Source organism: Dendropsophus ebraccatus, chromosome 7 (genome assembly GCF_027789765.1).
Source record: "Dendropsophus ebraccatus isolate aDenEbr1 chromosome 7, aDenEbr1.pat, whole genome shotgun sequence".
NCBI classification, from domain to species: domain Eukaryota; kingdom Metazoa; phylum Chordata; class Amphibia; order Anura; family Hylidae; genus Dendropsophus; species Dendropsophus ebraccatus.
This window is the reverse complement of record NC_091460.1, coordinates 22239798-22311886: the sequence shown is the minus strand read 5'-3', so window position 1 is coordinate 22311886 and position 72089 is coordinate 22239798. Positions and strand designations below refer to the sequence as shown.

Sequence of the window (72089 nt, the reverse complement as noted above, 5' to 3'; positions counted from 1 at the left end):
CCGGCAAACTTTCGTGAAGTTTCGAACCGAAAACGAACCTTGCTCTAACGGCTGAATAATTGCAGCTACAATAGTGGGAGTGTAATAGGGTATAGTTTCGTTTAGTTGCAGTTGATATTACAATGAAAAAAGTGTGGGGGGGGGGGAAAGTGCAAAAACAATGAGAAAAAAAATAATAATACTAATAGGAATAATATTAATAAAATATAGTGAATAAAAGTGCCAAAATAGTGACAAAAAATATTGAAAAAAAAAAAAGTTTACAAGGAGGATGCGGCAGCACTTGATTGCACCCAGGCCAGTATTGTTGAAAAGAGACAGGTTGAGCAGCAGGAGGAGGCAGCAGTTGATTGCTCGCCTCTCAGGCTAGTATTGTTGAGAAGAGACAAGTCAAGTAACCGGTGGAGGCAGCAGTAGATTGCTCGCCTCTCAGGCCCGTATTGATGAGAAGAGACAAGTTGAGCAGCAGGAGGAGGCAGCAGTTGATTGCTCGCCTCTCAGGCCAGTATTGTTGAAAAGAGACAAGTCGAGGAACAGTAGGAGGTAGCAGTAGATTGCTCGCCTCTCAGGCCAGTATTGTTGAGAAGAGACAAGTTGAGCAGCAGGAGGAGGCAGCAGTTGATTGATTCCAGTCCAGAATTATTGAGGAGAGGCTACTTGAGGAGGAGGCAGCAGTTGATCGATTTCAGGCTAGTATTATCAAGGAGAGGCTACTTGAGGAGGAGGAGGCAGCAGTTGATCGATGCCAGGCCAGTATTATCGAGGAGAGACTACTTGAGGAGGAGGCAGCAGTTGATTGATTCCAGGCCAGTATTATCGAGGAAAGGCTACTTGAGGAGGAGACAGCAGTTGATTGATTTCAGGCCAGTATTATCGAGGAGAGGCTAATTAAGGAGGAGGTAGCAGTTGATCGATTCAAGGCCAGTATTATTGAGGAGAGGCTACTTGAGGATGAAGCAGCAGTTGATTGATTCAAGGCCAGTATTATCGAGGAGAAGCTACTTGAGAAGGATGAGGCAGCAGTTGATTGATTCAAGGCCAGTATTATCGAGGAGAGGCTAATTGAGGAGGATGAGGCAGCAGTTGATTGATTCAAGGCCAGTATTATTGAGAAGAGGCTACTTGAGGAGGAGGCAGCAGTTGATCGATTCAAGGCCAGTATTATGGAGGAGAGGCTACTTGAGGGGAATGAGGCAGCAGTTGATTGATTCAAGGCCAGTATTATCGAGGAGAAACTACTTGAGGAGGAGAAAGCAGTTGATTGATTCAAGGCCAGTAATATCAAGGAGAGGCTACTTGAGGAGGAGGAGGAAGCAGCAGTTAATTTATTCCAGGCCAGTATTATCGAGGAGAGGCTAATTAAGGAGAATGAGGCAGCAGTTGATTGATTCAAGGCCAGTATTATTAAAAACAGACAAGTTGAGGAGCAGAAGAAGGCAGCAGTGAATAGCTCTCAGGCCAGTATTGTTAAAAACAGACAAGTTGAGATCGCAGCTTCCACAGCTCATTCCACCCAGTATGTTTCCAAAAAGCCAATTGACGGTGGGGGCATTAGTAAAAGTAGTATTCTTTTGAAACCAGAAGGACCTAGTACAGACAACTAAAGTTTGAAGCTAAGGGTATGCACGTTTGTAAAAACTCATTATGTAAAAACAATATGTTGATGCAGAGTTCAGCACAGGACAGTCAACGTTAAAAAAAAAACCCTCTAACATTACACCTAGTGTAGCAGGATACGGATACGGTAAAATAGACAGAGAACCTCACCCACAGAATCCATGAGGTGAAGAAAGGACATTTAAAAAGGCACAGATTCAAGAAGTCTTTACCCCAGTTCCATTATCCAAAAATATGTGTCCAATTTTCATTAAATTGACACCTCACTGGCACTCGCTTTACAAATTGACGCAACTACTCTGGTGTCAAACCTGTTGAATCTGGGCCTATGGCTGTTGGCGATACATATATTTATTTTTATTTTTTTCTTAATACCAGTTTGATGTCCTAACCGAGTGTAGCATCCAATCCAATAGATTTTTTTTTTAATTGCTTTCACCAGCTGGCTTAAAGGATAAGTCCCGTCAAATTATAAGTTTCTGGGTCAAGTAAGGGTACAGAAAGTTATTAATTGCCTGGACTTATCTTTTAAAGTGGGTAGGGGAAAAACCCCTGATGGGGTATGGGAGTGACCTCCCACCCTTGCTTTTGTCACTCCCAAAAAACCTTACCTTATGGGTACCTTCACATGTGGCTGCGGGTCTGCTGAGTAAAATCCACAGGGCATTTGTATACCGTTGACCAAATGGCATTCAGTTGCTGGTCTATATAAGAGTCAGCCTTTTTGTGGCCAGTGTATCTGTCAGGGAGTCCGGGGGTCCAGGAAGATGAAAGTTCCTTGTCTAGACCCGCAACCCCTGTCCCTACCTGCTTGCCCCCCTAGATTAACCCCTAGGGCAGCAACTGGGCAACAGTCCCTAACTTACCTAGGGATACGGGGAGGTAGACAGTACACACAGACAGGTATATACAAACAGGTCAGGCAGTCCGAGTCAGCAACAGGAGGTCACGTCAAAATCCGAATCAGCAAACAAGGGGTAAACAGAGTCCGGTCCTAGGTCAAACACGAGAGGTAACGCAGTACAGAGGGTGAGGCAAAAGCCAAGTCCAAGTCCAAGTGTCAAAATATCTAGCAGAACAATAAGATACGCTGGAGTAGCTGGAGTAGCTGCAGCAGCATGAGACACCAATAGCAGCCAGGGAGCCCTCCCCTGTACTCAGACAGGAGCAAGCCTCAGGAGAATGCAACACCTGAAGGCTTAACCCCACGAGCACCAGAGAGGAGTCAGGAGAAGCATGAAGCCGGGTGTCGGCTCCCTGGCAGCAGAGCACGTAGTGTGAACAGGTCAGAGAGAAATCGGGCGTTGGCTGATTCTTCCAGCCGAGTTCACACACACAGACTGAACTCTAACACATCCTCCCAGGAGACCATCACGAAGTTGGCCCATTCTTGCCAATGTCACCTCCACGGTGCTTCAGTGCCCCCACCGTCAATTGTCTATTTGGAAACATACTGGGTGGAATCAAGAGCTGCGAAAGCAGCCATCTCAACTTGTCTGTTTTTAACGATACTGGCCCGAGAGCCATCAAATGTTGCCTTTTTCTGCTCCTCAACTGGTCTGTTTTTAATAATACTGACATTGTCTCATAAAACTGCTGCCTCATCCTCAAGTAGCCTTTCCTCGATAATACTGGCCTGGAATCGATCAACTGTTGCCTCATCCTCCTCAATTAGCCTCTCCTCGATAATACTGGCCTGGAATCAATCAACTGCTGCTTCCTCCTCCTCCTCCTCAAGTAGCCTCTCCTCGATAATATTTGCCTGGTATCAATCAACTGCTGCTTCCTCCTCCTCCTCAAGTAGCTTCTCCTTGATAATACTGGCCTTGAATCAATCAACTGCTGCCTCCTCCTCAAGTAGCTTCTCCTCGATAATACTGGCCTTGAATCAATCAACTGCTGCCTCCTCCTCAAGTAGCCTCTCCTCGATAATACTGGCCTGGAATCAATCAACTGCTGCCTCATCCTCCTCAATTAGCCTCTCCTCGATAATACTGGCCTGGTATCAATCAAATGTTGCTTCCTCCTCCTCCTCAAGTAGCTTCTCCTCTATAATACTGGCCTTGAATCAATCAACTGCTGCCTCATCCTTCTCAATTAGCCTCTTCTCGATAATACTGGCCTTGAATCAATCAACTGCTTCCTCCTCCTCCTCCTCAAGTAGCCTCTCCTCGATAATACTAGCCTGGAATCGATCAACAGCTGCCTCCTCCTCAAGTAGCCTCTCCTCCATAATACTGGCCTTGAATCAATCAACTGCTGCCTCCTCCTCAAGTAGCCTCTTCTCGATAATACTGGCCTTGAATCAATCAACTGCTTCCTCCTCCTCCTCCTCAAGTAGCCTCTCCTCGATAATACTAGCCTGGAATCGATCAACAGCTGCCTCCTCCTCAAGTAGCCTCTCCTCCATAATACTGGCCTTGAATCAATCAACTGCTGTCTCATCCTCCTCAATTAGCCTCTCCTCCATAATACTGGCCTTGAATCAATCAACTGCTGCCTCCTCCTCAAGTAGCCTCTTCTCGATAATACTGGCCTGGAATCAATCAACTGCTGCCTTATCCTCCTCAATTAGCCTCTCCTCGATAATACTGGCCTGGTATCAATCAACTGCTGCTTCCTCCTCCTCAGGTAGCTTCTCCTCGATAATACTGGCCTGGAATCAATCAACTGCTGCCTCATCCTCCTCAATTAGCCTCTCCTCGATAATACTGGCCTTGAATCAATCAACTGCTGCCTCCTCCTCCTCAAGTAGCCTTTCCTCGATAATACTGGCCTTGAATCAATCAACTGCTGCCTCCTCCTCCTCAATTAGCCTCTCCTCGATAATACTGGCCTTGAATCGATCAATTGCTGCCTCCTCCTCAAGTAGCCTCTCCTCGATAATACTGGCCTTGAATCAATCAACTGCTGCCTCATCCTCCTCAATTAGCCTCTCCTCGATAATACTGGCCTGGAATCAATCAACTGCTGCCTCCTGCTACTGCTGCTCAAGTAATCTGTTTTTAATTATACTGGCCTGGAATCAATCAACTGCTGCCTTCTCCTCCTCAAGTAGCCTCTCCTCGATAAGACTAGCCTGGAATCGATCAACTGCTGCCTCCTCCTCAAGTAGCCTCTCCTCAAAAATACTGGACTGGAATCAATCATCTGCTGCCTTCTCCTGCTGATCAACTTGTCTCTTCTCAACAAAACTGGCCTGAGAGGCGAGCAATCTACTGCTGTCTTCTCCTGTTCCTCGACTTGTCTCTTCTTAACAATACTGGCCTGGGTGCAATCAAGTGCTGCCGCATCCTCCTTGTAAACTTTTTTTTTTCAATATTTTTTTGTCACTATTTTGGCACTTTTATTTACTATATTTTATTATTATTTCTATAATTATTATTTTTCTTTCTCATTATTTTTGCATTTTTTTCCCCGCACTTTTTTCATTGTAATATCAACTGCAACCAAACAAAACTATACCCTATCACACTCCCACTATTGTAGCTGCAATTATTCAGCCGTTAGAGCAAGGTTCATTTTCGGTTCGGTTCGGACCAATCCGAACTTCACGAAAGATCGTCGGATCGAACCGAACCGAACTTTTCAAAAGTTCGCTCATCCCTAGTAGTTAGGTTCCTCTTTAGTAGTTTGACCCATTTTGCCACTCAGCCCCCACTTCCATATTGTAGGTAGGCTAGGTACAAAAATGGTGCGTGGCTAATGGTGCACTGCTATTCTGATGAAGAGGACCTCTGTTCCTCGAAACGCGTAAATATTGTGCACTTTTGATAAATATTTTTACTTTATTCAGCCTCTATTTGGAGTCTTTTGGGCAGCGCTAACATTTATGGAGTAGCCACGCACCATTTTTGTACCTAGACTAGCCTTATTCCCACGGGCCCCCACTTGGGAGCATCCCGTTTGGGCTATCCTAGTTGGCCTGCAGCCCTGCACTCTCCACCGAAGCACCATATCCTGGCATCTTCTGAAGACCTGGTACCCATTTGGGTGATATGCATAAAGCCCAAGGGGCTTGAAGGTGAGCACCCCATCAGCACCTTACATTTTTAACTGACTTGTTTGTACGGTATCACACGAGGCGCTGCTGCCTGGCTTTTTTCTCTCTCCCTTGTCTATATTGTAGGTAGGGCCCTATTTATTAGTTAGGTTCCCTTATAGTAGTTAGCTCCCCAAAGAAAAAACATACCTCTCTCCACTCGCAGCTCTTACAGTATGTCCAGCAGCTCCTGGTGCAGGCAGCGTGGTATTGAGACACTACCTACACCAAAAGTCCTAACTGTATCTTTCAAAGTAATACTGCCACCCAATGACAGCATGTGTATGTCTTGAATACACACATAGGCTTTTTTTCCCCAATTCGGGAACATATTGGGAAAAGGTGGCCGAATTGTAATATAGTCGACCACAAATAATGATCATGATAGCTGGAAAACTGTGCAAAACTAGTGGTCTCTGGTCAAGGAAACCACCTTCCAATAAGCTACAGTCAAACATGACATGACCTGGGAAATACCCCAAGGTATCCATCCACATTGACTATAGATTGTTGAAAAGTGGATTCCTTGACTGAAGAACTCCGTTGGCTTGGTGGTTCCTTCCTGGGAGAAGGTCTGTCTAGTTGAATGATGTTGAGAAACACATGATGGTGTCTCCACAGTTTTATTTTTGCATATTTGTCTTCCCAGGGGCAATGTTCCTAAATACACTGATGTTTAAAAACACCTGATGGTGCCTTCAATGTGTTTGGTTGATCCCTCATCATTCCTTTGAATGCACTTATTAGACTTTGTTCCTACTAGCCAGAATGCTACTAAACACTGATGAGGGGCAAATACCCTGAAACAGCTATCTGTGGATGGATACCTTGATATTTCCCAGGTCATGCAATGTTTGACTGTGGTTTGTTGGTTCCTTGACTGGGGACCCCCTTGGCATGGTTGTTGCTTCCCGGAAGATGGTCTAGTTGTTCATTGATGTTGAAAAACGTGATGGCAGTTTTTTTTTTGTATTTTTGTCTTCCCAGGGGGGCAATGTTGGTAGATTCACAGATGTTGAGAAACAAGTAAAGGTGTCTATGTAGTGTTTTGGTTGATCTCCCTGAGATCAACAATCATTCCAGCTGGCAAACTTTAGACTGAGGGGCAAGCTTACAGCACTGGCCCAACTGTTTAACAATGGTAAGACAATTTTTTCTTACCTGATACCTCTAGATATATTTCATACAGAAAGCCAATATTATCACCATACCTATTACTCTTGTATTGTTACTTAACAAATCCTGTATACCATGACCACCAATACCAATAATACCAGTAGACAATGGAAATATAGTACTTCCACACCCTTACTACTATTAGCGAAACATATTGAAAAATACCACTAGACTGGTACTGAACAAAATCTACTATACAGTACAAATTCCAACCTACAGTACACAGGCTTTGTAGACTTTATAAGTGGTTACATACAGTCGCATCTTCTTTGATTAGAGTTGTTAATATTTACTTTTTGTCTCCTTCAGGCCCAAACCCTGATAAAGACTTCTTCATGCCAAGACTCATCTCCACAAAATCTGCTAGACAAACACTTTAGGCTCTTTGCTACAGCTCCATCTTCACCTCTAGGCAAACTCTTCATCTGTATTGCTTCAAGTAAAAGTGTACAGTTTGTGCCCACATAGATTAGTTAGGCTCCACCATACAGTAGTTAAACCTGCCTCAGTATCCTTTCATGGACACCTCTATGTCCTTAAATAATATTGAAGCCCTCTCTATGTCCTCATTAAGAATTAGACCTGACCCCCTTATGCCTCCATGTAGTATTAGGCCCAATTTGTGCCCACATTTATAATCAGGCCCCTTGATGTGTTACCATATTGTACTTCAGCCCATTTCTATGTCCCCAATATATTATTAGTAGGGATGAGCGAACTTTTGAAAAGTTCGGTTCGATCCAGCAAACTTTCGTGAAGTTTGGATTCGTTCGAACCGAACCTAAAACGAACCTTGCTACAATGGCTGAATAATTGCAGCTACAATAGTGGGAGTCTGATAGGGTATAGTTTCGTTTAGTTGCAGTTTCTATTACAATGAAAAAAGTGGAAAAAATCAAAGTGCAAAAATAGTGAAAAAAAAATTAGCCAAGGTGTAAGTGATTACACGTGACATAGGACACAAGTTCCTTGAACCCAGTAGAGTGGGAAATAGAAATTTGACAGTGGAACCAGGAGCAGTAATAGAACTGTATTGGACCCAGTGTGGCTGAGAACAGACAATTGACCGCGGAGGAGGAGGAGGAGGTAGTAGCACTTGATTGCACCCAGCCCACTATGGTTGAAAATAGACTATTGGAGGAGGCGGCACCACTTGATTGCACTCAGCCCAGTATGATTGAGAACAGACTATTTGAAGAGAAGGAGGAGGAGGAAGAGGGGGCAGTACCTGATTGCACCCAAGCCAGTATGGTTGAGAATAGACAATTCACGGAGGAGGAGGAGGATGTTCAGCCTTGGAGTGGTGGCCTGGGAATCCTCGCTGATGATGTTGTTCACCGCACTTTCAAGAACACGGACAAGTGGGATGATGTTGTTGATCCGATAGTCATGCCTGCTCACAAACAGAGTCGCGTCCTCAAAAGGGATCAACAATTGGCAGGACATGTTCGAAGAAACTTGTGCACTATGAGGGTTATCACATGTGCCATACAAGGTGTATGACTCAGCCCTCCCTGCTGCACTGCAGAGACAATGCTCCTCCCTTTGTGGGCTACAACACTTCTCACCGTTAGTTGACCTGGGGTCAGCCATTCATATATCTCCTTCTCCTACCTGATGGTCCGGAGGAGCTCCTGCCCACTGTGGCTCCATTCACCCAGGCTAAAAAAAATGGAGGACAGCCTGAGAGAGCCGGGCCTGACATCGTTGGTAAGACACCGGGGCAGGTTGGACTGCAGTCAAAGCGGTGGATGGTTTCAAGCTGCAAGCTGGTGGAAGCAGAACTTGTGAAGAACTGGCCCCCTAAAGCACCGGGGAGGTGACAGTGGCAAGAATGGGCTAACTTTCTGGTGGTCTTCTGGGGGAATGTTGACCCAATGAGCAGTAACAGTAACATGTACTGCCCTTGCCCATAATTAAAGGGCTAGACATCAGCACTGGGGCGCACAGTCTTGGATACCAAGAATCCCAATGAGACGCCAAAAATTTTCTTCAAAACTGTGCAGTGATGGGAAAGCTGATGTTTTTTTTTCTGGGATAGTGATGGGACTTTTTTTTGGACATTTTTTTTTTTTTTTTAACTTTTTTCGTTGTGGCTTAGCGGGGTTCTCCTATTTTTTTTGAACCTTTTATTGTAAAGATATGAACTGAGATTTTCCCTTAATAAATTCGATAAGCTTGAACACTGAAGTTGCTTTTATGTGTCTTGGTTGATACTCACAGACAGCTGTCACATTACATTTTTGATTAGGCAGCACCCAGGTATATCTGAGGAGACTAATTTAAGGTCTCACCCTAACAGGGGTGACGGCACACATCTTGATATTAACAGAAAACCATGATACAAGGAATTATAGGAGTAATAATCCCTTGTATCCTGGTCTATTCTGTGATTTTATTTGTTATTGCTATTTTAACCAGATTCGTTACAAACTTTTTGCAAAGTTCGTAATGAATTTGGTTTGTTACGGTTCGGTTCACTCATCCCTAATTATTAGCCCGATTAGCCTAATTATTAGCCCCCAATTAATAAAAGGCACTCTCTATTTCCCCCATATAGTAATTAGGCCTATTTCTGGCCCCCAAATGGTATAAGACCCTCTCTGTGCCCCCATTAAAAATAGCTTTTCCTCTTCTCCGATCCTCTGTTTGACACCTACTCCTCTCTGAGGTTCTAATACAGGCAGCAAGCAGTCTGTGAAGAATCTTACTGCATTTCATTTGTTGAAATTGCCCCACATGCTGTTGTCCAGCAGCAGTCTGGTGATGGCGAAGTCATCTGTTGAGGTTTACAAAGGCTAGAAAGGGCTTACCAAGCTAGGGGACATGTTCAAAGGGAATGAGATGTGCAGTAGATGTGTTAGCACTGAATTGTCTAAGTCTGAATTGTTTTAATTAAAAATGCCTCCTATTGATGTTGCATCATTGCTGTGTGTTTAGCAGTGGCTTTATAGAAGGACCCATGACTCCTGACTGCAGCCTTGCCCAGTTGCTACCACATCAGGCCTTGAATCATATTGATATGTTTTGTCTATTGTTTGAGGTTTATCCTTACTTCTGTGTGATACTATTGTCTATAGTGGTGATTATTATCCCAATTTTTGTTCCTGACCTCTTTTCTATTTTATTATTTTACTCATCTGCTCCATACAGTATATTTTACTCCTGGCTATGACCATTGTTATCCTCATTTTTTTTTTTTTTTGCATCCCTATGGCCCTTCTGGTTATGACTTCTGTCTCTCTCCCTGATTACGCAATATCTGCCTTAGCATACCTCCTTAGGGAATCTGCATTGAACCTTGTCAGATTGACACAGCTTTCGCAGCACAGGGGGGATTAGTCAATATTTCAGGCTGGTAGGTTTGGCTTATTGATATATATATATATATATATACATACATGTTAGCTACCTGTGTATATCTGTACACGTTCAACAGTTGTGCTATGGGCACAGTGGTTACAGATAAAAGATCCCCAATAAATCCAGCAATGTTATCTTCTCCTGTGCAGTAGTAGTTGGGTACAGTAGCTCCAGGGCCTGATAATATCTGTATTGTACTTTTCACAGCTTTATTAACATTGGAACAAGAATCATAGACGTGATAGCCCAAAGTCACATTGGGTAATATGTAAGGATTTCTATTCACTTCTTCAATAGCAAAAAGAAAGTTCAAAAAGTATTTGTAATTCAATGTGATTAGTCTGCGAATAATACAAATGTCAAACAGATTAACGTGTATTATTGTCCATGGCTGTATGTAGATCAGGAATAGTAAAGAAAGGAACTGTGTGTTTACTGTTTGATGCCAACATCATCTGCTATGCGAAAATACTGCAGAGACACCATCACGTGTTTCTCAACGTCAATGAGCTCACCAGACCTTCTTTCGGGAAGGAACAACCAAGTCAAGAAAGATCTTTAGGCAATGAAATGACCCAATCAAGGTATCTATCTGCAGACAGCTGTTTCAGGGTATTTACCCCTCATCAGTGTGGAGTAGCCAGAAAACCCTTTTGAGAAGGGTAATATTTTTAAGGTTAATTTTTATTTTCATTTCAAATTCCCTTTGTAATGTATCTTCATTAAAAATAGAATTCTACATTTCTAATGTTACCATTAGAATAGGCATTAGCCTTGGAGAAGCTGTATGTGTAACTAGCAAGGCAGGTGGTGCAGCTTGTAGACACACACAAACACAAAAAATGCAAAAGATCACTGCTAATGGCAAGACACAGACCCAATGCAGCTATGAAAAACTCTAAAAGCAGCCCCCCCCCCCCAAAAAAAAAAAAAAAAAAAAACACAAACTGTAAAAGAAAATCAACATAAAAATAATGAGACTCTTGGTTACCATTTGCAAATAGTGTGTATCATCCTACCACCGTAAGGTGACCTCATGCCCGGATTCGACCCTAAATGGACTCTGGCCTCTCCATGGCGTATAATAATTCATATTTTTATGGATATCTTTTTTAGCAGTTTGAGGGGCTGCTTTTAGTGATTTTCATATCTGTATTGGGTCTGTATCTTGCCATTGGCAGTGAGCTGTTGTATTTTTTCTGTTTTTGTGCGTTTGCATTTTCAGCCATAGCAATGTGCCCCTGCCTTGTGTGAATGGTGTTGCAGGAGAGCTGACCAAATTTTCTTTTTGTGCTGTGTTTCAGATGGGGGAGTGGCTGCTTCTACTTGGTCGTGCACTCCACCCATCCCACCTGGGTTTCTTTTTTTGCCAGTATTAGTTGGATCCTGCATGCCCGGAGCATGGGCTTTTTATATGCCATGGAGAGGCCAGAGTACAGTGTAGGGTCACCTTATCCTGGTGGGATGGTAAATGCTATTTGCAAATGGTAACCAAGAGCCTCATTATTTTTATGGAGATTTTCTTTAGCAGTTGGGGGGCTGCTTTTAATGATTTTCATGTCTGCATTGGGTCTGTTTCTTGTTATTAGCAGTGAGCTGTTTCATTTTTTGTGTTTTTGTGTGTTTTGCAATTTCAGCCATAGCAACGTGCACCTGCCTAGTGTGAACGGTGTTGTAAGATAGCTGAGCAAATTCTTATTCTTATTCATAATTTTTGTACATTTTGGTCTTGTATTTTTTTCTTATTTTTTTTTTTTTGTTTATGAACTCTATATACACAAAGACCCTATATATTAGAGCCTGATATAGGTGTGGTGCAGCCTGTAGCAGAGCAAGCAGTGATTGACACAATGAAGGTCTGTTCTTATAAAATAATGGCCGTTACTGGCAGAATCTCAGCCAGTATATATACAGTGGTAGAATGATATCTGGAGAATACACTCTCTAATCGTATTCTTACCTGATGCATCCAAGTCATAAATACAAAGTTATTAGAAGTTTACTATTTTCTTTTACTTATTTTTTTTTTTTTCTTTTCACCAGTCTTTTTTTTCCTGTTGTAATTTCTTCAAATGGTTCCATGGTTCAATGGTTCCCAAAGAACAGCTAAAAAAAAAAGAAAATCCAAAAAAGTTACACTTGCATGAACACTTGCATTTCTGCATCCTGCTGCAATTTCTCAAAATTCACTGTAAAAGCATGGCAAAAATGCAGCACTTATTCCCATTAAGTGGTGAAATACAGTAGTGTGCATGTGATCCACAATCTGTAGGGTGAGGTGGTGCATAGATGAGTCCATCACAACTGTAGAGTTGGACACCAGTCATATTCCAGTCATTCTTTTTCATTTACTTTCTGGTGTCGATATTTTAAAAGCCATATAGACCATGGTGACTTCGGCCAAAACGGAAGCTACCAAGATGGAGGAGATGATGTCAAAAACTATTTGTCGTAATTTGCAGGTTCTATCGACAGGACGACCAATAAATAAGAAGACACACAGGAAGCACAATGACGGCAAGATAAAGTTTTTGTTTCTTTTGCCTTTACAATGGGGGAATCTTTATGCAACACAAAAATTCCTAATATCAGAATAGATATTGCCCAGAACAGAACAGCAATGGAGGAAAGAGCTATGGATAGTCCATCGGAGAAGGCGAGGAATTCTTCAAGTTTGGAAAAACATCGATCTCTTTTACTGCTTGACCATTCAGTATCCAAACACTTTATACAATTTTCACCTTTTTATATGAAAAAATACAATTATGTTAGGTCTTGGGCGTTTGTAAAATTACATCTAATTGCATAGCACTCACTTTCTATACTGAACCAGTGGGCTTCAGTGTTGTTCAATGGTGAAAGTCGATTCATGCTGGGAAGAAATAAGGGCCACCAACAATGTTGGAGACAAGAAGAAAAGTGCTATGCATCAGCCACTCTTGCCTTTAGTGGTGGTGGCGTGTCTAAAGTGTGGACAGGCGTGTCGCATCTATACAGAACTGCCCTACATTTTATGAATGGTCGGTGCGAACCCCATACTACATGAATAACACCAGTAATCCAATCATTGTGCCTCTGCATTATAACACATGAACAATGTCATCTTCATGGATGTAAATGCTCCAGCCCAACGAGGTCTCATCATTAGGGAACGGCTGCTGGAGACTAGGAAACCTCACATGGGTGGCTAGCACTTTCTCCAGACCTGAACTGTATAGAAAAACAATGGGATCAGCTGTGTCACCATGTAGACACCCGTAACTCAGAACCTTAGTGACGAGTCAAGAAGACTGGGATACCATGCCCCAGAAGACAATAAGGCAACTTGTGATGTCATTGTCATACTGTAATTGATGTTCAAGGGCACTTGACAAGTTGTTGATTGAGACATTGACTGTCAAGGCCCCGGGGAACAAAGAGACACAGGACAAGTAGGCCCTTTGGCTTACATCACCCACGCTGTCCCTACCTACTTGCAGTGCAGGTCCTAAATGACCGTCCGCAACTGGGCGTCAGTCCCTGCACTCAAATAAGTGCAGAACACAGACAAGACACAGTACAGGCGAACAAGGTACAATGACAGTAGACAAGGCAAGGTTACAAAGACACACAGAAGGACAGGACCAAGAAGGCAGCGAGGAACAGGGGACCAAACCAATGGAGAATGAAAGCCAGAAATGCAATAAGGTAAACAGAGAACCAAAAGCCAGAGATAGTAGCAAGATGAACTAAGGACAAAGCAAGAAACACTGAGGACTAAGCAAGGCACAGAGAGGACTAAGCAAGGTAAACTGAAGACTAAGCAAGATTCACTGAGGACTAAGCGAGACACAGAACCAAAAGACAAAGAATGGCAAGAAACAGGCAGAACAGTAAGGAAACCAGGAATACAGACTGAAGAGCAAAAAGGCTGGATCTAACTAAGCACCCAAGCTGGACAAAGCTATCAAGAGCCCAGAATGAAGGGAGAGAGAAACTTATGAGGGAACAGAAGTCCCGGACTCCAAGCTAATAGGTGGAGCAGGAAAAACACACAAGAGAATCACAGAAAGCCAGAGGTGAAGAGACCTGTCAATCACAACACAGCAGAGACAATTAGTGAATAGACCATAGTAAGAAAAGTGCAGGGAGAACTAAAAAAAAAAAACATGGACCGGATCACAGAAGATATAAGCAAAGAACAGAACAAAACCAGGCACGGACTTAATGCCAAAAGCGCAGTCTTTGGCGCAGAGGTCACATCTTTACGGCAGAGGGTGGCACTGATGCCTTTTCCGGCACAATCATGACATTGACATTTTCTATTGTGGTATATTCACCACTTGTGTTATCTATTATTTCAATTAATTGTATGAGATGAGAAAAGGGCCATTGTGTTTTTACTTAAATGCCCCATTATATAACATTGCTGTAGTTTTTTTTTACGTTTCCATATATTTCAACTGCAAGCCAAATATCCCTAACTTTTTGTGAGTATTGTGGCTAAAAGTAACACATATAAATAGCAGAATCACATGTAAAAGCAATGCAAAGAGAAGAGTCATGTTGCTTCATGGCTTACATAATACCTCCTACTCAAAAGTATTAATGCCTATTATGGGTTAATGAGGGATCAGTCCTGTCAGACTAATCTTATCAGTTTCTCTAGGGAGGTCAGTTATAGGCTATGTTCACACAACGTCAAAAATGGAGAAAAAAACATCCGATTTCGCTATTTAAAAAAATGTCCGTTTTTGCAGCAATTTAACTGACTTCAATGCAATTGCATTAAAGTCAATGGGAAGACGGACGTCCTATACGCACACTGCATTGAAAAACTGACCTTTTTGCCGTGGACTTCAAAATAATGAACATGAACATTATTTTCAGACATTTTTTGCAAATAGCGGACGTTTTGTATTAGTTGTTCACACACAGTTCTTCTATTGTCACCGTTCTTTCTCCGTTTTTACTATTAAATTCATTGTTTTTTTTAATTAAGCCACAACTAGGGATGGTCCGAAACTGCAGAGGTTCAAGTTCTTATGAACCCGAACGCTCGGCATCAGATTTCTGCTGTCTGCACGCTCCGTGGAGCGGGTGGATAAAGTGGGAAGACCGCCTTGAAAACTGGGATACAGCCTATGGCTATGGCTGTATTCCAGTTTTCCAGGCGGTCCTCCCGCTGTATCCACCCTCTCCACGGAGTGGGCAGACAGCGGGAATCATTACTGAGAGTTCGTGTTCGTACGAACCCAAACCGAACTCGGTTCGGACCATCCTTAGCCACAACCAAAGGGCAATTAGTAACCCCAAACTAAGATAATGTGCAAACACCCGTCATTGCACTGGGAATGTCAGGCTTCGAAAAACGTCCGTTATTTTAGACTCAAAATAACGGACGTAATTTTAAACGGAGCTGAAAAAAACATTGTGTGAACATAGCCATAGACTGGACCTTGGAAGGCTTTGAACATTGTGTATCTATACTTTTCAAAGACATTTGATGCTGCGCCGCATGAAAACTTGGTCTATTAAATTGAGGATGCTAGGACTAGGGGAAAATATATGGAAATGGATAAGTAACTGGCTGAATTAATGGAAACAGAGGGTGGTCATTGATGGAACCTACTGTATACCAATCGACTAGATGTTTATTTCCATTTGTTGGCAGTTGGATGGCCCATTAAGCTCAACTGTCGGATTGTAGTAATTTTACTTGACATGCTTAAAAAAAAGGCTCTGTGTGTCTAGTCATTGGGGGCTTTCTTTCTTTTCTCGTATATTTTAAAGAAAAATGGAAAGTCCCAACACCCTCGAATGTCTGTTCTAGGCCCCTCAGAGTCGATTATAGTCAGAATGCTGCTGCTGCCACCTCCCGATGTTTGTTCTAGGCCCCTCAGCATCAAAGAGAGTCAGAGTACTGCCGCTGCCACCTCCCGGTGTCTTTTCTGGAGACTTCTAGGACCATTGCCCCTGATGGTGCTTCTGATTTAAAATGTCTTATCCTGTAGTGAAGAAAGTGTCATTTAACTCCGCTGATTCAGCAATGTCTAATGCTGTCCTAGGAGAAAAGTTGATTTGATTTTGAAATAAAATTAACACTTTAATTGATGCGACTTAAGCTAGCCGGGGAGACAAAGGTTGCAACACAAGGGGAGGTGAAAATGTACTTGAAGCAGCTTTGGAACGTGTGAAATGTTTTATTATAAATATCTTCAATTTTCTGCTGTTAATCCACCAAGGCCCACTGCTGTCCATGGCAGAAAGTGAATGATTAACTGGCTAATTGACTTTTTTTTTAATTGTCATTTTCCAATTTTTTACACCATAACAACAACATCTGTAAAAAAAAAAAAAGGCTACTCTGTAATAATCTCACTATTGTAGTTACTATAGTTTGGCTGTTTTAATGAAATTCATTTGTATTTGATTTGCGAATATTATTGAATCCGACCCAAAATTTGCAAAACCTTGCAAAATTAATTTTCAGCTGCTTCGCTCATCTCTGGTAGGAATGGAAGCTGATCAGGCTCAGCCCTAAGGCAGAGTGTGACCAGCTATAACTATGACAAGTACAATACAATGCAGTGGAGTCAGTACTACAATGTATTGTGTCTGTCATCACGCAGTAAGATTGTGAAGTCCCCATGGTGCGACAGTAAAATAAGAAGTGAAAAATGTATACATATTAGGACATAGACACATAATCCCCATATTCCCCCAAAGCCATTATAAATAGGAAAAAAAAGTACACATTTTTGTTTTCGCCCTGTACGTAAAACTGCTGACAATACTGTAAAAAATTGAAAATGATAATTCTGTAATTTCTTTCATAAAATGGACTGGCATCAGCACAGGATTATTCGGGCAAGTGCCAGGGCCCACAGTGCCTCCAGGGGCCCAGAGAGTTGAACAGGTGTTGTAATGTTCAGCCTGGTCACTGTAGTGCAGGGTAAGGGCTGAACATCAGAAGACACAGGAGAAAGGAGCAGGACCTGCACAGAGAGAGAGAAAGGGGTGAAGGACCTGATCTCATGATCCTCAACCTTACAGTGGGGAGAGCACCCCAACAGAGAGAAAGAGGGAGAAGACTGAGCTGAACGTGCTGTATGTCAGTGTCAGTCAGTCAGTTACTGGGTCAGTCTGTAAGTGTCAGTCAGTGTCAGTCAGACAGTCAGTTAGTATCAGTGAGGGTCAGTGTCAGGTCAGTCAGTGTCAGTGAGGGTCAGTGTCAGGTCAGTCAGTGTCAGTGAGGGTCAGTGTCATGTCAGTCAGTGTCTGTGTCAATATGGTGTGTTTGTGTATGTTAGTAGTGTCTAAGAGTGATTGTGCATAGTGTGTGGATGAGGGGTGCAAAGTGGATGGTTGAGGGGCCCACTGAGCCTCAGTTGCCTGAGGGCACACAAAAACCTGGGGGCATGTTTCACAAAAAAAATTCTATAGATATCAGCTAAAATTTACCACTTTCCTAAAATACAGTATGTTTGGAGAATCCTGTTGGAGAATAACTGAAATAAGTAAAAGATTACAGAGCTATAACCACATAAAGGGAGCCAGATTTAAAAAATGGGCTCCCATCCTTGATTTCTACACTGGTTCTCAAGTGTCGATGCATAGTTATTGTAGTCACTGAGTGTATCCTCACTAGAGAGAATTGAAAACTTGGGTGGTTGTCCAAACTAAAACAATGCAAAAAAATAAATAAATAAAATAATAATAATAATAATAATAATAATAATAATAATAATAATAATAATAATAATAATAATTATTATTATTATTATTATTATTATTATTATTATTATTATTATTATTATTAATAATAATAATAATATAATTTTAATATGCCTCCAGGAGCGCACTGCAATGACTTATATAGGGCCCCTACATTATGCCTACCATGCCCTGAAAGGAGATTTCTTATTGGTTATCTTATCTTATTTCTTATTTTTTGCATCTTTTTATTTTTTTCTGGCAGTTAGTATGTGATAGAAATTTGAGGGAATGATCTTCTCACTGCCAAATCTAAAGGTGACCATTCTCTGCTCATTCTCCTGGACCTATCTGCAGCTTTTGACACTGTAGACCACCAGCTCCTCCTCTCCACGCTCCGCTCTATCTGTAGTATGTGACACTGTAGACCACCAGCTCCTCCTCTCCACGCTCCGCTCTATCTGCCTCAAGGACTCTGCTCTTTCCTGGTTTTCCTCCTATCTCTCTGACCGCTCCTTTAGCGTATCACTTTCTGGCTCCACCTCATCTTCTCTCCCCCTTACAGTCGGGGTTCCTCAGGGATCAGTCCTGGGCCCTTTCCTTTTCTCACTTTACACTTTACCCATTGGACAAATCATCAGTAAGTTTGGTTTTCAGTACCATCTCTATGCTGATGATACCCAGCTATATACCTCCTCCCGTGATATCACCCCCGCACTTCTACAGAACACCAGTAACTGTCTGTCTGCCATCTCTAACGTTATGTCCTCCCTATTCCTAAAACTAAACCTTGCTAAGACTGAGCTGCTTGTCTTCCCTCCCTCTGCCAAACACCCTCCACCTGACATCTCCATCTCTGTCTGTGGTGCGACCATAGCCCCTACACAGCAAGCCCGCTGCCTTGGGGTTATGTTTGACTTGGATCTGTCCTTCACTCCTCATATTAAATCTCTTTCACGTTCCTGTAATCTGCATCTAAAAAACATCTCTAACATCTGTCCCTTCCTTACTGTTGAATCTGCTAAAACTCTTATTGTCGCTCTGATTCATTCCCGTCTTGACTACTGCAATTCCTTACTAATCGGCCTTCCTTCCTCTAAACTCTCCTCTCTCCAGTCCATTCTCAATACAGCGGCCAGGCTCATCCCCATGTCCAGCCGCTATACCGATGCCTCCTCCCTGTGCCAGTCACTACATTGGCTCCCTATTAAACACAGGATACAATACAAAGTCTTCCTGCTCACCCATAAGGCTCTCCACAGTGCTGCACCTCCCTATATCCCTCATCTCTGTCTACCGTCCTACCCGTGCCTTACGCTCCTCTAATGACTTATGACCAACATCCACCTTGATCCGCACCTCTCACTCCCGTCTCCAGGACTTCACCCGAGCTGCACCAGTTCTATGGAATGCATTACCCAAGACTGTCAGACTCACCTCCAATACACAAAGTTTCAAACGTGCCCTCAAAACTCTTCTGTTCAAGCAGGCTTACCAGGTTCCCTAATTTTCACTGCTACCCTCAAACACAACCCCCCCCCCCACACACACACACACCTACCTCCACCACGCACACAACTCCACCGCATACACACATACATACACACACGCCAAGCATTTAAGCACTTAGACCTGTGCATGCAGGCATTGGCTGGTGACAGTTTCACCCACCCTTACCTGCACTGCCTTATTTATATAGATGGCCGGACCATAAGAACAATGATGCACTTTGCCCCTCTGCCATTTTGTCTCGCACCCCCTCCTGATAGTCTGTAAGCTCATGCATGCGAGCAGGGACCTCACTCCTCATGTATGGATAATTATATGTATATCTCTGTAATGTCTATATTTTGTCTATGGATGTACCCCCAGAATTGTAAAGTGCTTCGGAATCTGTTGGCGCTATATAAATAAAAATTATTATTATTATTATTATTATTATTATTATTATTATTATTATTATTATTTAGTTCAGCATGTGTGTCAATCTCCGATATGGGCATGTGCACATTTTAATATTTATAAAACCTTATACTATGGTTGTATTTCTAATAGTTTTTTTTTTCCTAATGTGCTCCCGGTGCTCCCATTGATGAAAGACAATCAGTCGGTTATTATAGGTGGCGGTGATATTCTTTATTGTGTTGTGTAATTGGTTTGAACTGAAATCTTGGCAGGAAATTATAGTATAATGAAACCATTGAAACAACATCCGATTGTGAAAAGTAATTGCATATGGTAGGCATTATTAATGTTAGGAATAAACACATAGCCCCATCTGTTCTCACATCACAGCACCTGGGCCATGCCAATGCTACTCAAACAAATAACAAGGCATGTATAGTCCAGGTCCGAAAATTTTCCTTCTGATAGTCAGGAGTGGCAAGAACATCACAGAGAAACTTGGATTTTATAAACTAGCTAAAAACAACTTAACTGGTCCAGCCAGAAGACAAAGATACAAAAACACCACAAAGATACAAAAACACTACAAAACAAAAATAACAACAACACAATATTCCAAAAGTCTGTGTTCTTAACTGCTCAAAGGGAATGAAATAAAGTAAGATGGTGGCTGTAGGTTGGTCTCGTGCATTACGGAAGGTCCTTGCGCTGACCCTGTTATGAGCACTAACACCTGATCTATCCCTCGATGAGCCGAGGAGGATGTTAACATGTTGGGATTTTTGTTTGCTAGATGTGATAACTATATTGGGTCACTTCTAATAATTTCTTTATCATCTGTGTTCACAATTGGATGGTATAAGGGTTAGGGGCTGAGGTTTTGTCATTTGTTTATTGGACCTGATTTTGGGTCCAACTTTATCCCAATTTAGTATTTAGGCTCCTATATAGTAGGTAGTAATCTGCAGATAGAGCTTAATATTTTTGCATCTGCCTAAACAGGACAGGGGAAGGACATCAATGGCATTAACTTCACATAATGAGTCACTTAATGTATCAATGTAACAAGTGTCCAGAACTGTTCTCTTCCGGCTCCATCAGGATATTGTAACATTTCGGTAAAAACATGCAGCCCAATATTCCTCCCCCTGAGGCCAATATGGCGAATATCTCTACAGTGACCATGTGTTTCCCTGTACTGCTCAGATAGGCCGGGATGGCACAGATCCAGACACTGCAGAACACCAGCATGCTGAAGGTGATGTACTTGGCTTCATTGTAGATATCAGGTAATGTCCTCACCAGGAAAGCTAGAACAAAGCTCACCGCTGCCAGAAACCCCATATAACCCAACATGAGGTAAAAGGCCAAGACTGACCCTTCATTACACTGAATGATGATCTTCCCAGGATAATCCAGGTTATACTCCTGATATGGAGGAGACAGTGACAACCAGATAACTGCATTCAGGATCTGAATAGATGAACAGACCAACACTACAGTATAAGGAAGCTTAACCCCCACACACTTTCTCCAGGGACTGTCAGGTCTGGTGGCCTTGAATGCTATGCAGACTATGATGGTCTTGGCCAGGACAGAAGACACGGCTACTGTGAAGAAGACCCCATAGAAGATTTGTCTCAGCATGCAGGTTATATCCACTGGGCGACCGATGAAGAGAAACACACAGAGTAAGCTGAACATGAGAGAGTTCAGGAGAATGAAGCTGAGGTTCCGGTTATTGGCTCTGACAATGGGAATGTTCCGGAATAAAGTGAATATTCCAATTATACATAAAGTTATAAGAGAGAGTAATATGGAGATGATGGAAAAGACTAAAGCAACAACATCAGTCTCATAGGACAGAAACTCATAATATCTCACAGCACAATTGGTTTTTTCCTCATTCGGCCATTCATGGTCAGGACATTTCTGGCAATTCCCACTGTCTGGGAGAGAATAACACAAAATTAACAAGTGTTTTTTTTTTTTTCTCTGTAAAACATCTTACAATATTGTACATAGATATACTTAGATTTTTTTTTTTGCTCATTTAAATTTTTTTGTGAAACCCGGACCCAGAGATGTTTGTGCTGCAATTTTATTCCCTTGTATTTTCTATAATAACTGACTGAGAGTTGTTTGAGAGTTTATTTGTTGTGAAACTAGTTTTGATCTATATTCACACCCTTCACTTTACCATAGAATCTTTTTTTTTTTTTTTCAACCTGAAAAAATTTCTTCTGGAGTTAAAAATTTATTGCAAATGAGATGGTACAACTGACACCTCACCTTCATTTCATAGGTTAGTTTGCTTTCAAAAATACCAATTTTACATGTTCTGTTGTTTTGTTTTTAAAACTTTTAATAATAATAATAATAATAATATAATAATAATAATAATAATAATAAATAAAATAAATAAATAAATAAAATTAAAATTTTCAGGCTATGGAGCATTGTCGGATCCAGTTTTCTCATGTTCTGATTGGTAGTTTCTAATGTTACTAGAGATGAGTGAACCGGGTTCGGGTTCGAGTCTATCCGAACCCGAATGTTCGGTATTTGATTAGCTGGGGCTGCTGAATTTGGATAAAGCTCTAAGGTTGTCTGGAAAACGTGGATACAGCTAATGACTATATCCCTGATTTCCACATAGCCTTAGGGCTTTATCGACGTTCAGCAGCCACTGCTTATCATATACCGAAAGTTCCGGTTCGGATCGACTCAAGCATTTTTGAGGTTCGCTCATCTCTAAATGTTACCTATCAGGACTGAGGGATGCTATGATAGGGAAGAGATCGAAGAGACAAACACAGCGAACCTTGCACCTGTTCCCACCCATTGTCCCTGCCTACTTGCTTCAATCAGCTGTACGTGGCTTTGGACAACCCCGAAAACATTCCCTGACTTATGTATGAGACACACAAAACATGGACAAGACATACAAAGGCAACAAAGGGTGGTAAACAGTCTAGGTTCACAATGGCGGGCAGCAAAGTACAAAATCGGAATGCAAAAGCAAATTCACAAAGTAAGGCAAGAGGTCAAGGCTGGCAGAAAACAAAAATAGTAAGGTAACAGGCAAAGTCAGAGAGGTAAAGCCATATCCAAGGCATAGAAGCAGGTAAAGACTAGCTCAATAACTTGCAATAGGTGAGTGTCTATGCAGGACTGGACCAGACCTCTGATCAGTATAACAAACACTTGGGGCCAGAACAATCTGACTTGCAGGGAGATCTGCCAGTCAGAGTAATTCACCAGCAGCACAGCTGCTGACTAGCCAGCTCTCCCTTGAGTGAGGCAGCACAGCAGCATCCCCGGTAACCAGGGACGCCGTCGGTTAAATGTGACGTCACTCGGTAGGTGGGGAGAAGTCCAGGACATGGGGAACATTTCAGCAGAAGAATGATGCCAAGCTGACCCTTGAGAGTCCCGGGCGGTACTTTAGCCACCGAGAAGGACAGGGCTGGATCCTGGTCAGGTAACCATTTACCATGGGATATAGATATATGGACATTGGATGTACAGTTATATGGATTTAATCAAACTAAATTCCAGTATGCAGATCTCAGCTCATGAGCCCACTCCATATTTCCCCATCTGATACATTTATTTACCTGTACTGTTGGTAAATTCTCCTTCTGGACATGGGATGCAGTCATAGCAGCAGATGTGATATCCCTCCCTGAGAGCCTTTCTGCTTCCCGGCAGACAGGGGTCACTACATCGCCCTTTTGGCATCTAAATTTAGAAAATATTTACTTAAATGGAATGTGTCATAAGATTTGTTTTTTATGTAAAACATTTTTTTTAAATTGTTCTCCATTTTGTCAGAATTTCAAAAAGTAAAATAAAGAGAAGGAAATCAAACAAATGGGTAAAAAAAATATTAGACTCTGTTAGAGATGAGCAAAGCAGCCGGAAATTCGTTTTGTGAGCTTCGCAATTTTTTGGTCAAAATTGCTGAGATTTGCGAATCAAATCTTAATGAATTTCTTTAAAATAGCCAAAACCATAGTAGCTACAATAGTTGGACTATTACAGAGGGGCAAATTTGTTAAAGCATATTCTTGTAAAAGTGTCAAAAATTGGAAATACACAATAAAAAAATGTCAATCAGCCAGTCAGTCATCCAATTTCTGCCATTCCTCTCCTCTCTGTCCCTAAATCTCTCCCTGCTCTGCTCTAACTGCCTGCTGCCATCCTGTTCTCTCCTCCACATACAGCAAACTAGCCACCTCCATTAACGAACTGCCTTATATAGAGGGGGAGATGTTGAAATACCTAAATCACTATGTTAGGGTATATTCACACTATGGAATCCCGACTGTTCACCCGCCGTAGATTCCATGGCTTACCCCTGCTCGTGGCCGCATGCATCTTTCCTGGTCCCATAGGCTTCATTTTATGTTTTGGCAGATTCCGCCATCCACCTGAAGAATGAGCGGGTTCTTTCTTCGGGCAGACAGTGGAATCTGGCAAACCATAGAATGAAGCCTACGGGAGCAGCAGAGATGTGCATGGCCACGAGCTGTGGAATCTGCTGTGGGTGAACAGCTAGAATTCTGTAGTGTGGATATACCCTAAGTCTCTCCCTGCTCTACTCTAACTGCCTGCTGCGATTCTGCTCTCTCCTCCACACACAGCCAATTGACCACCTCCTTAACAAATCGACTTATATAGAGGGGGAGGAGGTGCTAAAATCACAGAGGGGCCTTCAGCTGATAGGACAGGAGCTAGGGGTTATGGTTAATCCCTTTCTCCCACCCAGTGACACTCCAGAGAGCATGTGCAGCCTCCATTTTATTTTATTTTTTGCGAGTTTTCTTAACAAATCAGTGGGAATTCGCTTGGCAAAACAAAGCAAATTCAAATCACGATTCACAGCAAATCTTGTTTCGCAAGATTCACTTCGCTCATCTCTAGACTCTGTCATTCATTTTTTTTGTTGATTCAGTATCACATATAGAAGTAGCCAACCCCATTTTTGATAAGGTATTGTACTTAAAGGGGTACTCCAGAGGAGAGGGGGGGGCTATTTTCGGATCGAGCCGGGAAGGTGATGGCTGAGGGCAATGACGTCCACCCACCTCCCCGGTTTCAGCGATGGGTCCCGTATCGCGGCACTCCGGTCCATGGTGCCCGGCCGCTTCCTGGTGTCTGATGCAGGCTTGAGACTTGACGTCTCAAGTCCGCTCAACCAGACACTGACAGAGGCGGGATCCGTTTCAAGTCCGTTCAGATCCCGCTTCTGTCACTGACTGACTGACGTCACGTCTCGAGCCCGCGTCAGACACCAGGAAGCGGCCAGGGACAGGAGCGCAGCAATACGGGATCCGCCGCTGGAACTGGGGAAGTGAGTGGACGTCATTGCCCTCAGCCATCACCTCCCCGGCCCGATCCGAAAATAGCCCCCCCGCTGAAGTACCCATTCAACTCCTGAAGTTAGTGACACATTCACAATAAATAATGTTAAATCCTCAGCTGAGTATGATATAAGGGCCTGCTCACCAGTTAAGAGTCAAACAAAAGGGCATTAACTATACATTTGTTTTTTAACCATGCTCCTGGCCTTATTTTTATCCCTGGTGCATTAGGATTTCCCTACACAACTCATTGCTGTGTCAGGTGTACACACTCAAGATACAGTAACTATCGCTACATCTGTAGCTGTAAAATAAAAAGTAATGGGAATCAGGTTGGGAAGGGGTTAAGGGTAACTAATAGCAGGTTAGAAGAATCTAACCAGCTTTTAGATCTTTTAGAACTTTTCTTGCAATCCCCCTATTATTTTGTCAGATAGGCAGTTTGGTGCACTTGAAGCAGTACTACAGCCATTGGCGTAGCAATTCACCCGCCTGCCCGCCCCTCTTTGTGTATGTTCATTCGGTGCTCTGCAGTAATGAGCGACCAAACTGATGTCACAGCAGAGTGATACCTCTATATTTATGGAAAGGGGCCAGCAGATTGGTGCACTAAAGGCTGTAGTACTACTTCAAGTGCACCAAACTGCTTAAATAACATAATAATTAGAGATGAGTGAGTAGTGAAATATTCAACTTTCGAGAATTCAAATTGAATAGACACCGAGATTCGACTATTCGAACAAATATTCGATCCCATTATAGTCTATGGGAAAAAATTCCTCCCTAGACAATGCCAACATCTCCGAAATGACACTGGGACATTAGGGGGAGCATACCTGGGTGCACGCAACACCACAAAATCGTGGTATAATGCCACTCTGCAGTTGCGAAGGAAAAATATTTTGGAACGCTTAACGAACGCTTACGGCGATGTTCACACATTTTGTTCGTATTTATTGTGCAGCGTTACATACATGATTCCAATGTGTGTAAGTAGACCGTCATGTTATTTGCGGATATCACGTGTCATGCTCTATGTATGTATTATGTATGTATCTCAAGCCCTTACTGGGCTACTGGAACAGTATTATCACGTGCTTTACTGGGCTACTGGAACAGTATGTATAACAAGCCCTTAGTGGGCTACTGGAACAGTTTGTATTACATGCCTTTACTGGGCTACTGGAACAGTATATAACAGGTGCCCTTAGTGGGCTACTGGAACAGTATGTATAACGTGCCCTTAGTAAGCTACTGAAACAGTATACAGGCTACACCAGGGACTCTATGAATCACTTGTACACACAGGGTACTGGAATGAATACACCTGCTGCTGACTTTTTCACTGGATATTAGCCCTGAAAAGGACTTTTGGGTTCTGTAGTAAGCCTGCCTGACCAAAACGCTACTAAAATCTCTCCCTGCTCCAAGATCTTTCCCTGGCTAGGTTGAAAGCGCATCTGAGGTCGAGAAGTAGAAGTCAAATATTAAAGATTCGAGATCATGTGGTTCAGCCATCCAATCAGGGTATACGCCATTTTTGGGCTGCGTGCGTACTCCCAGGGTCCCTCACAGCCTCCCTGCATGGTGATTGGATTAAAAAAAGTGCCAACTGTGATGGTAGGGCTTTCAAATATTTCCCGCGTATTCGACACACTATTCGATTGAATTTGAATCCTTCGAATACCGCAATATTCGATCGAATACCATCTCAATCGAATCGTATTTGCTCATCTCTAATAATAATAATAAAATGAAACATTGCTGGAAAACAGGAAGAAAGGTAAGAAGACAATGTTCTTTCTAAGTGTCTCCTGCCCTATGGAAACATAACAGCAGATTAGAGTCTTCTTACCAGCTATTAGTTTCCCTTTAATCTCTTCCGAACCTGAAATATTTTTTATATTATTAGGCAACTTCGGGAGCCCTGATAAAACACTTTTTTTTTTACAGATTCTTGATACGCCTTCCTGGCCCCTGTGATATATATACACTTTTTTTTTTTTTATTGAAAATTTGGTTATTAGTCAGATGGGTGTGAATTTCATTTTAATATTGGGCATTATTATCAGTAAAAAGGGCAGGGTCATACAGTAGGGGGCGTAAATGCCTAATATACAACCTGACTGTATAATTACACTCATCTCTCGACATTTAGTCCCATTAACAAAATTAAGTTCATGTCCATCCATATAACAACCTAATTGCCAAACAAACACTAAATCCATATATCTCTGGAACAGAAGGCTGTATCAAGAAACTATAAAAAGGTGCATCAGGGCACGCTAAGCGATTTAATAGTAGTAATTAACCACTAGCTGACCTAGGACGTACCGGTAAGCCACGGCCGCCTGTCACCAGATGACCCTGGGTGTAACGGATGTCCTCAGCTATGAAGAGAGCTCTGGAGCTGAGCTCACTTCATAGCGAGCGAGGACCAGTGGCTATCAGTGGTAATGACAGGCTGCAGTGATGGTGCTGCAGCCTGTCATTAACCCCTAAACGCCGTTATTGGGGTGCGATCTCAGCGTGTAAGGGACAAGGGCAGCTTCTGTCACTTATTGAGTGGAACCCCAGAAGTGTGAATGCAGGGGTCCCGATCACTCTCTCAGAACACAGGTAGAGACTATGTTTAGAATGCCGATAACTTTGATCAGTGCTATGCTATGACGTAGTAGTGATCAGTGTATATGTGTATGTAATAAAAAGTAAAAAAAAAAAAAAAAAAAACCCAAAGCCCCTCTCCCAATAAAATACTGTAGAGTGCGTATTTGCCCGATCTATTGAAATATAACAATAGTGATCCCGTACAGCAAATGGCATAAATGGAAAGAGGTAATCAAACGCCAAGATTGCAGATTTTTTTGTTACATTATATATATATATATATATATATATATATATATATATATATATATTTATATTTATAAATAATAAAAAGTGATCAAAACATCAGATTTACACAAATATGGTAGTTAAAAAAAAGGTGAAAAAAAAAAAAACGTTATAAGAGTCACAATAGGGCGATTTTAATTATTATTATTATTATTATTATTTCCAATTCATTATAAAAAGAAAAATTGGAAAATCTGTGTAAACTTGCATATTGTTGTGTTGGGACTGACCTATAGAATAACAGCATCATGTCACTTTTACCGTAAAGTGCATTAACCCTTAGGGGACACAGCCAGTTTTCATTTTTGCGTTTTCGTTTTTCCCTCCTCATGTATATAAGGCCATAGCGCCTGCATTTTTCCACCTTGAGACCCAAATGAGCCCTTATTTTTTGCGCAACTAATTGTACTTTGCTATGGCAGATGTAATTTTTGCCTAAAATGTGCCGGGAAACCAGAAAAAAAATTATATGTGTGGTGAAATTAAAAAAAAGATTTTTTTTTTTTTTTTTATTTGGGGAGGGGGGGGGGGGGGGTTTACTCCGTTCGCCATGGGGTAAAACTGACTTGTTATATACGTTCCTTAAGTTGTTACGATTACAACGATATGTAACCTGTATGACTTTTATTTGATTTGATGGCTTGTAAAAAATTAAAACCTTTTAAAGAAAATATATGTTCCTTAAAATCGCTCCATTCCCAGGCTTATAGCGCTTTTATCCTTTGGTCTATGGGTCTGTTTGAGGAGTCATTTTTTGCGCCATGATGTGTTATTTCTATCGGTACCTTGATTGCGCATATACGACTTTTTGATCGCTTTTTATTACAATTATTCTGGATTTGATGCGACCAAAAATGCACAATTTTGCACTTTGGGATTTTTTTGCGCTGACGCCGTTTACCGTGTGAGATCAGGAATGTGATTAATTAATGTTTGTCTATTTTTTTATTTATTTTTATTTATAAAATGGGGAAAGGGGGGTGATTCAGACTTTAATTTGGGGAGAGGATTTTGTGTTATTAAAAATACATTTTTCTTTTACTTTACACATATACTAGACCACCAGGGATGGATATGAGCAAGTATTTAGAAGCAGCTGTCAACTTTGACAGCTGCTTCTAAGTACTTAATTAGCGGGCACGGCGATCGGACCGTGCCCGCTAATAGCCGCGATCTAGGGCTACATGCGGCACCCGTGATCGCGGCAGTTCAGAGGGGGGGTCGCCGCGCGACCCCCTTCTGAACTCCCATAGTGGCACAAGGACGTTTAATAAGTAGACACAGGAACCCCCCAAAAGTTAAAGTATTGCATTTTTTTTCCAATTTCACCGATTCTTATTTTCATAAATTATATTTTGTGCGTTCTGTCATACATGTTATGGTAGATTGAAAGGCGTCATTAAAAAGAACATTTGTTTCTGGGGAAAAAAAACTGACATGGCCCTGTAGATAGAAAAATGAACGTGCTATAGCTCTTAGAAGGGGAATAAGAAAAAATTTAAATGCAAAAATCCAAATTGTATGGGTTATTTTGGGCTGGGTCATGAAGGGGTTAAAAAAATATTTTATTTATGTATAGTTAAAGATTTCTTTATTGCAGACCAGGGTTTTCTACATTAGAGTTGTTTGTAATGTACCGTGTTCTGTCTCCATGTTATCGTTGTTGATGTGACATTGAGCTGGTCCGGATGTGATGCATCAAATATTGCGACAGGTATCCTGGATATAATCATATTGGATCCAGATTGTCTAATCACCCAATTGAAAATACACAGCAGTGTAAACCATTCTCCAGTCTCACTGAAGGACAAATCCATACCTAGAATGTTTCGGTAATTGACTCTTCTTATAGACTCTATTAACTTCCAAAAGAAAAACAATGATTGACGTATGATGCCAAGAACATGTCATGAAAGTATTTAGTACAGACATATAATCCTAGTCGTCCATGCCAAAAATACCAGAAACTAGGCACAAACTACTAATGGGAAAAATTGGCCTGCATAAAACACAATTTGGAGGCCTCTTCACCCACAAAGCAAAATTTAAAGGGGTTGTTCTGTTTATTTTTTTCTTTTAAATTTACTGGTGCCAGAAAGTGCCAGAGATTTGCACTTTACTTCTATTAAAAAATCTCAAGTCTGTATGTCCTGTAGGCAGCGGTGTATTCTCTCCAGTCTGACACATTGCTCTCTGCTGCCACCTCTGTCTATGTCAGGAACTGTCCAGAACAATAGCAAGTGCAGGAAATGGTGTATTCTTTCCAGTCTGGAGAGCAGGAGAGGTTTTCTATGGGGATTTTCTACTGCTCTGGACAGTCCCTGACAAGGACAGATGTGGCAGCAGAGATTAGATACCCCCATATAGAATTATAGAAATCCTTGGCACTGAATGTTAGGGGGATTGTTACAGACCAAAAATTGGACTGAACTGATGATTTATTTATTTATTTTACCTTTGAATTCAAAGCAATTGAAAAGTACTATTAGTTCAGAGCAGTGGTGTAGCTACAATGGAGGCAGACCATGCAACTGCTACAACGCTCTATGCTATGCCCCTAGCTATGCCCCTGGTTCAGAGATATAATTTATAACAGATTCAACCAACAAAACACAGTAATCACTGAACTCAAGGAGAACAGCGAAAAAAATTCCAATGAAGTACTCAATCAAGAGTCTCCACTGATGCCCCCAAAAATTTAAATATGCAAAACAAGAGTCCGTGGAGCCTCAGTTACGAGTCTCAAAACACGGGATAGCCAGATATCTCTAGCCTGTTGCCAACGGGGTGCCTCCATGATGGGGAGAGCACCACACCACCCTGATAAATAACCCCTTAAGTCCCACTCGGTTGCGAGTATTGGAACATAGACAGGGAAACAACAGGGTGGCCCCTTTTGTCAATGTCTAACTCAAGGTGCGAGTATTGCGATCATGACAAGGGCTTGCAAAGGCAGGCTTCCACCCACAGACAGCCGTTTCGGGGTTTTTGCCCCTCGTCAGTGTGGGTGGAAGCCTGCCTTTGCAAGCCCTTGTCATGATCGCAATACTCGCACCTTGAGTTAGACATTGACAAAAGGGGCCACCCTGTTGTTTCCCTGTCTATGTTCCAATACTCGCAACCGAGTGGGACTTAAGGGGTTATTTATCAGGGTGGTGTGGTGCTCTCCCCATCATGGAGGCACCCCGTTGGCAACAGGCTAGAGATATCTGGCTATCCCGTGTTTTGAGACTCGTAACTGAGGCTCCACGGACTCTTGTTTTGCATATTATAACAGATTCAGTCATTTGTGCTTGCACTATTGGGCTATGTTCAAACACAGTATTATTGCTCAGCATTTTGGTCAGTATTTTGCAACCAAAACCAGGAGTGGTTTGAAAACCCAGAAAGGCTATGTTCACACTGTTAAAATTGAGTGGATGACCGTCATTTATTGGCAAATAATTGCATTGCCGTTATTTTAAAATAGCGGCTGTTGTTTTCAAATAACAGCGGTTATTTGCCAAGAAATCTCTTTTTTGTTGAAAAATACTAATCAAAATACTGATCAAAAACACTGTGTTAACAAACGCTTTAAACTAAGCAATTTTTAACTAATACAAATTAACGATAAACAATTGCAAACGAGATTGTTTATTGTTAGGGCCCATTTACACAGAAAGATTATCTGACAGATTTTCTGTCAAAGATTTGAAGCCAAAGTCAGGGCTGGATTTGAAAAGAGGAGAAATCTCAGGCTTTCCTTTATGACCTGATCTCTGCTTATAGTCTTTTCCTGGTTTTGGCTTCAAATCTTTGGCAGATCGTCTGTCAGATAATCTGACCCTTGACCTGAAATCGCTCACCATATTACACAGAACGATAGTTGTTAGTTAAGATCGTTAGTACGATTGTTTACTCCATCTGGTCCCAGCAAAAGAAGGAACGAATGTGGAATTACACTGAATGATTAGTGAACAAATGTGGAATTACAGCAAACAATTATTAACAATGAAATATTAACAATGATTTTAGGGTCAGAACTAAATGAACGATCAACGACATATGTACGATTTTTGTTTAAATTTGGATGACATAACGATTTTCCACACGATAATCGCCCCGTGTAATAGGGCCCTTAGGTTGTATTTTACACTCACCTTGTATTTATATTCATATGTTTTTACATTTTTTAGTTTTTCATTTCTATTAAGAATAAGGTTTATATTATGCAATGCATGTGCCATTATTAAGACTGCGATGTACACTTGGTAAGGAGTTGAATCTTCCATAAAATAGAAATGCTCTTTGAATTGCTCTTCTCCTGAACAATGGCCTAAATGTTGCTGATTCATCTGTGAAATAAGGTAGTTCTTTAATTTATTTTTTGATAGACAATTGAACGTCAGCATCCAAATCTCCTCCAGCAACATGTCATAAGGTCGATCAGATAATTGGACCTTATTAAAATAGTCATACATTTCGGTTATGTAGTGTCTGGGGACTGCAAACACTAAGCTGCAGTTGCCCGGAGCTTCCATAAACATTAGTTCTCTTGCCAATGACCATGAACTTGGAAGTATAAGAGTCTTGTTTTTTAGAACATGAGCGACATTGTACAAGAACTTCATGTACGCCAGGTTATAGGATCCACAGATAAGTATAACATCAGTAGAACACGTCTGCAACTCCAAAGGAACAATATTAACATTTCCTATGGACATCTTAACCCTGAATTCCACACAGATCTGATGAGATGTGAATAGTTTACTTAGTTCTTGTAGCTCCCTCTGTCCACTGTCATCGTCTGATGTGATGATCCCGACCCAGCTCCACTGGAAGCTTTCCAGTAACTTCACCAATGCTTTATAGTACACTAAGTCATCGGGGACTGTTTGAAAGAAATTTGGATAAAGAGTTTTGTCTCTTAGAAGAGGATCTGTGGCTCCGTAACTGATCTAGGAGATACAAAATAGGTGTTTATCAGAGATGAGCGAACCTCGAGCATGTTTGGCATTTGATTAGCGGTGGCTGCTGAACTTGGATAAAGCTCTAAGGCTATGTGGAAAACATGGATATAGTCATTGGCTGTATCCATGTTTTCCAGACAACCTTAGAGCTTTATCCAAGTTCAGCAGCCACCGCTAATCAAATGCTGAATGTTCGGGTTCGGATAAACTCGAGCATGCTCGAGGTTCGCTCATCTCTAGTGTTTATCCATTGAAGGAAAAATACGTGGACAAAGGAAGAGTATCAGTAATTATAGATAAGACTTTTCTTTTTTTTTTTACTTCTATACAAAGTAAAGTTTTCTTTTTGTTTTTGTTTTTTCTTCCTATATCACGCTCATCCACCATTACCAGTCATACGTCACCACCTATTTTTTTCAAGTGGACCTGCATCCATTCAGGGCCGTATTTGCCATTAGGCAGAAGTGGTTTGAGGCCTCAGGCAGCAGTCTGTGCAGGGCCAATTCTAGCTTTCCTGCTGCTTGGGCGAGAACTAAGATCAACATTATATAAACATTAAATAATACCTCCACACAAGGACCACAGATCACCTCCCCCCCCCATAGTGACTAAATATTACCATTACACAAGGGGAAACTAATACTGCCACATCTTGAACACAGTACAACTGCTTAATTACTTTACAATACCAGTACTGCTACTAAATAAAAACCATTGAAGAGAGTGTAGCATTACGACAAACATAGTGATAGTAAAGTGATCAGTATGCAATTACGTTCAGTGGCTTACAAGTGACGTCTTCTCTCATTAGAGTCGCTTACTTTCTCTTCTCTCCTCCATTTGGTCCAGGCCACCATGAAGACTTCTATTAGCCCTGACTTGTCCTCGCAGCATCTATCGGTCAAACATTTTAGACTCCATAATTTTTCAGCACCCTCCTCCCCCTATACAATACCCCATCCGTTGGGCCCCAATCAAAGGTCCCCCTATTTGTCATTTACACAGCAACTAGCCCCTTTGCTGTAAATACCTCCCTTTTGCCCTGACACTTAATGAGATCCTTTCTGCACCTCCACAGTGTAATAATGCCCCCTCTTGTAGTCACAATCTCCCCTCTTGTGTCCATATGCACTCATAACCCCCTTTATGTGGCTCCATCTAATCATAATCCCCCATCCTGTGTCCCCATGTAGCCTTAATCCCCCATCCTGTGTCACCAATTAGTCATAATTAGAGATGAGTGAACTGAGTCGATCCGAACCCGAACGATCGGTATTTGATTAGCTGGGGCTGCTGAACTTGGATAAAGCTCTAAGGTTGTCTGGAAAACATGGATACAGCCAATGACTATATCCATGTTTTCCACATAGCCTTAGGGCTTTATCCAAGTTCAGCAGCCACCGCTAATCAAATGCCAAAAGTTTGGGTTCGGATCGATTCGAGCATGCTCGAGGTTCGCTTATCTCTAGTCATAATACACCATCCTGTGTCTCCATGTAGTCCCCCTCCTGTGTCCCACTGTAGTCACCCTCCTGTGTCCCCCTGCAGTGCCCTTCCTATAGCCCCCCCTTATGCCCCCCTCCTGTAGTACCTTCTCCTGTGTCCCCCTCCTGTGTCCCCCTATAGTCCTCCACATGTGTCACCCCTCTGTGGCCCTCTGTAGTCCTCCTCCTTTGTCCCCCATCTCCTAAATATATTTCTTTAAAGCAAATGTACCATCAGGTACATCGTTTTAATTTTTTTCTATGAATAAACTGGCACCACCACTGGGATGTGTGTGCAGGAAATGGGCCGCGGTTCAAAAAAAGGGCTGCAGCACCGGCATCCCCGCACTGGCACTGGTCAGGCTGCTCATGCCGCTATCATCATGGAGCAGCATGACCAGAAAGACATTACTAGCTGCTCCAGATCACTTCTAGCTCTCAGGCCTGACACAGCCTGTTATCTGGAAGTGAATGGCACAGAGCAGAGAGCTGATTGCTCCCTCTCTGAGCCTCCTGTCAGCTGTGTGTACTTATAAGGGCACACACACAGCTGATAGTGGAGACACTCGTACAGTGTTGAAGCAGGGAGTCTGGTGTCAGACAGGAGTCTCTGCTTCTGTACACATTTTCAGTCCAGCGGTCCGCTATTAGTGTATCAATTGTGCCTCGTAATATGTAGACAGGAGCAGAGACGTCCAAGTTTTATTTATGAACCATTAGTCGATGGGCAAATATTTTTTAGAAGCTATTTTTTTTAATCTGCCTACTAGTGATGAGTGAATAGTGAGATATTCAAATATTCGATATTCGTACGAATATCCCTTGAATATTCGAATATTCGATCGAATATTCAATCCCATTAAAATCTATGGGAACAAGTATTCGATTAGTGAAAAACATCTATTTGACCATTTGGAGGGTGAAACCGGAAGCTGGGGGGAAATGAACGCTTATCGAATATTTACCGAATATTCACGGGATTTTCGTATGAATATCAAATATTCGAATATCTTACTATTCGATCGAATATCTATTAAATCGAACAGTATTCGCTCATCACTACTGCCTACTTTGAGTATTCACCTACATCTGGTCAGTACATGTATGTATGTGTGAGTGAGGGTGCATGTATGTATGTATGTATGTATGTGTGTGTGAGTGAGTGAGTGAGTGTGCATGTATGTATGTGTGTATGAGTAAGTGAGGGTGTATATATTGTGAGACACTGAAGGGGTTAATCCTGGATGGTCGCTATGTTTAGCCTGGGTTCAGCTATTACACCTACTAGGACTGAGGGAAGTTCATGTCTCACTATCTGAGACATGAAAAAACCAGGGATGTGATGTGATCTCCAGCAAAGGTAGTTGCTGGGGATGTATTGATAAAATGTGTTTAGGACGGGTTTTTAGGAATGGATGGCAGGCTTGGTAGTGGGGCAGGAATGGATGGCAGGCTTGGTAGTGGGGCAGGAATGGATGGCAGGCTTGGTAGTGGGGCAGGAATGGATGGCAGGCTTGGTAGTGGGGCAGGAATGGATGGCAGGCTTGGTAGTGGGGCAGGAATGGATGGCAGGCTTGGTAGTGGGGCAGGAATGGATGGCAGGCTTGGTAGTGGGGCAGGAATGGATGGCAGGCTTGGTTGTGGGACAGGAATGGATGGCAGGCTTGGTAGTGGGGCAGGAATGGATGGCAGGCTTGGTAGTGGGGCAGGAATGGATGGCAGGCTTGGTTGTGGGGCAGGAATGGATGGCAGGCTTGGTTGTGGGGCAGGAATGGATGGCAGGCTTGGTAGTGGGGCAGGAATGGATGGCAGGCTTGGTAGTGGGGCAGGAATGGATGGCAGGCTTGGTAGTGGGGCAGGAATGGATGGCAGGCTTGGTAGTGGGGCAGGAATGGATGGCAGGCTTGGTTGTGGGACAGGAATGGATGGCAGGCTTGGTAGTGGGGCAGGAATGGATGGCAGGCTTGGTAGTGGGGCAGGAATGGATGGCAGGCTTGGTAGTGGGGCAGGAATGGATGGCAGGCTTGGTTGTGGGGCAGGAATGGATGGCAGGCTTGGTTGTGGGGCAGGAATGGATGGCAGGCTTGGTAGTGGGGCAGGAATGGATGGCAGGCTTGGTAGTGGGGCAGGAATGGATGGCAGGCTTGGTAGTGGGGCAGGAATGGATGGCAGGCTTGGTAGTGGGGCAGTAATGGATGACAGGCTTGGTAGTGGGGCAAGAATGGATGGCAGGCTTGGTAGTGGGGCAGGAATGGATGGCAGGCTTGGTAGTGGGGCTGTCCATTCCACTTCCTCCACTCCAGATATTGTTTTGGTGTCAGACGCCACAGGTGCTCGGGCTGGATCATCAGCAGCTCCATAAAGTTTTGCAGAGCCATGGACAGAGTGAGGCTGGGTGCAGCTGAGTGTGCTGGAAGGCTGCAGCCTCAGGAGAAGCCATATACCTGACCAAGGTAAAATACTGGACTGTATACAATATTTTATGTTCGTGCGACTGCAGCTAGTCGTAGCGTATAGACAGGGCCATCTTTTGTTAAGTTAGTGCTGGACAAGCAGAGTTTATTTTGTGTTCTGCCTAATGCCAAGGCTGTTTATTTGTTCTCTTGTATTGGAGAATAAACGCAGGCAAAGCCTGTACTTGGACTTTATTCGTTTGAGCCTGTTGACTGCTGTTCACACTGCAATCCTGCACTCTACTGAGCAAATCCTCCCACAATATGTATAATAATATATATTTGTTTAGCGCCAACCGATTCTGCAGCGCTTATTTAAATATATAAATACAATACAGGTTATATTTATATTAAATTATACAATGAATAAAATAAAAAATACAGAATTAGAGACCTGCTCTCAAGAGCGTACAGACTAGGATTACTGGGGGTGACCCGAGAGGCAACAAGGGCTTTATTTGTTGATGTTCCAGTCTTTGTACATAGAATCTCAAAGTGTCTATAGGTGATTGGGTGAGCCAGTCACAAGCCATTTTCTGAGCTAAGGTAGCAAGTACAAAGTAGATGGCACCAAAGTACAAAGTAGATGGCACCAAAGAGGTTATAGAGAGGATACAGAAGGGAAAGCAGAGAGGGAGACAAGATTAGGAAATGTTATAAGCACAACTTAACAGATGAGTCTTCAGGGCACGCTTGAAACTGGGGGTGTTGGTCTGAGGTCTTTGGGCAGGGCATTCCATAGGAATGGTGCAGCACAAGAGAAGCCTTGGAGCCAGGAGTGTGAAGTTCTGATTATGGTAGAGGTTAGTGTGAGGTCATTACCAGAGCGCAGAGCATGGGAAGGATGGTAGGTGGAGAAGAGGCAGAAGATATATGGAGGGGCAGAGTTGTGGAGAGCTTTATGGGTGAGGGTGAGGAGTTTGAACTGTATTCTGGATTTGATAGGTAACCAGTGCAGTGACTGGCACAGAGGGGAGACAACGGTTTAATGGCTGGAGAGGAAGATGAGTCTGGCTGCTGTGTTCAGGATAGACTGGAGAGGGGAGAGCTTAGAGAGAGGAAGACCGATTAGTAGGGAGTTACAGTAGTCAAGACGGGAGTGGATCAGGGCGACAGTCAGAGTCTGAGCGGTGTCACTGGTGAGAAATGGGCGGATTCTGGATATGTTTTTGAGATGAAGATGACAGGAGCTTGCAAGGGTTTGGATATAGGGAGTTAAGGATAGATCAGAGTCCAGCAAAACCCCCAGACATTGAGCCTGAAGCACAGGAGTGATGCTAGTAGCACAGACTGAGAGTAAGATGTTAGGTGTAGGTTTGTTAGAGGGAGGGAATACCAGAAGTTCAGTTTTGGAGAGATTAAGTTTGAGAAACAGAAAGGTTATAGTGTTAGAGACAGCAGAAAGACAGTCACTGGTATTTTGCAGGAAGGCAGGAGTGATGTCATGGGAGGAAGTATATAGCTGGGTGTCAAATATGTATGTTTGTGTGGGGGTGCATGTATGTATGTATGTATGTATGTATGAGTGAAGGTGTATGTATGCGTGTGAGTGAGGGTGCATGTATGTATGTATCAGTAAGTGAATGAGGGTGCATGTATAGATTTATGTGTGAGTGAGTGTGCATGTATGAGTGAGGGAGGGTGCATGTATGTATATATGTGTGAGTGAGGATGTATGTATGTGTGTGTGAGTGAGGGTGTATGTATGTATGTATGTAAATTCTTTTTTGGAGGGCACCAGAATTCCTTTTTTCGGCCCTGGTATTCACCCCAAAATTCTTATTATATGGGATTTGTGCTCCAATTTATCATTTGTGACATTTAAAAAAGATGCACAAACAGGTGCAGGCCTACGTCTGGTCAGTACTAGACTTTTTGCAACTATTGTAATAGTTTTTTTCCCCACAAATTTAAAAATATTTTGTTAAATTAGTTCTATTTGACTGGTACAAAACAGACAAATACTCCATAAAAAAGTTGCACATTTTAGACACAATAGTAAATGTCTTCCGTTGTCTCTCCCCACTTAACCCCCTGTGGGATTGACAGTAAACAGCTATTTGTACAGATGCTACATACTGTAAATGATGGGTGTTTTTCTCCTCAGTGGACAGAGAGCACTTACCCCTCCCCTCTCTTGACAAAAACTAGCACAGCAGGAAAGAGCGCCCTTAATGTACTTTTTTGTTTGTTTTTCAGATACCAGTATCCTGAGGACTATGCTGGATTCCATGGACTATGTTGATGACCAGCAGATTTTTTTTCTATTAATTTGGTCAAATGGTTAATAAGGGGTGTGGGAGTGTTGTTATTTAAATTAAAACATCTGTTTGATATATTTAGTTTTTTTTTTATGCACTTTACAATGTTGGTAGTGGAAGCTGTCTGATAGATGACATCCATTTCTAAGCTAGGGCTTCGTGTTAGCCTGTAAAATGGCTAAAAATTATCCCTGCATCATTACCCCAGTACCCACTGCCACAGAGGTATTGGGAAGTTCCCGAGTTTCAAAAACTGGCACTTCTTGACTGAAGTAATACCAGACTAGTATTATTAGAATGGCAAGGGACAGAACAAATGCTCCTTCCCACCGGTGCAGCGGCATTTAACAAGCCGTGCAGAGGACGGGCGGGCCATGGACCAGTATGCCTGCGGTGCAAGCTGTGAAGGTCCAAGAAGGGATTAAGTGACTCCTGGGTGGTGGTGGTGGCCTTACTTTCAGGGGGTGCCCTAGTTTAGAGTAGGGGTGCCTTATTTTTGGTGGGCTAGTTGGTAGTGCAGTTGGGGTGTCTTATTTTAGGAGGGCCTCTTATTTTTTTTGGAAACATGATATATATATATATATATATATATATATATATATATATATATATTACACACACACAGTACAGACCAAAAGTTTTGACACACCTTCTCATTCAAAGAGTTTTCTGTATTTTCCTGACTATGAAAATTGTAGATTTACACTGAAGGCATCAAAACTATGAATTAACACATGTATAATTACAATATATACTGTGTCTAACAGAGGATCGGAGAGCCAGGAGTAGCTATTTTTAATGGGGGCACAGAGAGGGTCTTATACCATTTGGGGGCCAGAAATAGGCCTATTTACTATATGGGGGAAATAGAGAGTGCCTTATATTAAATGGGGGCACAGAGGGGCCTGGTTACTATGTGGCGACATAAATCGGGCTAATAATTAGGCATGAGTGAACCGAACCGCAACGAACCAGATTCGTTACGAACTTTGCAAAAACTTTGAGAAAGTTCGTAACTAGAGATGAGCGAACGTGCTCGCCCGAGCTTGGTACTCGATCGAGTATTAGGGTACTCGATGGTACTTGTTACTCGGACGAGCATCTCGCGATACTTGAGGAAATCTCAACATCCGTTTCCTGTAAGTTTGCTCGCTATTTCGCAGCCAATAAACATGCAGGAGACTCTTTGGTACATCCTGCGATGATGTGGGACCCATACATGTCGATAGCAGCGATTGGTTGGCCCGATCAGATGACCCTGCCATATAAAACTCGGCGCTGGCAGTGCTCGCTTCAGACGCATGCTGTGAGAGATTAGGGACAGAGCTGCTGCTGGTCAGGGAGAGTGTCAGTGTAGGATTTAGTGTTCCAGTAGGCAGGGTATATACTAGCAATACAAACAAACCGCCCTTTTCAGGGCTTAAAAGCTTTTATTAATACTATTTCTACAGCCTGCTGGCTGGGAGTTGCAGTGCTGCTATCGCGATTTAACCAGCACACTGTGGTGACCAGCTGCTGGCAGAAAGGGGACATTAGGTGTTGCATACACACCCCTAAGAAGTGCTCAGTGTACTCCTTTGCGATTTTGGGGCTGGCGGTCCTGGTGTACTGCACTGTATAGCTGGGAGTTGTAGTGCATCTCGCATAGAATTTACTGTATTGGGGTGACAAAGCGTGTGTACAGTTGTTGTCCATACCAGATAGCACCACCTAAACTAATGTGTATTGCACTGTATAGCTGGGAGTTGTAGTGCATAGAGTTACTTATTGTATTGGGGTGACAAAGTGTGTCCAGTTGTTGCCCATACCAGACAGCACCATCAAGCCCCCCCCCTAAACTAATGTGTACTGCACTGTATAGCTGGGAGTTGTAGTACATCCTGCATAGAACTTACTTCACTGCTCAGTGTATTGGGGTGACAAAGTGTGTACAGTTGTTGCCCATACCAGATAGCACCACCTAAACTAGTCTGTATTGCACTGTATAGCTGGGAGTTGTAGTGCATCCTGCATAGAACTTACTTCACTGCTCATTGTATTGGGGTGACAAAGTGTGTACAGTTTGTGCCCATACCAGATAGCACCGTAGAGCCCCACCAAACCATTGGTTACTACAACTATTTTTCAAGATATCTGTATTTCATACACAAGGCCAATCTCAGTTCCATACTGTGCAGTGTCCATAAAATGGTGAACCCCAGGGGAAATGTCGAGGGGGTGGGGTTCCAAGTGATTTGGTTGCTGGAGGCCGTGTTTCAGGGCAGAGTGACACAGCAGCACCTGTTGAGGAGGTAGCAGTGGCAGACCGCAGACGTCCACTCCCTAGCTTCTTTGACCAATTTACGGGGTCTCAAGGTAGACCGTTATTGAAACCGCAGCAGTGTGAACAGGTGATCACGTGGATAGCGGATAATGTGTCCAGTAACTTATCCACCACCCAATCTTCAACGCAGTCCGCCCACGCTACCCAAGGGAGTGGAACCCTTGCTCCATTAGCTCAGCCTCCTTCCCCACAGCCTGGCCCCTCCAGGGAAAGAAGGGATTCAGATCCACCCCCATGCTCCTGGGAACTCTTTTCTGGACCCTTCCCTGAGTCACAGCAACCGGAGCAGTCGATCTGTCCTGATGCCCAAACTATGCAGCTCACACAGTCAGTGAATGATGAGGGTGGGGACTTGCAAGCAGGGTTGGAAGAGGTGTCTGATGATGACCATGAGACCCGGTTGTCAGACAGTGAGGTTGTTGTCATGGATGTAACTCAAAGTGAGAAGAAGAGTGAGGAGCTGGTGGATGAGGACGAGGTGACTAACCCGAGCTGGGTGGATAAGCCTAGTGAAGACCGTGCTTCTGAGGGGGAGGCAAGTTCACCCGCAGGACCGGTTGGAAGAGGGGTGGCCAGAGGGAGAGGCAGGGGCAGAGCGAGTAGATCAGCAACTGTTTCACGGAGTCAAACTCCTGTGGCCAGGGCTAGATGTTCCGAAGTTTGGAGGTTTGTTAAAGAAACTGCGGATGACCGACGGACTGTAGTGTGCAACGTGTGCCACGCCAGGATCAGCAGGGGAGACACCACTACCAGCCTAACCAACATATGAGTGCAAAACACCCCACTCAGTGGAACCAAGGCCGTTCAGTGACTGCAAGTGGCACCCCTGCTCCCCTGTGTCAGGTGCTGGCTCTGTCAGTCCCCCCGCCCAGGCCCAAGGCACGAGCGCCTTCCACCCTACACGAACCCCTTCACCTCCACTATGCTCCACACCCTCCAGCAAGGTGTCCAAGTGCAGCGTTCAACTGTCCCGGCAGCAGACCTTTGCACGGAAGCGCAAGTACACTGCCACTCAGAGACAGAGGCTTTTAGGAACCTCATGGCGTTGGCTGTCCCTCGGTCCTCTGTCCCCAGCCGCCACTACTTTTCACGGTGCACGTGTCGGATAACATCATCCGTGCCCTGACCAATGCGGTCAGCGAAAAGGTCCACCTAACCACGGACAGGTGGAGAAGTGCTGGCGGGTAGGGACACTATATCTCCATGACGGCACATTGGGTCAACTTGGTGGAGGCTGGGACAGAGTCTGACCCTGGTTCCGCTCATGTGCTGCCCACCCCAAGGATTGCAGGGCCTACCTCGGTTGCAGTCTCTCATGAGTTGTATACCTCTTTCTCCTCCTTTTCTTTTTCCTCCTCTCTATTACCCTCCACAAGCCTGTCGCCTCCATCTCGTAGCATCAGCAGTGCGGTGGGTAAGCGCTAACATGCGGTGTTGAAACTGCTGAGCTTAGGCGACAAGAGGCACACGGCCCAGGAGCTGTTGCAGGGCATCATGGCACAGTCAGATTTTTGGCTGGCTCCACGGAGCCTCAAACCAGGCATGGTTGTGTGTGACAACGGGCGAAACCTGGTGGCAGGTCTGCAACTCGGCAGCCTCACACATGTACCATGCCTGGCCCACGTGTTCAATCTAGTGGTGCAGCGGTTTCTTAAGACCTACCCCGATTTGGCTGACTTGCTTCCCAAGGTGCGGCGCATCTGTGCGCATTTCCGCAAGTCAACCACGGATGCTGCCACCCTTAGGGCAGTGCAAAGGTGCTTGCAACTGCCGGCTCACAGACTGCTGTGCGACATGCCCTTGAGGTGGAATTCCACATTCCAGATGGTTGCCAGTGTTTACCAGCAACGCAGAGCCATTGTGGAATGCCAGATGTCAACCTCGGTGCAAAGCGGTAGTCAGGTCAGTCAGCTACCTCAAATCTACAATGAGGAGTGGACATGGATGTCTGCTATCTGTCAGGTACTGGCCTCCTTTGAGGAGTCAACACAGATGGTCAGCGGAGATGACGCCATCATCAGCCTCACCATCCCGCTGCTGTGTCTGCTTCAAACCTCCCTGCTCAGCCTGAAGTCTGACACTTTGCCTTCGTCTCAGGAGACGGGTGAAGAACAGCCGCCGCTAGATAGCCATACCACCCTGACATCAGTTTCTCAACACCGAGTAGAGGATGAGGAAAATGAAGAAGAGGAGGAAGAGGAGAAGACTGGTGCAGCCACTGAAGAGGGTACCCATGCTCGATCCTTACTTGTTGAGCGTGTATGGCCTGAAGAGGGTGAATCGGTGGAGGATGATGATGAGGAGGAGGAAATTAAGGCTAGTCAGGAGAGGGAATTTTTTTTGACAACACAGATTACTGGGTGTTCACCCTCCTGGACCCTCGGTACAAACAGAACTTTCCTACCCTCATTCCTGCCGAGGAACGCAGTATGAGAGTGAATCAATAGGCCCTGGAGCAGAAACTGAAAATGTACTTCCCATCTGACACCACTAGCACCAGAGGACGTAGTTCTGTGGGCCGAAGAGCGGGGGAGAGGAGCGGTGGAGCAGGCAGCTTGTCAAGGGGCAGGGGAACACTCTCCAAGGCCTTTGACAGTTTAATGGCACCCCAGCAAGACTATGTCAACCATCCCCAGTCTAGACAAAGTATGGGGGAAGCCTTCAGGAAGATGGTGAGGGAGTACCTTGCTGACCATACCACCGTCCTTCACGATCACTCTGCTACCTACAACTACTGGGTTTCAAAGCTGGATACGTAGCCCCAACTGGCGCTTTACGCCTTGGAGGTGCTGCTCTGCCGCTAGCGTGTTTTCAGAGCGGGTCTTCAGTGCAACTGGTGCCATCATCACTGATAAGCGCACCCGCCTGTCCACTGACAGCGCTGACAAGCTTACGTTTATAAAAATGAACAAAGCCTGGATTTCACCTGAATTCAACTGTCCACCTGGGGAAAGCAGCTGAACATGAAGATTCTTGGTATCTCCTCTCCTCCTCCTCTTCCTACAATTCTCAGCCAACTGCCAAGTCTTCTTCCGCCATGCAGGGTCTGGCCTAATTATTGGGAGGCTCAATTGCTTTCTCACTCCTAATGGTTCTCTGTGTCTTCACTGCCATGCTCTGACATCACACTACGTCTGCGGAGGAGCAGGACTGGTTGACGGGGGCCTGCCGATCGCGCCCCCACCAACTAGCCTGCTGTTTCATTTTATTTTTTTGTGTAGCCGTGGCCGGGTCCTCACCACCCCCGGTCGAGAGGCATCAAGGTTACCCTTGATGGTGAGTGCTGACTGACAACTGGCCTAGCCAGTTAGCTGTCAGCGCCCGGGTTCATGTCCGCTACATATCCCAGCCCCTGGACTCACTCAAATTTTTGGGAGGCTCACTTGCTTCCTCACTGACTTGCAATGGTTATCTGTGCATTCAAGGCCCTGCTGTGTCTGGCCTAATTTTTGGGAGGCTCACTTGCTACCTCACTTACTTGTAATGGTTCTCTGGGTGCTCAATGCCATGCTGCTTCTGGCCTAATTTTTAGGAGGCTCACTTGCTGCCTCACTTACTTGTAATGGTTCTCTGGGTGCTCAATGCCATGCTGCTTCTGGCCTAATTTTTGGGAGGGTCACTTGCTGTTTCACTTACTTGTAATGGTTCTCTGGGTGCTCAATGCCATGCTGCTTTTGGCCTTATTTTTGGAAGGCTCACATGCTTCCTCACTGACCTTGTAATGGTTATCTTTGGGTTAAAGGCCCTGCTGTATCTGGCCTAATTTTTTGGGAGGCTTACTTGCTTCCTCACTGACTTTTAATAGTTATCTGTGTGCTCAATGCCATGCTAGGTCTGGTATAATTTTTGGAAGGCTAACTGGCTACCGCTTCTACCTTGTTTGCTCGGTTCTCACCGCCATGTTGTGTCAGGCTGAATTTTTGGGTGGTTCATGATATGCTACCTCTGTTTTAATGGTTCCCCATGTTCTCAAATTCCAGGGCCTCTAAAGAAGACTGTATTCTATGTGTCCTCACTGCCTGACGTCACACTACGTCTGCAGAGGAGCGGGACTGGTTGCCGGGGGCCCACTGATCGCGCCCCCGCCAACCAGCCAGCTGTTTTATTTTGTTTTTTTTGTCTAGCCATGGGCGGGGCCTCACCACCCCCAGTCGAGAGGCATCAAGTGTACCCTTGATGGTGAGTGCTGACTGACAACTGGTCTATCCAGTTAGCTGTCAGCAACCGGGTTCATGTCCACTACATATCCCAGCCCCTGGACTCCAATTTTTGGGTGGACTCAGTTGTAATGGCTCTATTTGTCTGGCCTAATTTTTGGGAGGCTCACTAGCTTCCTCACTCACTTGTAATGGCTCTCTGTGTGTTCAAGGTCCTGCAGTGTCTGGCCTAGTTTTAGGGAGCCTCGCTAGGTGTGCCTGCCCTTGCCTCCTTTTTGCTGGGCCTTAACTGGCATCCATGTTGACTTCTGCTGGGCCTTTACTGTCATTCATGTTGACCACTGCTGGGCCTGCCATTGCCTCCTTTTTGCTGGGCCTTAACTGGCATCCATGTTGACTATTGCTGACTACTGTGGTGCCTGCCCTTGCCTCCATGTTGGCTACTGCTGGGCTTTAACTGTCATCCATGTTGACTACTGCTGACTACTGGTGTGCTTGCCCTTGCCTCCATGTTGGCTACTGCTGGGCCTTAACTGGCATCCATGTTGACTACTGTTGACTACTGCTGACTACTGGTGTGCCTGCCCTTGCCTCCATGTTGGCTACTGCTGATCCTGCCTGGCCTCCATGTTAACTACTGTTGCTCCTGCCTGGTCTCCATGTTGGTTACGGTTGCTCCTGTCTGGCCTCCATGTTGGCTACTGCTGATCCCGGCAGTTCTCTGTGTGCTCAATGCCATGCAGTGTTTGGCCTAATTTTGGGGAGGCTCACTTTCTTCCTCACTCACTTGTAATGGTTCTCTGTGTGTTAAAGGCCCTGCACTGTCTGACCTAGTTTTGGGGAGCCTCACTAGCTTCCTCACTCACTTGTAATGGCTCTCTGTGTGTTCAAGGCCCTGCAGTGTCTGGCCTAGTTTTAGGGAGCCTCGCTAGGTGTGCCTGCCCTTGCCTCCTTTTTGATGGCCCTTAACTGGCATCCATGTTGACTTCTGCTGGGCCTTTACTGTCATTAATGTTGACTACTGCTGGGCCTGCCATTGCCTCCTTTTTGCTGGGCCTTAACTGGCATCCATGTTGACGATTGCTGGGCCTTTACTGGCATCCATTTTGACTACTGCTGACTACTGTGGTGCCTGCCCTTGCCTCCATGTTGGCTACTGCTGGGCCTTAACTGTTATCCATGTTGACTACTGCTGACTACTGGTGTGCTTGCCCTTGCCTCCATGTTGGCTACTGCTGGGCCTTAACTGGCATCCATGTTGACTACTGTTGACTACTGCTGACTACTGGTGTGCCTGCCCTTGTCTCCATGTTGGCTACTGCTGATCCTGCCTGGCCTCCATGTTAACTACTTTTGCTCCTGCCTGGTCTCCATGTTGGTTACTGTTGCTCCTGTCTGGCCTCCATGTTGGCTACTGCTGATCCCGGCAGTTCTCTGTGTGCTCAATGCCATGCAGTGTTTGGCCTAATTTTGGGGAGGCTCACTTTCTTCCTCACTCACTTTTAATGATTCTCTGTGAGCTAACTGCCATGCTAGGTCTGGTATAATTTTTGGAAGGCTGACTGGCTACCGCTTCTACCTTGTTCACTCTGTCCTCACCAATATGCTGTGTAAGGCTGAATTTTTGGTGGTTCATGATAAACTACCTCTGTTTTAATGGTTCCCTGTGTTCTCACTGCCATGCTGTGTCAGGCTGAGTTTCTGGGTGGTCCCTATGCCTACCTGTGTTTAAACCAGGATGTTGCACAGAATTAGGCATAAGGGTGCCATTAGGCAGCCTCAGAGGCATGCATACATGCTGCCCCTGCTGTTTCCTGTCCATTTCCATTGTGTTTGCATCAATTTCTGAGGTTGACAGGTTTTCACACGACCTTCTCTCTACCAAACTTGAGTCCCCTCAAAAAATGCTCGAGTCTTCCATTGACTTCAATGGGGTTCGTTACTCGAAAAGAGCACTCGAGTATCGGGAAAAACTCGGCTCGAGTAACGAGCACCCGAGCATTTTAGTACTTGCTCATCACTAGTCTTATATTCTAAGATCTTCAAAGTAGCCACCTTTTGCTTTGATTACTGCTTTGCACACTCTTGGCATTCTCTTGATGAGCTTCAAGAGGTAGTGGTCTTCCAACAGTCTTGAAGGAGTTCCCAGAGATACTTAGCACCTGCTGGCCCTTTTGCCTTCAGTCTGCGGTCCAGCTCGATTGGGTTCAGGTCTGGTGACTGTGAAGGCCAGGTCATCTGGCGTAGCACCCCATCTCTCTCCTTCTTGGTCAAGTAGCCCTTACACAGCCTGGAGGTGTGTTTGGGGTCATTGTCCTTTTGAAAAATAAATGATGGTCCAACTAAACGCAAACCGGATGGAAAAGCATGCCGCTATAATCTACAATTTTCATAGTCATGACAATACAGGAAACTATTTGAATGAGAAGGCGTGTCCAAACTTTAGTTTTTTTTTAGGGAGGGGCATCTTATTCACAGATATGCTATAGAAATCCTGGTGTGGTGTCTCACTACGTGTTTTTTTTTGTTTTTCTTTTCTCTTCTTACACCTTCTTAAAACTGTATCACTCTAGTGTCACAGGTTAGGATGGGTTGGCCGCTGTTCCTTACTCCAACCACTAGATGTCACACTCTCACAGCGCATCTGCAGATAAGACTTAGGTCTAGCTACACACACACACTTCTTTCTTCATGGTAACAGCTTCCTTTAGTTACTTAGTGCCTCTATAGTTGTTCCTGACACTAGCTTCCCAACCACCATGGGTTGCTAGATTAGACTCCTAGGGAAACGGGAGACAAGGGAGTCTTCACGCTTCTCTATGCTGGAGACAGACTAGCTAAAATTGGACAGTCAACAGCCTTAGAAAGGGGACAGACAAACTCAATACTGGACCTACAGTAGAGCACAGTGCAAGTTCAGCTGTTCTCTACTGACAAGACGCTATTCTTTAAAGGAAGGACACTACAAGCCAGCTCCACCTTGAGCAGAGACCTGGGACTCGTACTACCCCAGAAGACAGGTCACCCGACACTGTGGGACAGAAGACGGTTAGGTGAGATAACTAAGACTCATCCATACGCGAGTATGAGGATTTCTCAAAACACCTAGTACAGTAGGCAAGGGCCCTCCTATCCGGTCCGTATAACCTGTTACTGTTTTGTTCTATCAACTTATCTATCTACCTGTATTGACTATTTTTTTTTTACCTGAGCACTGTTTGTAACCTTTTGCACTAAGATACTTTTTTCAAATAAAGTTTAGAAGTTGTTTAAAGTGGGACTCTGTTATCTCTGTTGCCGCACTTGCACCTACATTCCGCAACTCACATCTGTCCAAACCAAGGTCCGGTTGTCACGAGTTCGGAGGTGTGTGTTACCGCTCTTGCTCACCGTGACAAGTAGTCTCCAAAACACCAGAACCCACCAGCATGTCCAAAACCATGTATACTGTACATATAGACAACAGTGAATTTTTCCTTGTAAAGTTGTCTGGGATATAATACAGTAACTCACCTGTGCATAGCCATAGAAGCTTAACAGCTGGGCCATAGGGAGAGTAGTAACAGAGAGTAAATCTCCAATAAACCCGACCACTGCATCCTTCTCCATACAGGAATAGTTTGGAGCTGTTACTGTGTGTCCAGACATTATCTGCAGAACATCTTTTATTACTTTATTTTCATTTCCACAGGAGTCATAAATGTGATATCCCAGAGTTATATTGGGCAGGATATCTGTACGATTGTTAATAGATTCAATTGCAAACTGAAAAGCCAATAGATGTGTATATTCTCTGTTTAGAATGCTGTGGAAAATATTAAAAAATTAAGTTGTTACAGGTATTTTTCATAATGTATTAATAAGAACCCCTAGGCATTAGAGAGGCACTGTCACAAAAAAACAATAAAAACATTTGACATGCCACAGAGATATGAAACAAAAAACTAAAAGTGTAACAGCAACCTTCAGGTGCAGGGGTTAACCGTAAATACTCCCCCCGGCATACACACGATAAAAACCTGTTCTATAGATAATAGGGTCCTAGTAAATCATTTGATCAAACAGAGTGTACCATATCACCATGTTAAGGTGTCCTCAGAGACATGGTCCTACTCTAGCATTCCCACACTAGAAATGGCCTCTCCTGGGCTGAACAAGCCTACAACTGAGCAGATAGGATCCAACTAATATATATTTTAAGCACCCACTGGACATGGATGGAGTGCAAGCCAACATGAAGTAGCCACACACCCTACAGAAAAGGAAAAAAAAAAATTGGCAGCACTTCTTTGTCTCTATTCACACTGTAAGTTGCACACGCTAAAGTACAGACAAAAAAACAAAAAGTGCAACAGCAACCCTCCGGTGCAAGTGCTTACTGTACATACTCCCCCGGCATACACACCATATAAACCTGTTCTATAGATAGGACCATGTTTCTGAGGACACCGTAACGTGGTGACATGGTACACTCTGTTTGATCAAATGGTTTTCTAAGAATCTCATTTTTTAATATCTATAGAGCAGATTTTTATTGTGTGTACACTGGGGGTGTATGTATTCTAAGAACCTGTAGGTTGCTGTTGCACTATTTGTTTTTTGTCTGTACATTAGCCACATGCAGCAAGCAACCTACAGTGTGGACAGAGGTATTGGAGTGCAGTCAATTTCCTTTTTTTTTTTTTTTTTTTTTATGCCACAGAAGTATGTCAAAAGTTTTGATTGGTCACATTCTAAGGGCCCTATTCCACCGGACGATTATTGTTCACATAATCGTTAACTATTAACGATCTCAAGCGACCGCTATTGCGAAAGACCTGAAAACATTCACTTATTTCCATGGAACGATAATCGTTACTTATGATCATATTTGCGATCGTTTTTTCTTCGTTATTTCTTCGATTTCTCGTTTGGTCGTTAATCGTTAACTGCATTTCAACCGAACAATTATTGTTTAGATTCGAACGATTTAACGATAATCTGAACGATAATCATCCGGTGGAATAGGGCCCTAAGTGTTCAGTCCATGATTGTTCTGGAGAGTAAGCCTGGAGAAGTTGTGTTTAGCGCATTTCTCTCCCAGCTCTGTGTTAAGAAACAGCCGTATAATGAAAGTCTATTTGACATGTCCAGGGCCAGCTCCAGGTTTTTGCAGGCCCTTGGGCGACAGAGCCTCAGCAGGCCCATCATCTGTACATCCACTATGCACCCATCATCCACACACTATGCACAATCACTTAAGACACCACTAACATTCACAAACACACATTACTGACATAGACTGACACAAACACTGACTGACACAGATTACTGACTGACAGACACACACTGACTCCAGGGCTGGTGTCAGCATAGGGTTAATCCAGGCAAGTGCCGGGGCCCACTCTGAGGGCCCAGAGAAGAAGAAGGGCCTGGTGTTCTAAAGTTTACTGTAGTGCAGGGTGAGCGGACTGAACATCAGAAGACACAGGAGATAGAACAGGATCTGCACAAAGAAAGGAAAGAGTCAAGGACCTGATCACATGACCATAAGGTCCTCAAATTTCCAGTGTCAAGAGAAGCCAGCCCCACAAAGAGGAAGAAGGAGGAGACTGAGCTGTAAGTGCTGTGTGTCAGTGTCTGGGTATGTCAGTGTCAGTCAGTCAGTATCTGTGACAATAATGTGTATTTGTGTAAGTGGTGTTTCAAGTGATTGTGCATAGTGGATGGATGAGGGGTCACCTGAGGCTTTGCCGCCCAAGGGTCCACAGAAGCTTGAAGCTGACCATGACTGACTGACACACACATTTACTGACTGACACACACACACATTTACTGACTGACACACACTTTTTTTTTTAGACAATTTCTTTTATTTTTCCAAAAAACACTGACATTAACACATTTAAAAAAAAGAAATCAGTGGTAGTAACAAATACGTCCATCTCACAGCTTCACTAACTGACGTTACCTCCTTTCAGTATATTAATTTGATATCCTAAGCAAGGTTATCCAACTATTTCCATTCAACAGTTCCCAGAAGACAGGCCTGGTTTCACCCGTCTTACACACCCTTTAATACAATACTGTAGTCTATACCCACTTCATTTCTGACACCCTACTCCCTGCCATATCCTACTTTAACTCCTAACGCATGCCCCTTTTTATCTACCAGAGCACAAAAAGAAAGGAAACAAAATTAACAAGACAGGGTCATCACCATCCATTCTTCAGATTCACTCCTCCACATTCCGTTATATATATTTTTTCTATATCACTTTTAGCCTCTCATTTATATCTCACCTTCTTGACACAGGCCAAAGTCTCAGGCCTCCCACCTGGACCCCCCTTGAACTATTCACGGGCAGTCCTCATGAGGACCCCAACTTTCCCCAGTCCACATCCATAAGGGCCCCACTGTTCTCCGCTTAAATTGCGGCCTGCGTAGGTTACCTAACTGGATTTCCCACTCGAGTCTACAGGTCCATATATAATGGAGCCCTATGAGCCGGGCAGATCCCCAGTCCATACATTCTGAGGCTTCCCTGTCCTTGTGTTATTATATTATTATATTATTATATTATTGCGCATCAGCTATTAATTACCATCAGGTACCACTATCCACTATCCAATAATCAAACAAAGTAATATATATATATATATATATATATATATATATATATATATATATATATATTAATATCTATCTATCTATCTATATATCAGGTATAGTCAGGACAGCACTCTGAATGTCCAATGTTGATAGGTGGGTGCCAACAGCACACACAGGAGAACTACCTATACGTCTACGTCCCGTCTCCGGTCTCCACACTTTCTTTGCCCCAAAACTTCCACCACAAATTTACACATTCCCCAGTAACTCCCCATTTCTTTCTGCTTTCTCCTTTTCCAAAGTTCTGCTCTTAGTATGTTATTGACCACATTTCTCCATTTGTCACTATGAGGAGCACTAGTAGTTATACAATTTCTTGCTATTACCAGCCTTGCCACAAAAAATAATATATATATTATCCTCAAAACCATATAACCCTGTTTTGTTTTTACCCCCAGTAGGGCACATAAGTACCTGTCTTTTATCTCCATCTCAAATACGTTAAACATAACCTCAAAAACCTCTCCCCAAAGCTTTACATTTTCCAGCACCCCCACCAGTGATGGTCTAAATCCGATTTCTCTATGAAACATCTTTTGCAATGTTCACTTCCTTTAGTCCCTCATTTAACAAAAATCCTTTCCTGTGTAATACAGTCTGTGCATGACAAAAAATTGAGTTATTTTTTGCCTTCTATCTGTGAGACCCAAACATCCCCATTTGTAGATGTTATGGTCAGTATGGCAAAGGCAGTCTGACAAGACACGGACAGTGAGCCCTGAGCTGACCCCACCCACTGACCCTGCCTAATTGCCACGGACGGCCCTAAACGGCCCGGACAACCACGGAGTCGGTCCCTACACTAAATAGGTGCGACACACAGAGCACGGACAGACAAACAAAACACAATAAGAGGTGTCAGACAAACCAGGTCAGCAACAGTCGAGCGGCGAAGTACAAAAACAGCAAACAGGAGAATAGTCGAGGTCAGATGCAGAAGGTCCAGAATACAGAGATCAGAGGAACTAAACAGGGAGCTGAGCAGGCGAGTGAACTCTAATAGTCAGCAGGGAAGGGAGAAACTTGCTGCTTTTTATCTGGGATCAGAGACTAAGTCCAGCAGATGATTGGACCAGCCCTGATCCCAGCAGCAAGTTCAGCTGAGAAGATCAAGCAGAGCAGTAACCCCTGCACTGCCAGGAGTCTGCCAGGAAAAGCGGGTGTGGCTGTCAAATACAACATAATTCAGACAGAGTAAAAAAACACAGACAAACTCAGCGCTTCCTCGAACGCCCAGCATGGACCGAGGAGCGCAAAGTCATATTCCTAACAGTACCCCCCCTCTTATGAGGGGCCACCGGACCCTCACTCAAAGGACCAGGCTTAGAGGGGTTACGGGTATGAAACTGCCGGATAAGGCGTGAGGCATGTATGTCCTTACTGGCAACCCAAGTATTTTCCTCGGGACCGAATCCTTTTCACTGGACAAGATATTGGACAGAATTTTGAACTTGGCGAGAGTCCAAAATCTTGTCCACTTCAAACTCCAGCTCACCTTGGATGACCAGAGGAGCAGGGAGGACTGCTGGAAGCACAGGAACTATATAATTTTTTAACAATGATTTATGAAAGACATTGTGAATCCTCATATTATTGGGTAACTGTAGGCGGAAGGACACAGGATTAATGATTTCTGTAATCAGATAAGGACCAATGTATTTGGGTGCTAATTTCCCAGAAGGGACTCTGAGCTTAAGATTTCTCGTGGAGAGCCACACCTTGTCCCCTACCTGATATTCATGGCCAGATATACGTCTTTTATTAGCTTGTATGCTAGATGACCTCTGGGCCTTAGTCAGGCTCTCAAGAGCCTGGGCCCAGACTGTGCACAGTCTTTGATAGATAACTTCAGCTGAAGGATTTACAGACTCTGGAGAGTGAGCTGACGAATACCTGGGATTATATCCATAATTGCAGTCTACATTTTGGTAGACTGACTCTCTCTATTATTAAGCGCGAACTCTGCTAGAGGCAAATATTTTTTCCATTTATCCTGAGAACACGATACAAAACATCTAAGAAATTGTTCTAAAGATTGGTTTACCCTCTCAGTTTGCCCATTAGACTGGGGGTGAAAGGCAGACGAAAAGGACAACGAAATCCCCAAACGACCACATAGTTCTCTCCAGAATTTGGAGACAAACTGAACTCCCCTGTCAGAGACAATATTTTCAGGAACCCCATGTAACCTTAGGATATGGTTTATGAACAGCGTGGCCAAGGTACAAGCATTGGGGAGTTTTTTCAACGGAATAAGGTGGCACATTTTGGAGAATCTGTCCACCACCACCCAGATCACTGTTTTCCCTTTGGACAATGGCAAATCTGTGATGAAGTCCATAGCGAGGTGGGTCCAAGGTCTCCTAGGTATAGGAAGAGGGTAGAGGAGGCCCTCTGGTAACCTACGAGGGACCTTGGACCTAGCACAGACCTCACAAGCCTCAACAAATAATTTTACATCTTGGGACCAAGATGGCCACCAATATTGCCTTGAGAGGAGATACTTGGTACCAGCAATTCCCGGGTGACCAGCCAGAACAGAACAATGAGTTTCCTCCAAGACTCTAAGCCGGAGATTGGGGGGTACAAAGAGTTTTCCCTCCGGAGTATTTTCAGGGGCAAGGGACTGAGACTCTACCACCTGAGTGGCAAGATCAGGTTGAAGGATGGCAAGGACCACCCCAGGCGCAAGTATATTTTCTGGTTCACCTTTGAGGACATTACTGGCATCAAAACTCCGTGATAGGGCATCAGCTTTGACATTTTTAGAACCTGGACGATAGGTTATCTCAAAATCGAAACGAGTAAAGAACAATGCCCACCTCGCCTGACGAGGGGTTAGGCGTTTGGCCTTGTCAAGGTACAATAAGTTTTTGTGGTCAGTTAGTACCCTGACCTTGTGTTTAGCTCCTTCAAGGAAATGCCTCCATTCGTCGAATGCCCACTTGATGGCAAGCAATTCCCTGTTACCAACATCATAATTTCCTTCTGCTGGAGAAAATTTCCTGGAGAAGTAAGCTATTGGTCGGAGGTTGGTGAGACTCTCAGGGCCCTGAGAAAGAACCGCACCAACTCCCACCTCTGAAGCATCAACTTCAATAACAAAAGGTTGCTCCAGATCTGGCTGGATTAGCACTGGTGCCTTGGAGAAACATCTTTTTAACTGTCCAAATGCCTCTATTGCCTCGGGAGTCCAGTTATCTAGGTCAGCCCCTTTTCTGGTCAGGTCAGTAAGGGGTTTAGCAATTATGGAAAATCCCTTAATAAATTTTCTATAATAGTTGGCAAATCCCAAGAATCTTTGCAAGGCCTTGAGGTTAGTGGGACGTTCCTATTTCTCAATGGCTGCCACTTTGACAGGATCCATACTAAATGAGTTGGGAGAAATTATATACCCCAGAAAAGAGACCTTCTGGATTCCGAATTGGCATTTGGACAGTTTGGCAAACAAGTTATTACTTCTAAGCAAATGCATAACAGTGCGAACATGGTTTACGTGGGAAGACCAATCCGGCGAAAAAATTAGGATATCATCCAAATACACCACCAAGAATTTGCCCAGATGTTCCCTGAATATGTCATTCACAAAATGCTGGAACACTGCAGGGGCATTACTCAGACCAAATGGCATCACCCGATACTCAAAATGTCCCTCAGGGGTATTGAAGGCGGTCTTCCACTCATCCCCCTCCCTTATTCTGATCAGATTGTAGGCCCCACGAAGATCTATTTTGGAGAACCACTGAGCACCCACAATCTGATTAAAGAGATCTGGAATAAGGGGAAGGGGGTGCTGGTTTTTGATAGTGATCTTATTTAGTTCTCGGTAGTCAATACACGGTCTAAGACCACCATCCTTTTTACCAACAAAAAAGAACCCTGCACCCATGGGAGAGCTGGAGGGACCAATGTGACCTTTGCGGAGACTTTCCTGAATGTATTCTCGCATAGCCTCCCTCTCAGGCCTAGACAAATTAAAAATTCTACCTTTAGGGTATTTAGTACCAGGGATCAAATCAATGGAGCAATCATATGGCCTATGAGGTGGCAACACATCAACAGCCTTCTCATCAAATACATCTGAGAAATCAGAAATAAACTCCGGGATCTCCCCCTCCTTGGGGAAGACATCTGCGGCATTCAGCGAAATACAATGAGGAGAGCACTCAGATCCCCATTTTACCAATTCACGAGTGGACCAATCAAAAACAGGATTATGTTTACTCAACCAAGGTAAACCCAGAATAACATCAGTAGATAAATTGTCCATGATTAAAAAGTCAAGCATTTCTTGGTGAATCGACCCAACCTGCACCTCCATAGATGGAGTGACATAGCAGACTCTACCCCGGGCCAAAGGGGCAGAATCTGCACCAGTGATGGTTAACGGATTATTGAGCAAAAGCGGACATGCCTCTAAACGTGACCAAAAACCGGAGCTAATGAAATTGGCGGAGGCCCCAGAATCCACATGAGCAAAACCCGAGACCAATTTGTCCCCCAAACAAAGTGAGATAGGTACCAATAATTTATTTTTATGTTCAAGGGATACCTGTGCGCCTGAATGACCCCCTCGATGGTCACTCAGGCGCTGGAGTCTTTCAGCTGGCTGGTCACGTCTAGCAGGACAGGACCTCACACGATGACCGAGTTTACCACAGTATAGGCAGAGGTTGTGTTGCAGGCGGAAGGCTCGTCGGGTCTTGGCATCTGAGGCTCCAAGCTGCATGGGTTCTTCTTGTGACAGAGGAACAAAAGGAGGAGGCTGAGAAACAGAGTCAATGACAGGAAGAGAACTAGAAGACTCAGAAGTTCCTTTCTCCCTATGTCTGTCTCTGAGTCGCCTGTCAACCCTAATCGCCAAAGTCATTGTTTCTTCTAAGGTGTCGGGGGTAGGGTATACCACTAATAGGTCTTTAAGCTGGTCCGACAACCCCATCCGGAACTGGCACCGCAGTGCGGGGTCATTCCAGCCAGATGACACACACCACTGTCTGAATTCCGCACAGTACTCCTCCACCGGTCTCTTTCCCTGTTTCATGGAAGTCAGTTGGCGTTCAGCTTCAGCTACTAAGTCGGGATCGTCATACAGGAGTCCTAGGGCAGCAAAAAATTGATCCACAGAGGTCAACTCCATGGATCCAGGGGGTAATGAAAAAGCCCACTCCTGAGGAGGACCCTGCAAGAGGGACATAATAATGCCCACCCTTTGGTCCTCATCTCCAGAGGAGCAGGGGCACAAACGAAAAAACAACTTGCACCCCTCTCTAAATGTTCGGAAATGCTTCCTGTCTCCCTTAAACTTTTCAGGGAGCTGCACAGGAGGTTCCGGAAATAGAGGGGTGGTCATGGTCACCTGTCGGGGTGCAGTCTCTTGTTCCTGGACGCGCTCAGCAAGGTTCTGAACCAGCGTGTTCAGACCTTGCATCTGGTTCACCAGAGTCTTCATGGCGTCCATAATGCTAGGTTACCCCAACAAATATTTTAGGCTGACTATTCTGTTATGGTCAGTATGGCAAAGGCAGTCTGACAAGACACGGACAGTGAGCCCTGAGCTGACCCCACCCACTGACCCTGCCTAATTGCCACGGACGGCCCTAAACGGCCCGGACAACCACGGAGTCGGTCCCTACACTAAATAGGTGCGACACACAGAGCACGGACAGACAAACAAAACACAATAAGAGGTGTCAGACAAACCAGGTCAGCAACAGTCGAGCGGCGAAGTACAAAAACAGCAAACAGGAGAATAGTCGAGGTCAGATGCAGAAGGTCCAGAATACAGAGATCAGAGGAACTAAACAGGGAGCTGAGCAGGCGAGTGAACTCTAATAGTCAGCAGGGAAGGGAGAAACTTGCTGCTTTTTATCTGGGATCAGAGACTAAGTCCAGCAGATGATTGGACCAGCCCTGATCCCAGCAGCAAGTTCAGCTGAGAAGATCAAGCAGAGCAGTAACCCCTGCACTGCCAGGAGTCTGCCAGGAAAAGCGGGTGTGGCTGTCAAATACAACATAATTCAGACAGAGTAAAAAAACACAGACAAACTCAGCGCTTCCTCGACCGCCCAGCATGGACCGAGGAGCGCAAAGTCATATTCCTAACAGTAGACTTCTTTTAAAAAATGTTATCACAATTCCCTATAATCACTTCCCCTTTCTTTTGAAATTTAACCACCACAGTGTCCCCTTTTTACCCCATTATTATCTTACTAAAATTGGACATGTTCCCCTTAGTATTCTCTCTCACATTCATAATCCGTGAAAGGACATCCGAGTGCTCCACCACTAACTCCTGGCTTCCTTTGGAGGCTTCTAGTGCTTTCCTCAGCTGTCTGTATCCTAACTACATGATCTTTTTTTCCTGCTATTTCACTTATTTCTTCCAGTTTTATTATACTTTCAGCCTCACAAATTTGAGAAATTTTGGTCAATCCCATACTTCTCCAATATTTCAACTCCTCTATCTTCTGGACTTCTGGCAAGTTGGCATTCTGTATTAATGGTGCACATTCTAGGTCCCCAGTTACTCCCGTTACTTTCCTTATCCGCCTCCAGACTCTTACTAACCTCCCTCGCAACAAATCCCTTGGGATATTATCCACCTTTCTTACCTCCATTAACTCAAAAAAGTCCTTTATTCCCCCTTCCTGCATTTCCACCACATACTTCAAATAATCTGACACACACACTTACTGACACACACACTTACTGACACACACATTACTGACTGACATACATTGCTGACTGACACAAACTTACCGACAGACACACATTACTGACTGATATACAGATTAAACTTCTCCAAATGGTTGCAGATGGGCCTATTTTCAGCTTGAGGGGCTGTGAGTATTGACACTGCTGATGTTTTTTTAGACCATGTTTTTTCACTTGCCCGGCTAATGGCTAGATGTTCTACACTAGTCATGAGTTTGCCCACTATGTCCTTGTCAATCAATTAAACGCCTTAATGTATAGTAGACCTGCTGCAAATGATGACCTACAGGCATGAACAATGCTAACATTGATAAACTTTGTCATCCCACCTACTAGGTTTGACACTTTATCCACCACAATGTGAGACAATGCTTACTGTGCCTTCGCCTACCAATATCTTGTCTTAATATTGCCAGAGGTAGTCTGAGCCATTGTTGGCCTATCTGTAAACCCTTAACCTTGCTTGGATTTATTTTCACTGTGGCTGACTGTGAGGTCCCTCCCTGCTCTCTTCCAACTGATTAGCCATTGTTTTTTTATGTAGCATTTAACAATTATGGTATCCTATCTGCAGAGAGACTAGTACTCTCCTTATCCTTAGCTAACACCTTCCCCTAAAGCTAAACTCCTAGAGGTTATATTGAGTGTGTGTTAAGACTGTACCTGTTGGAACATTGAAACTGTCCTTGGTTCGTAAGATAAAACTTAGACTGCGCTTTTGGCCTTGAATATGTGTTTATTCTATGATATCTGCATTCTGAGCTCTGTCTGAACATTGTCTTACTCCTTCTATTCTGCTAATAGTTTCCTCTGCCCCACCCATCTTTCCTCTGCTTATGTCTTTCTGACCACTTCAGGGTTAATTTTGTTTTGCTTTAGCAATTGACATTTGGCTTCTTCATTCACCTTTGCTGTTTCTGTTTCTGTGTGTGGTCCAATCGCATTCTAGACTGGGTCTTTGAGTTCCTACAAAGTGTATCAGTGCCCTAAATTCCATGCTGGCTATTAGACTATGTTCCAGTGTTCTGGTATTCCCTGTGTTCATCTCTGTGTTATCCCTAGGTTTCATCTGACCCTGGCGTTTTGTACCTGGCTGTCCTGGTTATCTTGCTTTCCTGACCTTTCGGCTTTTGTAGACCTTACCATTCTCTGGATTACATTTCTGTACTTCTGCTATTTGTTATGACCTCGGCTTCCTGACCATCCTGTTTGTTTTGTCTTGTCTGTTTGCTACCTTTTCAAGTTAGGGACAGTTGCCAAGTTGCCCGCAGTTGCTTAAGACTGTGTGATGCAAGTAGGCAGGGACAGTAGGTCGGGACCAGTTCAGGGTACACTTTCCGTGTCTCCCCATCAGTTCCCTTACCTTGCACCAGTGGGTTCCTGACAGTGTGCCTGACCCTGATCCCCTAAATATTGTTCCTTAGGCCTCAATTGGTTGTTATGGTGTCAAGATGTTATGCCATGTGAGAAATTATTCTTGTCCTTATATGGGGCTACTCAAGGCTCTTGAATCTTTATTCAATGCGCCAACAGAAGGTATAACATCTAGGGGTTTGATTAACTATGTCTCATAGATAGCATTGAGGTCATGAATCCACAGTATCTGTGTTCTATCTGCCTATTGTCATAAGTAGAGTAGATCGAACCTCGGAAAATCCTAGGTTTAATCGAACAATCCTGAACCTACCGCATTAGACTGCTGATGTATTCTCGGTCCGTGCGAAAGGTGCCCGGCTCCGCCTGGAATTCTGGGATGCAGCCTAGGTAATATGCTGAATCCCGGAATTCCAGGTGGTCCCTGGGCATTCTCGGCCTTCCCCACAGACCGGGAAGGCATCAGCAATCTAATGCAGAAGGTTCAGGATTGTTCGAGTTAGATAAAACCTAGGATTTTCCGAAGTTCGATCAACTCTAGTGATAAGGTGATGATGCACCAATTGGTGAGGCAAAAGTGGTCCTTTGGCATGTCCAAAATAGCATTTTTTGACGTTGAGTTATGCCAAGGGATTAGGTTCTTATATTACAGGCATATCCTATCCTCATGCGCCCAACTTACTTCCCCCCCCCCCTCCTCTTTCTTTTTTTTTTCTTCTTTCTCCGTTCACTCTCCTTGTGCTCTTTACATCCCTTTACTTCCCTTCTCTTCTATATAAAAATGGTGAAATTAAGATGTTTTCCCTTAATTAAAGCAGTCTAAATGCCCCTCAAAAAGTTCCCAGGTCTTGTACCACATGCATAAGGAACAGGCAAGTGTTCTATTCTTACAGAAAATACATTTTAAGGCTATGTTCACACTGCGTATGTTTCTGGCCGTAGTGGAAACCGTAAATATACGGCCGGACTCATACGCAGTGTGAACATAGCCTCATATTTTTTTTTCCTCAATTTTTTTTAAATTACAACTACTTTAAAAGTGGTTTCATACATCCAATGTCTCCTCTAAAGCAAAAGGAGTCAATATTTGACTCTCAAAAGCACTGCAATTTACTCATGTAGACATACAGTCTGACATTGAGGGTAGATATATATTCCTAAAGCTCTCTACATTCTAAAGTAGTCAACTAAAAACATGGAGAAAATTCTTACATATTTTGGAATTTTTTGCGGAAGCTCTGGTCGTGGTTGCTGAGGATTTTAACTCTAACTTGAGTAAGGTTCTTGACTCGTCATTGTATTCGCCAATCTGGGTCTTAGTTACATGCCCTTTGATACACTCTTAAAGGGGTTGTCCGGCGATAAAAAATTATTCACAGAATAACACACATTACAAAGTTATACAACTTTGTAATGTATGTTATGTCTGTGAATGGCCCCCTTCCCCGTGTTTCCCCCCACCCACGCTAGACCCGGAAGTGTGGTGCATTATACTCACCGCATGTCGTGTCGTCCACGGTCTCCGATCGTCAGCAGTGACGTCTTCTTCGTGAGTCCGGCGGATCTTCCCGAGTGCCGGCCGCCCTCTGCAGCGTCTTCCGAAGCTCTGCCGCGATTGGCTGAGCATAACTGTGCTCAGCCAATCGCGGCTGAGCTTCGGATGACGCTGCAGAGGGCGGCCAGCACTCGGGAAGATCCGCTGGCCTCCCGAAGAAGACGTCACTGCTGAGGATCGGAGACCGTGGTCAGCACGTGACAGGTAATGTATAGCGCACCACACTTCCGGGTACACGGGTGGGGGTGGTGGGACACGGGGAAGGGGGCCATTCACAGACATAACATACATTACAAAGTTGTATAACTTTGTAATGTGTGTTATTCTGTGAATAATTTTTTTCGCCGGACAACCCCTTTAACTCTATGCATCTACTGGACCTCTTGAGAACACTGCACCATGGGGACAAAGATTATACCAATTTTTCTTTTCTCCACAACAGTTATAGCAGAATCGACAAGGCCAGTGATTCGCTGAGCGGGCTGTCACTCTCCAGACAAATGTGAAAGTCTGCTTAGCCAATCACTGGCTGCAGCACTTTCTCATTTAAATCACTTTTCATCTCTAGAGTAACAGTCAGCTCAGCCAATCAGTAACTGACTTGACAGGACAGCGCCACAGCCAGTGATTGGCTGAGCAGGCCATCACTCTTGTTTGAAGAGTGACAGCCAGCGCAATCAATCACTGGCTGTGGCGCTGTACTGTCTCTGTCCGTAATTGGTTTAGCGGTCTGGGGACAAGGAGACAAGGAAGAGAACACGGGGGAAGCATGGACAAGTAAATTGTGTACCACAACTGAAATAAAACAGTTTAAAAAATGTCCTGAATTTGATACCAAAAAATTGCCAACCTGGAGAATTACATTTTTAAAAACATCTCTAACCAATGTTATCGTTTTTTTTTTGTTTGTTTTTTTATCATAGTTATCATTATAAATACCACTAGATACCACTACTTCATTTTTCATATCAGACACATGTAAAATGCTGTTTATTGGTCTTCTTTTACATCATTGTTAATAATAATTTGTTCCACATAGCTGATTTATAATCTCTTTTTTTGTTCGGAAAGAATTATAATAGACAAATCATCGAAATTGAAAAGCAGGGATGAAGAAATTGTGAACTCTATCACTGAGTCATAAGGTGTGGGACCCTTGGTTGTGTGATCTCATAGCTGAGATCCTGATCCTCTTGTCAGGTTGACTGGTGATTTACAGTTACCACATACAAACAGTAGGTCCTCAAAGTAGTACACAATATAGATTAAGTACATTAATATAATACATTTTTAATACCATATTAGTCATTAAAAAGTCAGATAGTTGTACACCAATAGTGATTAAAAGGCCAGATAGTTGTACACTAATAGTGATTAAAAAGTCAGATAGTTGTACACCAATAGTTTAAGAAATTTATAACTTGAACAATAAGGCCATGTTCCCACGTAGTAAGACACCGGCCGTTCCGTGACCCGGCCGAGTCATGGAACGGCCGTTGTCAGAGAAGATCATCCTGGCTGGTACTGCAGTACTGGCCGGATAATCTTCACTGCCGCTAAATTCGGATGCAGGCACATCAGTGTTCGCCAGCAATCAAATTCCCCGCTGCACACAATGGAGCGTGCGGCCAGAGTCGCACGCTAGATTGTGTGCACTGACAGGTTCCGCAGCGGACGCAGTTATATGTGTATACACTCCAGATGGGATTCCATAGAGGGCGGCATAATGTAAGGTTCATATTAATCACGCCCATTGTTTCAAATCGGCAGCAACAACAGTGATTTATATGAACCTTACTTACCTATTGTTTGTATATGTATATTTATTAGTTTTCTCTCTAGGGAATAAGTGAGATTACGTGATCCTGGGTATACTGAGAAAGAGGTCATGGCATTCTGGTGCTACTGATCTAGAAGCATATCCAATATCAATAGCTATATTAACCCTAGGAACATCATTACCTGTTGTTACCCATATATTTGGGAGTTATCTGTCCTCTAAGTATCCTAAGTATCTGAAGTATCTAAGTATCTGAGGACTCGATACAACACATGATGTCCACCATTTTGGTCATGAACCTAAAAACCTAAATTAACATATCTACTAACAATCTGAACAGGATGTTTCACACCAGTAGTCATCTTGGGGGTATTAACTTCAATCTGAGAAATGTAGTATCCTGCGACCCACATGATCCTACTACTGTACAGGGGCTGTACAGTGTCAATTTCACCCGGAGTTTGATGTACCTACATCCGTGTATGACCCATCACTCAACCCAGCACCACCTACTGGGAGAAGCGTGTCAGAAAAACGGGTCAAAGAAGAGCCCATACACCTTTGGGCAGACTATAACCACTAATGATCCCAGTTTCTTGGGCATCTTAGATTATTCCTTGTGAGCTATACGAGTCTATACAAGACAGGATTCATACTATTTCCATCCAGGATCTATATAATTTTTTCCTAAACTGGTCCAAATTATTTATATACCCTAACGCTTTATCATTAACCCTAACCGATCATCAGACACTAATATATAGGATAAGCTCCCTCCTGGCTGAGGGGACCAGATGGTCCATTGTAGCTGTAGGCATACATTAGGGCATATACACCAAGTCTTATGATGTATAGTATTTATTGATTTAAGCATACTGACTATGCATACCACTGTCCATTCTCTTTATGAGTCTTTTTATGTAAACCAATAAAAGCTAAGTTTTACTCTAAACTTTTGGTCAACCACGGTGACACCAAATTATTGTTTTTCTACTCTGACTAGTCCAAGACACTGTGGTGACATATACCTGATCGGTATTGCACATTCTTCTGAGATTGCCATTTACATTATCCATCTACAACAACAACAACTTTTTGTTTTCTTACCTTACTGTAACAAATGAGAGTCTCACTTTATAGATAACAGCAAATCTGTTTAATTAGTATATAACAGCCCCTGTATTTTTTCTATTGATATGGTACTTAAAGTAAGTGTTTGTACAGTTTCCATTGTGTAAGGGTCCTTTTACACACACTGATATCTGACCAATTTATGTCATAGATTTTTGAAGCCAATGCCAGGAACAGACAATAAACAGAAAACAGGTCATGAAGGAAAGACTGGAATACATCCTCCTTTCAAATCCATACCTGGCTTTGGCTTAAAAATGTCAGATAAATTGGTCAGATATCTGTGTGTGTAAAAGGACCCTAAGTGTTGTTATTTGTACTTACCATGAACAAAAAAGGTGAAAGGTAATGTCCCTTGTATTGCACAATCGTGTTACACTGGAATGGACAGTGAAGATTCCTCCTATAATGATGTCTCCTTCCTGAGAATATTTGTACTCAAAGGCGTAATTCTTCATTACAAGATCACATTGAGCTGCAGCCTCCTGAATTTTAGAGATGTCAAAATACATACAGAAGATCAAAAATAAAATCATTTTCAGTCAATATAAAAAAATAAAAAAATAATAAAAGTCATACAAAGTTGCATTATTGTTGTTTGACAGCATTCTGAAGAATCATAAAGCAATGAAGCAGAGAATGTGAAAAGCAGAGATTTATATACTCTAGCTTTTATCTGAAAATAAGGATGACATGGTCTTGCTGACTTAAAACAGAAAACCACCAGAGACTACCGGGAGCTTCAAGAAATAAAGAATTTAAATTGTTGATTCAAAAAGTCGGGCAAACATTTGTATTAAAGTATTGTATTGCCCCCCAAAAGTTATACAAATAATTAATAAACACCTTTTACTGGAAATGCTTATGAGGTGCTTTTTCCCCTGCACTTACTACTGCAAAAGGCTTTACTTCCTGGATAAAATGGTGATGTCACGTCCGACTCCCAGAGCTGTGCCGGCTGTGGCTGTCAGAGAGGATGATGGCAGAGGGATGCACAGTGTCCCTCCACTGCCCTGTGTCCCTCAGTGTCCCCCTGTCACCATCCTCTCCAGCAGCCACAGCCCGCACAGCTCTGGGAGTCGGGTCGTGACATCACCATGTTATCCAGGAAGTGACATCACCATTTTATCCAGGAAGTGAAGCCTTGATGCAGCAGTAAGTGCAGGGGAAAAGGCAGTTTTTTTGCTTTTTCTGTAATAAGTGTATATTGGTAATTTGAATAACTTTTGCAATAATGCAATAATTAAAAAAAAAAAAAATCCTCAAAATGTGTCTAGTCTTTAAATGGAATGTATCAGTTTAATCTGCATAATAAGCTTTTTTACACAACTGCTGCTGCACGGTTTTTGCTGGTGTGATCCTTTTTTAAATCGGCCACCTTGTTCCTGTGATCTTTGCCATTTTATAATATGTAAATGTGGTCACTTGGTACACTGGAGGCGGGCCCAGTGGCCACCTGTGCACTTTTATATTTTTCCACCAGGTGATGACAGCCTTGTATGTTATCTTAGTCCTGCCTTCCTTTTCCTGTCCCGCCTGGCCTGGCTCTGCAACCTGGTCTCAATGCACCTCTTTAGCGATGAATAGAGAGAAGTATGAGCATGTGCAGTAGGACAACGTTGCTTGATATTTTCATTTTTGCATTTTAGTTTTTTTTCTCCTTGCCTTTTAAGAGCTATAGTGCTTTTACTTCTCCATCAACAGGGCCATGTAAGGTCTTGTTTTTTTTAAGGTACAAGTGTACTTTGTAATGGTGCTTTTCAATCTACCATTAAAAAAATGTATAAAACTCCAAAAATATAATTTATGGGGTAAAATTGGAAAATAATTACACTTAGAATGTAATGCACTCTATAGTAAAACTGACATGATATTTTTTATTCTTTACATCAGTCTAAACACTTCAATATGCATGTTTTGATAGTTTTTCTAATGCTTTACTATCTTTTTTAAAGAAAAACCTTTTTTTTTTTTTTTTTTTGCAAATAATTATGATAAATATTTTTTTCACCCACAGGGCTGTTTGTGGCCTCATTTTTTGAGCCATGATCTCTAATTTCTATTAGTAGTAGTGTAGATTGGACGTTTTGGTTGCTGTTTATTAATTTTTTCTGCTATATAATGTAACAGAGAATTGTTAATCATGGCTCTTTTTTGCTTTTTTCATTTATGTTGTTCACCGTGCAAGAACAATATTGTTAAATTTTAATACAGTGGACAAATATGCAGGCTAAGATATATAATATGTTTATTAATTTAGGAACGTGGACGCACCTTCTCTGCTGCCTTATCTCTTTTCCACCAGGGGCATTCATCTGTTGGCCAGTATGTAGTGCAGTTCCGGACCCTGGCTTCTGAGTTATCATGGAACAACGAAGCATTAGTGGCCATGTTCTGGGAGGAGCTACGTGGTCGCATTAAAGACAAGCTTGCCAGTTGCAATTTGTCCACCAACTTGGATGAACTCATTATGTTAGCCATATCTGCTTAACTAAACAACAGCAGAAAATACATTGGCAGCAGGACACTCCTGTTCCTGCCAAGTCCCTCTGTTGGCTCCAGCCTTCTAATATCTGGTCCTATACCACCAGCTCTGCCTGACTTTGTGGATGTCTTCTGCAAGAAACAGGCAGAGACTTTTCCCTGCACCAGCCATATGACTGCCCCATCAAATTGATTTTCGGTATTACCCCTCCTCGTGGCAGAGTCAAAGGCCTGAATAAGATTACTATCAAGAATCGCTATCCACTCCCACTAATTTCAGAGCTCTTTGATCATATCCATGGTGCCAAAATATTCACTAAACTGGATCTCTGGGGTGCCTATAACCTCAACCGTATTTGTGTGGGCAATGGATGGAAGACAGCCTTAAACACCCAGGACGGATACTTTGAATATCTGGTAATGCCCTTTGAGCTTTTTGGGATACACAGATCCCTTGATCTCATCTCCTGGCATTATTAATGGCCAACTCTGGCTCAAGATTTTGAAGATTTTGTTGCTGATTGCCCGGACTGTGCCCACAATAATAGCTCCCACCAAAAGCCTGCGGGTCTCCCGTTGCCCCTACCTGTGCCGGAGATTCCATGGTCACATATTGCGAAGGTTTTTGTCACTGAGTTTTCTCTCCCCTCTAGCTGCTCTGTAATCTGGATCGTAGTGGACCGATTTTCTAAAATGGTACATTTCCCATTTTTTTCAGGCCTTCCTTCGGAAATCAAACTGGCATGCCTATTCATCTAACACATCTTCTGTAAGCATAGTATACCAACCCATATCATCTCTGACTGGGGAGTTCTATTCACCTACAAGTTCTGGTGTGCTCTCTGTACTCAGTTTCAAATCAAGCTGGGCCTGTCTTTGGTCTACCATCCCTAATCCAATGGCCAAGTGGAACGGGTAAATCAGATTTTGGGCAACTATCTTTACCATTTTGTCTCAACTGTCAGGATGACTAGGTTCCTCTGCTGCCATGGGTAGAGTCCACTTATAATAACCACTCTAGCAAGCTGAGGGGACACTCCCTTCCACAGTCTACAGCTAACATCCTCAAATTCCTTTGCCACTTCCTACGACCAGGGCCGCCGATAGGGCAGTACAACTGGTACTGCCGTATGGGTCCCGGACCCTAAGAGACATAGGGGGGGGCCCACCGGGCCCGCCGGCCGCCGCCCCCCTTCCGCTACGCTAGGGGGGCCCGCACGGCCCCCCTTGCCACTTGTCTCTGAGCATCCCGAGAAGCTGCGGCCGCGCAGCTTCTCGGGATGCTCTGATCGCTTTGATGTTCCGCCCGCACATAGAGCGGGCGGAACATTAAAGCGATCAAAATACAGGAGAAGGACCTGTCAGCGTCCTACTCCTGTATTCCCTTCCATAGGCTGCCGGCACTTCATACCAGCAGCCTATGGGAGGCCGGGACGTGACCTCTCCGGCAGGCGTGATGATATGACGTCATCACGCCTGCCGGAAGTCCCGTCCCTGCGGTTCGCAAGATGGAGCCCGAAGAGGAGGAGGAAGAGCTGCTGCCTGCACAGCGCGGATTAGGTGAGTAGGATGTTTGTTTTTTTAGGGGCACCTTTGGGGGCATTATTAGTATATGGGGGCACCTCTGGGGGCATTATTAGTATATGGGGGCACCTCTGGGGGCATTATTAGTGTATGGGGGCACCTCTGGGGGCATTATTAGTATATGGGGGCACCTCTCGGGGCATTATTGGTGTATGGGGGCACCTCTGGGGGCATTATTAGTGTATGGGGGCACCTCTGGGGGCATTATTTGTTTATGGGGGCACCTCTGGGGGCATTATTTGTGTATGGGGGCACCTCTGGGGGCATTATTTGTTTATGGGGGTACCTCTGGGGGCATTATTTGTGTATGGGGGCACCTCTGGGGGCATTATTAATATATGGGGGCACCTCTGGGGGCATTATTAGTATATGGGGGCACCTCCGGGGGCATTATTAGTTCATGGGGGCACCTCTGGGGGCATTATTAGTTCATGGGGGCACCTCTAGGGGCATTATTAGTTCATGGGGGCACCTCTGGGGGCATTATTAGTTCATGGGGGCACCTCTGAGGGCATTATTAGTATATGGGGGCACCTCTGGGGGCATTATTAGCTCATGGGGGCACCTCTGGGGGCATTATTAGTATATGGGGGTACCTCTGGGGGCATTATTAGTTCATGGGGGCACCTCTGGGGGCATTATTAGTATATGGGGGCACCTCTGGGGGCATTATTAGCTCATGGGGGAACCTCTGGGGGCATTATTAGTATATGGGGGCACCTCTGGGGGCATTATTAGTTCATGGGGGCACCTCTAGGGGCATTATTAACTCATGGGGGCATCTCTGGGGGCATTATTAGTGTATGGGGGTACCTCTAGGGGCATTATTAGTTCATGGGGGCCACCTCTGGGGGCATTATTAGTTCATGGGGGCACCTCTGGGGGCATTATTAGCTCATGGGGGTACCTCTGGGGGCATTATTAGTTCATGGGGGCACCTCTGGGGTCATTATTAGTTCATGGGGGCACCTCTGGGGGCATTATTAGTTCATGGGGGCACCTCTGAGAGCATTATTAGTATATGGGGGCACCTCTGGGGGCATCATTAGCTCATGGGGGAACCTCTGGGGGCATTATTAGTATATGGGGGCACCTCTGGGGGCATTATTAGTTCATGGGGGCACCTCTAGGGGCATTATTAACTCATGGGGGCACAGCAGGGAATCCTACATACAGGGGGCACAGCAGGGGATCCTACATACAGGGGGCATCCCACATTCCTACTCGCTTTACTGCACATAACACCAAACAGCGCAGTTACTATGGGAGCCGACAGGAGGGAGAAAGGGAAGGAAGTTGCTAGAAATGTGCGGAGCCTAAATTGTTTGTCTCGCAGGTTCTGAAAAGATGAAACATATCTGGAAGAAATCATCATGGAGGTCTGGGCTGGATGGAGAGGAAAAGGGAAAGTGACGCCTCAGATCAAAGAAGACGTCACCTGTGAGTCACTGTATGACACTTTTCTTATTTTGTAGAACATCATTTAGTAGGGGCGCCCCGAGGTGACAGCTACTACATTATCTGTACTCAGAGATATCACTGTGTTATCTGTGGTGTTACATAGGACTGCAGGTGACATCTACATTATATGTACTCAGAGGGATATCACTGTGTTATCTGTGCTGTTACATAGGACTGCAGGTGACATCTACATTATCTGTACTCAGAGGGATATCACTGTGTTATCTGTGCTGTTACATAGGACTGCAGGTGACATCTACTACATGATCTATACTCAGAGATATCACTGTGTTATCTGTGCTGTTACATAGGACTGCAGGTGAAATCTACTACATTATCTGTACTCAGATACCACTGTGTTATGTGGTGTTACATAGGACTGCAGGTGATATCAGGTGATTTCTCCAGGTTGCAGAAGTTCAAAATTTACCGTGCCCTGGTGTGCTGGTGTCTGTATACATGTGTGCTGGTGTCTGTATACATGTGTGCTGGTGTCTGTATACATGTGTGCTGTGTCTGTATACATGTGTGCTGGTGTCTGTATACATGTGTGCTGGTGTCTGTATGTGTGTATACATGTGTGCTGGTGTCTGTATACATGTGTGCTGGTGTCTGTGTGTGAGATCAATTCTAGAGAACTGGCTCATATACCCCATTTTCCCCAGTGGCTTAAAATGTAACCTCTGTTATATAGTTATAAAATTGTAGAACCTAAATGTGAACAAGGTGCAATTCAAATAGACACTTACTTGTATAGCTGTCTCTTGTGCTCTGTATGCAGTGCATTATATTCACCCTTGCAACGTACAATTTATAGCGTGTCTACAAGCCCAGCGGGGCTCATTATGATGGAGACTAAAACTTATACAAGAGTGGGGTAGGGGTTCCCCTGTATTCAGAATGGTGTTGAGTGCTAGGCAATGCCCCGTTTGGGATTATTGAATTTCGAGGGTCTATGCAGAGCAGGATAAAGACACCTCTGCTGCACAAACAGGATCTCCTAGAAAGCGTTCTCACCACCATGTATTCGCTATCACTAGCTTGGGTGAGCTAAATCACCTAGCCTTATCAACATATTCTATTTTAGTGAGCATACCGGGGGGGGGGGATATTGGTGAACATATACAAATCAAACAGCCCCCCAGACCCTCGAAATTCAATAACCCCAAACGGGGCATTGCCTAGTACTCAACAGCATTCGGAACCCCTACCCCACTCTTGTATAAGTTTTAGTCTCCATTATAATGAGCCCCGCTGGGCTTGTAGACACGCTATAAATTGTACGTTGCAGGGGTGAATATAATGCACTGCATACAGAGCACAAGAGGCAGCTATACAAGTAAGTGTCTGTATGGTGACATTTAAATTGCACCTTGTTCACATTTAGTTTCTACAATTTTATAACTGTATAACAGAGGTTACATTTTAAGCCACTGGGGAAAATGGGGTATGTAAGCCAGTTCTCTAGAATTGATCTGAACCAAATTATACCTCCCAGCAAGGCATGGGTCGAACACACATTTTTTTTTTTATTAATGTGGGGGGCCCAGACACTTTGGTTGTATGGGGCCCCGAAATTCCTGATGGCGGCCCTGCCTACGATTTTCGAAGTTCTGACTGTTGAGTGCCAAGTTTGGGATTTTATCCTAGCACCATGTTCATCAA

The 72089-nt window shown here is 43.8% G+C and overlaps 1 protein-coding gene across 1 annotated transcript; it reads right to left on the bottom strand.

The window, feature by feature from the left end:
* Positions 1-20854: 20854 nt before the first annotated feature.
* On the bottom strand, positions 20855-52874 carry LOC138796489 (vomeronasal type-2 receptor 26-like). The gene is made up of 5 exons (XM_069976095.1): positions 52756-52874; positions 49203-49494; positions 32202-32999; positions 23419-23542; positions 20855-21747 (listed from the first exon to the last, which is right to left on the bottom strand). The coding sequence occupies exons 1-5, from the start codon at positions 52872-52874 to the stop codon at positions 20855-20857; spliced, it is 2226 nt and encodes a 741-aa protein (XP_069832196.1).
* Positions 52875-72089: the final 19215 nt, after the last annotated feature.

Excerpts from the sequence above, each read along its gene's own strand:
- LOC138796489 (XM_069976095.1), bottom strand. The coding sequence starts at position 52,874 with ATGTTTCATAGAGAAATCGGATTTAGACCATCACTGGTGGGGGTGCTG. Across the intron at positions 49,495-52,755 it reads GAGATGGAGATAAAAGACAG|CATTCTAAACAGAGAATATA; the intron begins GTACTTATGTGC and ends TATTTTCCACAG. Across the intron at positions 33,000-49,202 it reads GCTTCTATGGCTATGCACAG|ATCAGTTACGGAGCCACAGA; the intron begins GTGAGTTACTGT and ends TGTATCTCCTAG.